General features: G+C 39.8%; 2 protein-coding genes across 6 annotated transcripts; one reads left to right on the top strand and one right to left on the bottom strand.

The window, feature by feature from the left end:
- Nucleotides 1-7891: 7891 nt before the first annotated feature.
- On the bottom strand, nt 7892-25035 carry TMEM100 (transmembrane protein 100). Of its 3 annotated transcripts, none has more exons than XM_039348810.1 (3): nt 24884-25035; nt 18596-18764; nt 7892-10221 (listed from the first exon to the last, which is right to left on the bottom strand). In XM_039348810.1, the coding sequence occupies exon 3, from the start codon at nt 10148-10150 to the stop codon at nt 9746-9748; it is 405 nt and encodes a 134-aa protein (XP_039204744.1). In that variant the 5' UTR covers nt 10151-10221; nt 18596-18764; nt 24884-25035; the 3' UTR covers nt 7892-9745. The 3 variants fall into 3 exon arrangements, with proteins under 3 accessions (XP_039204744.1, XP_039204745.1, XP_039204746.1); XM_039348811.1 differs by lacking the exon at nt 24884-25035 and adding an exon at nt 23721-24268; XM_039348812.1 differs by lacking the exon at nt 24884-25035 and adding an exon at nt 19164-19529.
- On the top strand, nt 20284-49695 carry LOC120310420 (phosphatidylcholine transfer protein). Of its 3 annotated transcripts, none has more exons than XM_039348807.1 (6): nt 20284-22928; nt 38181-38298; nt 45222-45301; nt 45617-45788; nt 48313-48380; nt 48756-49695. In XM_039348807.1, exons 1-6 carry the CDS (start codon nt 22887-22889, stop codon nt 48816-48818), a joined length of 543 nt encoding a protein of 180 aa, XP_039204741.1. In that variant the 5' UTR covers nt 20284-22886; the 3' UTR covers nt 48819-49695. The 3 variants fall into 3 exon arrangements, with proteins under 3 accessions (XP_039204741.1, XP_039204740.1, XP_039204742.1); XM_039348806.1 differs by lacking the exon at nt 20284-22928 and adding an exon at nt 30131-30720; XM_039348808.1 differs by lacking the exon at nt 20284-22928 and adding an exon at nt 37300-37389.
- Nucleotides 49696-72089: the final 22394 nt, after the last annotated feature.

Raw genomic sequence — 72089 nt, forward strand, 5'->3', positions numbered from 1 at the left:
TCGAAAGCCAATAGTGGGAGTAGCACAGCTCATGCAAAAGTTGAAAAAAAAAACCATAAAAAAAAAGGTGTCATATGCCGATCTGAGTGTTCTATGAGGGGAAAAAAAGCCCTTCAGATTAGTCTTCAGATATCGAAAAGGAGGACATGAAGGAGGACACTTTTTGAGGGAGGACAGAACTTACAAAAGGAGGACTGTACTCCCTAAAGGAGGACGGTTGGTCACCTTATAAAATGTTGAGAAACATCGCCTTAAGGTAAGTGGGCCGCAGCAGATCTTGAGGAGTACTAAACTATGAGGCAATTGCACCATTCCTCAAGGCTTGTACACCTTGGGAACTGCACAAAGCTGCCTTTTTAAATGGCAGCGGTGGGGATAGGGCTGAAGTTGAGGCCTGGGCCTTAATTTCAGGCCCAGCTTCAGAGGGGCTGCAAAGTGCTGCTGTTCAGAGTGGCCTAGACCAAGGAGGGGGAGAATTGTTTTGATTGAGGATTTACACCCCAGCACAGTCAATTTAGGCATTTTCTAAATTTTTGAAACGTCAAGCCTAAAGGTTTCCCCATCGCTGGTCTAATGGTTAAGGCACCCGGCTAGAAACTGAGAGACTGAGTTCTGGTTCTGCCTAAGGCATAAAAATCCAGTTGGGTGACATTGAACCAGTCACTCTCAGCCCAATTCATCTCACAGAGTGGCCGTTGCAGGGAAAATAGGAGGAGGAAAGGAGTATTAGATAGGTTTGCTGCCTTGAGTTATTTCTAAAATATTAAAGATGGGATTAAATATATCTAGAAAGAAAGAAAATGAGCAGATAACCTCGTGGAATGGCTGAAGTAAGCGAGCTCCTGCTTTCCCACATGTTTCATCCAGATCCTTTCAACTGCTTTTTCATGTTCATTATAAATGTGGCTTCACTCTCTTTGGGAAGAGAATTTAGAAATAAAAAGCAGATAGGCACAGAAGGGCAATTGTAGTGAGATAATGATCTCTATCCCTCCTAACATCTATCCCTCCTAACATCCACCCACCACTGTATTCTGTTTTAGAATGGTAAAAGTAATAATAAATTATGTAAAATGATGACAGTAACAGTTCCAAAGTGAGCTGAAAAAATACCTGACAGATGCTTCAGGGTCTATGTGGTGAAGCAGGATCTCCCTCACTTCCTCATGTCAGTCTTAACCCAGCCTGTCAGCTGCTTCTCAGGCTGGCTAATCAGATTCTGGCAGGTCAACTTGTTTCTCCTGCTACCACCCCTCCCTCACCGCCCCTCCAGCATTAATCTTGACAGCCTGATGTGAAGAATATCAGGAGAATCTACGGAAGGGGAGTCCAACCGTGGCAACTTTAAGACTTGTGCAGTGGTGGGATTCAAATATGTGAACAACCGGTTCTCTGAGTGGATGCCGCTTCTGGAAGTCCATTTTGGGCCTGGGCAACAAAAAATTAGCTACCGGTTCTGCCGAAGTGGTGCAAACCGTTTGAATCCCACCACTGGACTTGTGGACTTCAACTCCCAGAATTCCTCATCCAGACAGAAATTTTCCACAGGTCTTAAAGTTGCCAAGATTGGATACTTTGGATCTATAGGGTGGGTGGCTTTGGGCTTCCCAATCCCTACTTAAATAGGAAGCATCTCCTATTCAGTTGAGGACCCCTATCTATCCCACCAGCATGAAGCATGGAGCCCTTCCAGGTAAACCAGGAAAATGCACTTTCCACTTGCAGTATAATAACCTTGAGAAAGTAGAGGAAAATTTTCCCAGTAATTTGACTCTTGACTCTTTCAATATAAAAAAGCTTATATACAAGAAGCAATCTTTCAGTCGTGGCTTACTAACTTATTGGTACTGTTTTCTGAAAGATCTTTCAATGTTAGTTGGTTTATATAGCAAGATAGATGCCAGTAAATAGATGGACTCCTTCCTAGAAAAGGAATGGTCAGATTGTGCACGTGCAAATTTCCAAAGGTACCAGCTCCAAAGTAAAATAAATAAATAAATAAATGGATGCTGCCAAACATTTACCCGTTTTGGGTTCCAGTCTGTTTGAAGATACCATGTCCTCATACCTGAAATTCTACTATATTTAGGTGTCAAATTCAGTAGCCATAAAAACTGAATGGACTCAATACTTTAATCGATATTGCAAGAACCAATTGATATACTATAGAAACTGGATTATCAAGTCACCCTATGAAGTATGAATATTAAATGCATTTAAATAATTGCATTTTCAATATGAATCAGCCTTCTGCTTTTCTGAAGTAAAAATGGGTAAGGTAAACATGAGATGTACATTATTTGGAAACAAAAATGACACCTTTTTTTGCAGATACATGTCATCAAGAACCTTGAATTAACTATTCCATCATAATTAACGTACAATCAATGATCTATTGTCACAACATATGTGAGATACCACATCATGCATATTTATTTTGAAGGCGTAGATATCATAATATATAAATTACAGTACTCAGGGTATGCTTCACCCTAATAAAGAATCTCATTGACTAAATGTAATCAAATCGATGAGTTGGTTTTTCTTTTTAAACCCAACTTTCTGATCAATGGGAAATAAATTTCCATGTGGGTATTTTTCAGCATCCCACTGACCGCATTTCCTTTTAAAGAAGTGCTTTGAAAGATGGAAATTATGAACCATCGCTTTCATGTTTCCCTGGGGTGAACTTTTATTTTAGCTTGTCAAGCAACCGCTCACATTAGGATTGTGTTTCGTTCTTCAATTAGAACCAGTCGGAATCTTATCAAGCCAAAGAACAAAGGGATGTATGGGAACTCCAGCCAAAGAGAATGCAGCCCCTTCTGCTTCCCAAGCTGCAAAGCTTTCTACTGGCTGGATGTTATTTCAAGAGCTATGCATCCCACCCATAGGCTTCTGTGAATCCAGAAGCTGATGGGCTCTGACGCCTTGCAAGCATCAAACTTATTCATGTTCAGGAATGGGAGGGTCAGGGCCATTGACACACACCAGTATCCTGCTGCCTATTATTTCCTGCCAATGCTGGCAGCTTTCCAAGCTCTGACATGACAGGTGGATGGAGTTCACAAGGAAATCATGTCATGAGCCAGTTTTCCAGGAAAGCTGTTAATTCAATTCACAAAGTGAGCTCTTGAGACAGAAAGGGAATCTAACTGAGTGGGAATGCTCATCTCTGATTTTTTTTTTTTTTTTTTAGGAGAGAAGAGGAAATCTTTCTGGTAACTGAGTTTTATTCAATGCAGGGGAGATTCTATTTTAGAATATTTGATTCCTGAATGGAAGTAAGGTGGACTTTTCTTCATAGGATATGGCTCTATCCATTTGATGAATCATGTACTGAACCAGAGAAATCCTAGTGGAATCAATATGAAAACAAGTTGATATTATTTGGCAAATGTAAACATAGAAATTAGTAAATGGGCAAGGATGGGTTTAATTTGGGGATACATTTAAAGGATTATTGGTGTTATTCCCTCCACCAGTTTGTCTTGGGAACACTTTTATGATAGCCATGTTGAGATGGGCAGTTAGAATATTTCCAGACTGACAGCTCTAGTCCAACCAATCAAAAGACATCCCAGGTGTTTTTTGCCTTTCCTGCTTAAAACATTGCGTCTGCCTGAAGTTAAAGACAGAAGAGATGATAGGGGGTATAGTAGTTAAACTGGAAGGTGCCATTATTTGGATTCCCTTCAGTTCTGTGAATAAGGCAGGGCCACTACCAGATGTAAATCTCACTGAGGAACATCTTGAGTTGGGGGAATTTCAGAAGGGAACTGGGTGGGACTAGGTAATACCTTTGGAGACATTATTTCTTTCAATGAGGCCAACAAAGATGGGAACATTCACAGAGAATTAAAGGACATCTGAAAAAGAAATCACCTCTTCCTGAGCAAGCCCACCAGTGCATAGGAAACCATTTCATTTCCAGGAATCATCCCTCCCTAATTCATTTTTCATTGAATTATGCTTCTTATACTCATTTTGCCTAAATAAATGACCAATAAGAGATCACTTTGCTTAAGGTTGTTAAAAATATTAAAGGGTATTCTATTCTTTTACAATATAAAGTTGTGGCACAGAAATGACAATTAGCAGGACATAGATGTTGCCAAAGAGCTACTGTCTGTTATATATATCTGCATAAGAGTTCTTGTTTGATCACCTCTGGCCCAAGGAGTTCAGGAGTTTGAAACCTGACTCAAACCTGAAAAGCCTTGAATAATATCGAGCTGAAAATTTGGGTCAAAAAAAGGCTAGCTCTATCATACCATCCTTGAGGGAAGTATTTTTGTCTTAGATAACTCGTGTGCCGTTCAGATGGTTGGCTGGTGGTTTCCGTGCACCTGAATTTTACAATACACCCAGTCAAATTGCTTGGCTAAACAAAATTCCAGCAGGGAAAAAAAAAGCATATTACCACCAGAACACACTGTCTTTCTTTCCCTGGTTGAAGTTTGGTCAGAATTATTGCTTCAATATGGGAGTGATCCCCTCTGCCTTGCAGATGTTAACCACTGCCCTCATTCTGAATAAGAGTGGGTTTTTAAATCCTGTCTACTGATTTAGCAACGCTGTATGTCCTGCTAATTGTCACTCTCTGCCACAGCTATATATTGTAAGAGAACACCCCCTAATATTTTTAATGACCTTAAGCAAAGTGATTGACATAAGATACCCGTGTCAGATGTTCTAGTGACGCAATATGTTCCCCCAGTAGCAGGAAAGCTTCCTGCCGTGATTAAGTTTGAGCTATGAAAAGTGCTAAAATGTGTGGTCAGCTTTCCTCTGATGCAAGTGATTTTATTATAGTGTCTGGTAACTGTGGAGTGTAGCAACACAAATACTGAGTCTAAACATCCCCTCCCATATGTATAGCTGCTGCTCTATTTAAATCACAGCTTGCACTTTAGAAGGCTAGGGCCTCAGTTGTGAGCACTGTTTCCATGTGCACATTTTTAACAGAAGGGTTGGGGCTATTCATACAATGATATACCTCCTCCATTCCTTCATCTGGAGAAAGCCAGTAATATTCTGAGAGGAAATTTCTGGGGCTTGATTTTACATTTCTCTAGACACAGACCATTTCAGCACTAGTTGTAATTTAAAAGTTGCAATCCTATTCACAAGCAAATTTTACTGGACAAAACATAGGGCATTTCAGTTGTATACACAACTGAGCTACAGGTTTGCTTCCATCTGCAAGAAAACAGATTCTTAATCAACTATACGGTTCTATCTTTAAAATGTAGGACTACAATGGCCAATTTCACAAACATCCTTTTGCTATTACATTCTTACAGCGCAGGATGTCATGGCCCAACTCAAAGTCACATCTTTTGGTTTGGAAACTTTCAGTCTATTCCCAGATGAATCTTACACACTGAGGAAGGAATGACACTTTGAACATGATCGGATGGACTCTGTTGTTACTACTTAACATGCTAACATGCCACAGAACTGAGTCTTAACACTGGAAATAGGCTGAGATGCTTTCACTCAAGTCCTGGACATACCCCAAATTACAGCTTCTTTGGCATGTAGAGAGATAGAAGAAAACAGAATTCCGAAACCAACATCGTCCCTCACCTCAAGTGCTGTTTTGAGGTACAAGAACTTATGTGTATCTGAGGTTCATGATTTGTATTTGGGGGGACAAATTTTTTTGACCAAGGAACACATCTCTGCAAGCATAGTCTGATTGGGAGTCGGGTTACATCAGTGAAGTTCAATGGCAAAGCAACAGTGAGCGGAGCAGGGCCATCCTGTTTCTGGCATCCCTTTTCAGTCTCTCTATTGCAGTGTTTCCCAAACTTGACAATTTTAAGGCATGTGGACTTCAACTCCCGGAATTCCACAGCCAGTTCTGGGAGTTGAAGTCCTCATGCCTTAAAATTGTCAAGTTTGGGAAACACTGCTCTATTGCCCTTTTGCTCTTTTACTCCTAGAGAGGAGGCTGCCAGGGAAAGTTGAAATCACTTACCCAAAGTCTGAAGTTTGTTCCCGCAAGAGGCTGCTGAAATTAGGTTGAAGGTATATGAAATTAAGCAATGAGCCACATGTGCTACATATTGCCTCTCTCTCCCCTTAAGCCCAATAGCTGTCAGCATCAACAGATAGTCCTCTTTACTGCTACTTACGAAGATTTACTTACATTGCAACAGACTTGACATTTCCAAACTTGAAATCAGTGCCTGCCGGTGAATTCCACAAACTGTGATTTGACAGAAGTAGTGGTTTCTTTCCTGATTTTACAGGAAAGTTTAAAAGCAATTCTGCGTGTTTATATAAATTACAGCATCTGTCTGGAACATCGCAACTACGAAAATACATCCACTTTTTTTCCTGTTCTTCATGAAGTCTTTTATTTGATTACTTGCATCCCTTTTCTTATCTACCGGTACAGTTCATGCATTATATTATAGCCCAAGACTTGTCTTTTCTATAAAAGAAATGCACTTGCTATTTAGAAATGAGAAGGCCTTACTAGGGAAAATATCCTAACTTTGAAATGTAGTCCTATGGGAAACATTTTATTTATTTAATTTATATGCTGCCCATCTCATGGCTTGAGGTGATTCTGAGGGGCTATAATGTAATAAAATATATGGCTATAAAATCAATTAAATATAAAAACAGATTAAAAGTACAAAAGATTAAAAGAAACTAAAAAAAAAAAAAAACAAGAGTTTGGAGTGGAGAGGTGGTGGGTGCTGCTCTGTTACTACACTAGCCATCTCCAGCCAACAGCTTTTCTTATGCCAACAGTTATAGCCAAGTTATAAGGCATTTCCTGAAGGCCAGGAGAGGGGAGATAGATCTCACTTCCAGTGGCAAGATGTTCCAAAAGGCAGAAAAGACTCTTCTCCTAGAGTCCCCACCAGCTGCAAGTCCTTGCCTGATGGAGTCTGCAATAGGATATTTTTTTTCTAGCATATGAAGGATGGGCTAATCCCATTGAGGAAAGATGGTTCTTCCGATATTGTGGATGTATGCCATAAAGGGTTTTAAAGATAGTTAATTCAACACCTTGAATTAGCTGAAAGCAGATCAGCAGCCAGTATAGCTTGTGTAACAGTGGTGTTACATGTGCTACCCTAGGAGCCTCAAAAATCTCTGCACTGTTGCATTCTGGAACAATTGTAGCTTCCAAACACTCTTCAAGGGTAGCTCCATGTAGAACGCATAATCCAAAGGGGAGATGACCAGAACATGAATGACTGAGCGCAGGGCCTCACAATCCAGACAAGGATACAGTTGGCACACCATCCAAAATTGTGCAAAGATTCTTCTAGCCATGACTGCCACCTGGTCTCTGAGCAGGAGTCACAAGTCTAGGAAAATCCCCACTCCATCCAGAACTATAGATGATAAACCTCCAGATCCTAAGACTCCACAGCTACTCCATCTTACCAGTGTTCAGTAGAAGCCCGTTGTCCCCCATCCAGACCCCCATAGCCTCTAGGTCAGTGGTTCTCAATCTTTTTAGACCGGCGACCCTGGTCATGAGCAGGCGGCACGCATGTGCGGGGCCGCCCCCTGCGTGACGCGCATGCGCAGCGCTGCCCTCTGCACGACACGCATGCACGGCGCTGCCCCTGCGCGGCGCGCATGCACGGCGTGACCCCCTGCGCAGCGTGCGTGTGCAGCACCGACCCCATGTGCCGCCCCCTGCACAGCGCGCATGCGTGGTGCTGCCCCCATGCGCCGCCCCCTGCGCCGGCTGAAAAAAAATGGCGGATCGCATTGTTTGGCAACCCCCATGAAATGGTCGTTCGACCCCAGGTTGAGAACCGCTGCTCTAGGTACTGTGAAAACACAGCCACATCATCACTTGGTTTGCCAATGAAACATAGCTGGCATCCACTCTGAATTAAATTCAACAATCTGCTAGAACCATTTTATTTGCATTTAATTTGTATATACCTTTTACTATTTCAATTTGTGTTTGATTTCAGCTTTTTAAAATTTTACTGCTTTAGGCTTGGTTCATACGATCTTTTATTGTATTTTAAGTTGTTAACATAATTTTTGCATACACTGCCCCATACATTTCTTAAATAAAGATGCAGAACAGAAAGTTCAGCATTAGCAGACTTTTAGAGGTTCAACTGCATTTAATAATCAGTAATTGTACAAGCTTTCAGGGACTGGATAAAAGTTCCATCTGCATTGTTCATTGTACTTCCTCTCTAGTTTCACGTGTTCCTTAGAATTTCAGTGGGGCAGGGATGAACAAACTACACTGAAGCCATCTCTGGCTGGGCATTCGTATTATTCATACCTGTACTGGTCTTCTGGGATGTATCTGTACAAAAAGTTCCAGATCAGAATGGAAATAACTAAACCTTGTGAAGCTCTAGCAGCAGAAATTGTTTATTATTTTTAAAATGAAGGGTTCATTAAAAAAAATATCAAAACCACCCCAAAGTGCTAAGTATGAGGGCATTATAATAAACTTTACAGAAAAAGTGACTTCTAACTATACAGGTATTTTGTTGTTTACTTTGGGCTAATAAGCATAGAGATTAATTTGTGTCTAAGTATTAATCCCTCTCCCCTGAGCACCCAAAATTAAAAAAAAAAAAAAGTTTGATATTTCTCTTGAAAAAGTACCATACATTTCTTAGGAACAAAACAAAGAGTAGAGAAGTGATCTGAGAATTCACTAATGCAGCTACTTTAGGCCTTAAAAAATACGTTGATGAAAGAAATATATGAACTTTTCATCTATTGAAAACATAATGCCACAAAATTGGAGGAGAAAGCCATGAGCACGCTTTTGGCACTTTTAGGTGTGTTCTAATCACCTTCAAAATTTTCCTGTTTTCAACATTATCCAAGCATTCAGAATAGCTTGGAATAATAATAAAAAAATCTTTGGTGCAAAAGACAGGACTGAGGAGGAGGGCAGGTAAATAACATTTCAAGATGGGTTTGCCAAATGGATGTAGAAGGAAAAAGGGAATTGCTTTATTTGCAGCCCTTTGTAAATCAAGCAAACATGCTAATCAATGAAGCATGCAATGAAATTGCTATTTTCAGTTTGGGAGATGGTACTGAGGCAGGACCTCTTTGTTCCACACAAAGGTAAACAACAGGTATAAGCTGATTTTTCAAGGGGAATGAATCTGAAGTAGAAAAACAGCTGAAGTTAGGTACTTCCCTGCCTTTTGTAGGAAAGAAAAATGTAGAATTATTTACCACTATAGTGACACAGATTTATTTGCAACTCTTAGCCATGATAGAATTGTTCATAGGCTCCTCTTCTCAATCATTTTCAAAGTTGCTTCTCAGGAAAGTAATTCAAGGTAAGCTCTTGTTACATATATATACTTGAAACAAATAATTCTATGAAAAGAGATAGCTGATAACAAAGAATTATCTTGTTCTTATGTGCATATATTTGCATCATCAATTGCCTACTGCTATCTTTGACTATAATAGATTTTCTCATCTTAGCTTGGCTTGCTTTTAAGTTTATAATACAAATGGGGAGAGGGGTAAATGAGGATAGGAGACTAAATGGAAGGAAGAAACTACTAAACCTAATGCATCTTGAAATATGTTTATGGATACCAATTATTCCTGATTTTGCAAGAACTCTTTACTTAACATTGATCAATCCAAACAGTCATTAATAAAAGACATCCTGTAGCCCAAATGAAAATAAATAGACGTGGGCACTCTGTGACCCATTGCATTCTCTTTCTTTTTTAGCCTCTTGTTTGTAATGTAGTTCTTAAGCAAACAGGTTCCTCTGGTTAGCCACTAGAACCGTCTGACTTTCACGCCTCTTGGTCTTCTTGTGGTGCTGGCGGATTTTCCAGCATAACGCACTTGACACCAGCAAAAAGAGTCCAGATGACAAGAGAATCAAACCAAACACGGAGATGATGGATCCATGGGAGTTGAAGCTATATGCCACAGCAGTGACCACCACCCCTGCAATGAGGATCACCACCCCAAATGGTATTGTACAGCGGTAACAGGAGAGTTCAGCTCCCCCTGTAGCAGCCGTCAGTTGGCATTCACTCACCAAAGGGACAGTTACTACCCTGTAGTCATTGTTGTTGCTTTTTTCCTGTGTTGCACACTGAGGACACTTGGAACTTCCCAAGATCTCTTTAATCGGCTCATCTGTCATCTTGCAATCTTTGACTAGCTTCTCTTACATCAATGCTGAAGCTTGAATGGGTGTCGTTTGAAAGGTTTCAGCTGTGAAAAGGAAATGGATTTGAATGCATGAATATTTCTGGATTACCTCTAGAAACAGGATGGACAATCTGCAGCCCCACATCTTTTTAACTCCCAGAGCCCTTCCTAACCCAGAGTCGATAGCATTTTGAAATGAGAAAGCAAACTGCAATATAAGCTATAAAAGTCTTAAAATAACATGAAATCAGTTGCAGCATCCTAACCCCTGTCTCGCAAATCCAAGAATAACCTGGACCCTCTTATCTGCCACAACTCTTCCTATAGGGCCCCTTATTCTTTCCCATATAATGTTAAGACCATAGTTCACTTCCAGATCACCATTGGGAGAGAGAAATCAATTTTTTCCACAGCTATTATTATTAACCTGGGAGTAATTGGCAAGTTCTGTCATTTGCCTATGTTGAAAGCTGGGAGAAAATGAACCTTTCAAATGTAATTCAGAGCCATCTTCTGTGTTTCTACATTTTTAACTTAAATCTCAGACATTTCTCTACTAAAATTTTGTAGTGATTCATTTGTAGTAATTCAACAAATGTGAGTTAAGAGTATAGACTTTAGAGTAGCAAAAACGGCATAAGAAAACATTTTTTGAAGGTAACAGGAATTCTTTGTTAACTTCTGTAATAATCGTTGGAATAGTTCAACATAAGTGCAACTGGTTTCATTTAAATATTATGGCATGAATGGTATCATAATATTAAAAGATACAAAAAAAAAGTATCAAGGCCAGCAATTTCTTCTACATCTCCTCTACAGGACAGGGATAGTTCCAACTTGCTCTATAACACATCTATAGTATTTTGCATGCAGAGTAAAAAGATCCCAGGTACAAACTCTGGTCTCTCTAGTTACACAACGTATCAGACAGCAAGTGAAGGGAAGGTCCTCTGCTAAAGATCTTTTTTTTCTCCATGAACAGTGGTAGATCACTTCTTCCAATGGCCCTTGCTCTTCTTTATAACTTATAGTATATGTTATGTAGGACTGTTGGGAAGGGCTTGGTTAGCTGTGGTGATCCAAATATAGAACGTTCCTTGTCTACAAAATTTCACTGGCTTCAATTCTGATTAATGTATTTTAAGTTATTTATACAATTTTGGATTTTTAATAGAACATACTAAAAACCTAATATTATGTTCCTTTGTAGTGACTGCTGTGGAATTGTTTAATTAATCCTGAAGTTCCTGATTCAGACTGGGTTTGAAAAAAAAGTAAAGCAATATAGGTTGATCTGGGAATATCACTTAAAATTTGATTTTGTTTTTAGTCTGAGGGTTTCCAGTAATCCTATTTAAATCAAGGAAAGAGAAAGAGTTGGTATAAAATTGTCAAGTTTTAACTTGTTCATGTTAGTGCCTCAATCAAACTAACTAATATATTTTGCAGGTATCTTTTACTTATTGAAAACATTGACTCTGGGCCTTTCCAAATCTTAAGACACTTTCTAGCAATGAAAGTACAAAATTATTTGTGATTTTTCAGTCTATTAGACTGCATAGCTCACACAAAGCAAACTGATCCCCTACTGTTTGTATATGCAGCCTTCTCCTAGTGACTAGTCATTTGCAAACAGTCATTTCCTTCAGATAAAAGAAAAGCAGAGAGCATGACTGTTTATAATACCTGTTAATTTTGGCTTTTACAAAATCACTGGGATTTTCCCAGGTATGACCTGATCAGCCTGGAAAACTCAGTGGGAAAGAGGTAAGAAGGAGAAAAATATTTCCAATTTAAGGCAACGGAATCAAATACCTGTTAGACCAGTGGTTCTCAACCTTCCTAATGCTGCAATCCTTTAATACAGTTCCTCATGTTGTGGTGAGCCCCCCAACCCCCCCTCCAGCTGGCCGGGGAGGGGGGTAGGAAGATTGCTCTGCCGGCTCCGCCCAGCCTGGTTGGAGAAGCGCCATTCCTCTCCCTCTTTCTCTCTTTACCCTCTCTCTCTTTCTTTCCTCTTTCTCTTTTCTCTCTTTCCTCTTTCTCTCGCTCTCTCTCTTTCCTCCTTCTCTTTTTCCTCTTTTCCTGTTTCTCTTTCCTCTTTCTTTCCTTTCTTTCCTCTCTCTCTTCTCTCTCCCTCTTTCCTCTTTCCCTCTTTCCTCTTTTTCTTTCCTCTCCGTTTCTCTTTCTCTCTTTCTCTCTTTTTCTCTTTCCTTTCTTTTTCTCTTTCCTCCCTTTCTATTTCTCTCTCTTTCCCCTCTTTCTTTCTCTCTCTTTCCTTTCTCTTCCTCTCTTTCTCTCTCTTTCCTCTCTTTCTCTCTCTCTGCTACGGCAGCGTCGGGGGTCCCCGCCACCCCCAGCCCAGCCTCCGCCGCGTCCTCAGCTGAGTGAGTGGGGAGGGGGAGCAGGACAGGAGGCAGTGGCTGCGTTGGCTGCTGGTGCATCATCGGGGGTCCCCGCCGCACCCACGCTGCCTGGCCTCGTCCTCCGTCCATCGATGGAGCCGCGGTGAGGGCTAGTTCCATGTGGCCCACCAGCCCCTCTGCCAGCCTGGCTGCTCCCCCCCAGGCACCCCTCTTCCTCCCAGCACCCGCCCGAGCTGCTTTGGGGGCAGCAGGAGGAAGGAGAGGAGAAGGGCGAGACAACCGCTGTCGCCGTCCCCGCCACCCCCCACGCTGCCCGGCCTCGCCCTCCACCCATCCGATGGAGCCACGGTGGGGGCTGGTGCCGTGTGGTCCACCAGCCCCTCCGCCAGCCCAGCTGTTGCCCCCCAGGCACTTTTGCCCTGGCGTCCGCCCGAGCTGCATTGGGGGCAGTAGGAGGAAGAAGGGGAGGAGGAAGAGGATGGCAAGGAAGCCGCCGCCAGCACTGGGTCCCAGGAGGCGGCTCTCCTCTCCTACCTTTGCTGAATCTCCTTCTTCCTTCCCGGCAGCCTGGACTCTGGCATGCCTTCCTGGCCAGTGGGTCCAATGGTCAGGCTGGCTAGGGATTGCAGTGGCTGGTCTCCCTTGGGCCGCGGCTTGCAGGAGGGTTGGCCCGCTCAGCGGAGCCTCCAGCGGGCCACTCCCAGCAGGGATCCCGGGGCTTCCCCAGGCAGCTCCAAGGCCACGAGGCCCTGGCTGCGCTTCTCTCAGGGAGTGAACCCAGGCGCAGGGCCACTCAGGAGCCCTGCAGGAGGTAAGTCCGCCTGAGAGAGTGAGAGAGAGAGAGAAGGGAAGCGAAAGTGCCTCTCTCTCTCTCTCTCTCTGCAAATGGCGGAGGAGGCTGTGCGGAGACGGATGCGGAGCGGTGTCTCGGTTCCTAAGACCATCGGAAATATGTGTTTTCCGATGGTCTTAGGCGACCCCTGTGAAAGGGTTGTTCGACCCCAAAAGGGTCGTGACCCACAGGTTGAGAACCGCTGTGTTAGACCAACACCCTTATTTATACCCTAATTAGGAATAATCTCAGCATAAAAGTATTTTAATGAAATATTCATTCCTGTTTTTGGAGAATAACTGAATGTGAATTAATCTAGCACAGTGGGACTGGAGTGATGCTACAATAGTGCTATACCCCATTGAATGTCTATTTTACTACTATTCTTAGATTTTTATCTCATTTTATATTTCGTTAATTTAAGGCAGCAAACATACCTAATTTTCCCAAGTCCTATTTTCTTCACAACAACTTTGTGATGTGGGTTGGGCCGAGAGAAGGATCTGGCCCAAAGTCACCCAGCTGGCTTTCATGTTAAAAGGAGGCCTAAAACTCACATTCTCCTGGTTTCTAGGCCAGCACCTTTACTATCGCATCAGACTGGCTCTCCATTTCCCCGTTGAAAGGTGCCATTTGCAAAGTAAAAATCACATAACAAGGTTTGTAGATTTTTATTTAATATTAAACATTTTAGTTTAGAATACGTAGCCTCTGCCTTATGAATAAACTAGCTTACTGTACTTGCACACACACACACACACCACACCATGGCCATCAAAAATTGAATACTTATTTTTAATTTACTTTGTAATAAAGATTATTTTTCATTCAGTAATAAAGGGGGAAATATGGTTTCCATATTCCCAAAATGCAGATTTGATTTTTTTAATTAAAAAAAAAATACTGTTGCATTCCATACTCATTTATACCCACCAATCTTTATTCATGCCCGATACTTTGTCTAAATCAATAGATGTCATTAATTGGTACAAAATATAGCCCAAATAAGCAAAATCGTATTTTTTTGCAATCTCCTAAGGCACAGAAACACCAAAGATTGCTTAACACTGTTTTCCAGGCATTCATCATCACTGGCCAATTTTAATTCTTACAGCAAATTTTTGGGTGGTGAGTCAGTCCATAGAAACTACTGCATACTACCTTTTGTAAGCTTATTCCCATTTTAAATTAACCCACTTCCCTGCTTCCTAGGTTTGAGAGAGAATGATTGGCCCAAGCTCACCCAATTGGCTTTATGCCTAAAAAGGGACTAGAACTCAAGTCTCCTGGTTTCTAGCCCTATCCCTTAATCACTATATTAAACTGGTTCTCTACCCTACTATAGTGTAGATCAGGGATAGGCAACTTTGGCTCTTTTATGACTCGTGGACTTCAACTCCCAGAATTCCTGAGCCAACCATGCTGGCTCAGGAATTCTGGGAGTTGAAGTCCACGAGTCATAAAAGAGCCAAAGTTGCCTATCCCTGGTGTAGATGTAGCAATACGTTTTTACTGGTTTCTATTATAAAGATATAAACAACCCAAGTTTAATATATTACAAAAAGAGAAAGGGCTATGAGCAGCAGTTTCCAGTTCAAGATCTTGTATCTGTATTGAAATATTGAATGGCCAGATTGTCCTACAGACAGAAACCCACAGACACTAACAGTCCTATAGGTAGAGACCCACAGACACAAACTACCAATTATACTGAGAATCTAAACAGCTTAACAATAGTGACAATATTTAAAGAAAATGTTATATAATTAATGGATAATATCAGCTATCAAGCACCATTCTTCACACTTTTTCTGTTGGACATACCTTGAGAAAAAAAGAATTCTATTTAAGAGGACAACTATTTTCTCAGTCATAACCAACAGTAAAAATGCCAACAAAAAGTTTAAATTAAAATATTTGTCCAAGTATCTCAAAAGGATGCACCCAATTTTCCCAACATATTATATATTGTATAAATATATAATCAAAGGTGTATTTGATACAATTCATCTTGCAGTCTCTTTATTAGCAAAATAAAAACACTTTGCATTTTATATTCATGATATGGCTATAATCTAGTAAGACCTACCAATGCAGTTGTTTAAATATTACATGGCATGACTCATGGAGACGTGTTTCCAACAGCACACAAAGGAATAAGGATTACAGGTAGAATAACTTCAATAGTCAAGGACCAGCCACAACATCTTATGAAAAGAAATATATAGCAAGAGAGGCTCACTACTGATATCCATTCCAACTCAAGGTGCTCTTGAAAAGCCATGCTTTAATGGCCCTTCTTAAAACCAACAGAATGGAGGACAACCTAATTTTTGGAATCTGCTGCTCCAAAAATGAAATCTGGGATTGAGAAGGTTCATTCCCTCAGTGTCTAAAATGACAACCCTTAAAAGTGAGAGCTCATCCTACCATAGAAGAAGACAATCCCATAAATAACCAACTCTAAGCCATAGAGGCCTTTAAAGATGACATTGAATAATACCTGGAAAAGAATGAGCATCCAATGCAGCTCTTGAAATAGAAGTGTTATTTGGGAGATAAGTAAGGTTTTCTCCACTATTCAAGCCAATGCATTCTGAATCAGTCTGAGCTTCTGGATGCTCTTCAAGGGACGCCCCACATATATCGCAGTAATTCAACCAATAAGTAGCTAAGGTACAAGTGATCCAGAATAATGTCTGCCAGTCTTGAGATCATCTGACATACCAAATGTAACCAGGTCAGATTTGCCATTGATTCTTTGTCAGAAGCTGGAAGTCCAGAGGGACTATCAGATTATGAACCAGTTCCAAAAAATGAAGTAAAATCAAAGATGGAATGTCTCTGGTACTGAAAATTCTCCATGTCCATTGCTACTTTGTTTTGTCAGGGTTGAGCCTGAGTCTGTTCCTTCTTCACCAGATCCTAATTAACCTTCAAGGACTAGGACAAGACTTCTTGTTCAGCCCAATGTCAAGATATATAATTAAGCATCATCAGAATACAGATGATATGTAACTCCATGCCAATGAATATCCTCCCCCAGCAGCTTCATGTAGATATTAAATAGGAGGGATGAAGTATCAATTATTACTACTGACTGAAAATTCCCCTTCAGGAAGGAGGAAAATCACAATAAAACAATGTCCCCTACAGTAACTCCTGAAGTTTGGCTACAATAAACAGAGGTATCAAAAACCATATAAAGGTACAGCAAGACCAAGAGAGTCACACTTCCATTATCCCAGGCTCATTTACAGGCCTGAAATGAGACTGAAAAACATCTAGACGGTCTATTTCCTCCACTGTTCTTCAATCTTATCGCTATCCTTCCCTAAAAAGAGAATGTTAGAGACTGGACAATAGTTATCCAAACAGAGCTAAATTAAGTGATAGCTTCTTAAGAAGAAGGTACACTACTACCTTTTTTAAGACAGAGAGTACTACTGCCTCTCTCAAGGGTATTTTAATCACTACCCAGGCCCAGCCACCTAATAGCTCCTTTTCACCAAGCAGTTCGATAGATATCCAAACCACAGGTGGCAGAGCCAATACTGTGAAAAACATTGTCCCCTTCCTCAGAGCCAAAAGAATCAAGGATTGATCTTGCAAGGAACAATCTTAGTTACCTCAATAGGATCTGCCCACTTAGCACCCAGTTCCAAGTGGATTTGAGTGATTTTATCTTTCTCATCTTTACTTGATACGGTAAGGGTAACTTTAAAGAGGCTACTGAATAGCAAACTATGGATGAGTAAGATCAGATAAATACTTTAGCACTCATATTAGCACATGTAACCTCAAGCTACACTCTTATAAGATCCAGGAAGGCTTGCTCTTTGTCTGTTCCTGACATCGTGGACTTCAACTCTCAGAATTGCTTTAGGTGTCTCTTCTGCTGTTTCACTTCCTGGAGGTTCTCAGTAATCCAAGGAGTTCTCATGAACTGGTGTTTGGGAAGAAGCCACCTAGGTGTAATTCTATGCAAAATTGCTGCTGTCCAAGTATTTCCAGCTGGAGAGCAACACTTCAGCACAGGGACCCACCAGTGTTTAGAAATCCCTCCAAGCATTCTTTGGAAACCAAGTAGATCCATTATGCTCTTGGGCCAGGCCAATCAAATGAGTCTATCCTCCTGTTTGGTACTGCTTGTCAGATTCATAGCAATTAGTTATCTGACCACATTAAAAGGCAGGTGTTAACATTTATATATCACATTTGTTCCGAGCAATCATCAACTCTAACACATGAACTCCTACATGAGCTGGGGCTGTGACTCATAGATTATCCATCTATCCCAGTATCATTTATTCTGATAGTAGCTCTCCAATATTTTTGGCAAATAAGTTTCTGTATATCTGATCTTTAAAAAAAGCAAATAAAAATGAATAATGTTTTGCTTTCTAAAGAAGAAAAAAGAAAACTAGTCAACTCTAAAAGTGAGCAATACAGGCTATGAGGTTAACCTAAAAACAAACCTAGAGATTACAAGCTTGGTTGTCAATTGGATAATCTCTTGGATATCCTTTTATGACAGGTCTGGTTTAATTACAGTGCAAGTGTCATATGTCTGTTGCATACCACAATAAAAAAACTTGAGTTAAGCTATTATACCATATCATCTTTACTATCCATATCTATACTGCTGTCACTTCTTCAGTTCAGAAAACTAAAGGTATCCTTAAACAGAGGCCTCAATATTTTTATTAACTTATTATCCATTCAGCAGCATCAATGTATGTCATGTTCTGCAGAGTTTTCTAAGCAAGTTATTTCCCCTCAGAAAGATTACTGTTTAGCAACTGAGAGTGAGAAAATCAAGATAATACACACATTGGAGTGCCACTTTCATTCTTTAAATATGACTTATAATGCTTTCTTCCTTTCTCTTTTTTTGCAAATGCATGGTTCTGTATTTTTCCTCTTCCATGGGGCAAGTGTGAATATCAAAATTTCTTCAAATCAGAAGAACAGAAAAAATATCCCTGTGATAGAATACAAATTAGGGTTGTACACATCAAATGTTGTACTATAACATAAATGGATAAAAAATATAGGGCAGAGATTGTTCATGTTAATATTAACACACATGTTTAAAAAGCTTATTGAATGATACATTTGTATTTATTTCTTCAGATATTGAGTTATAGTGATGCACATTTTTTATTTCTGATCTAAGACCATAATGATTTATTATTGTTCATGCACACAAGCAATAGCCAGCTCCCACATACTGTACCTCTTTTGTAAAACATTTATCATGGCTTGTTTTAGCAAGCAACGGTGAAGGTTTATTCCAGAAATCAGACTTTTATTCTCCAAATCAGTTGATGAACAGCAAAAATTGAGGGCTTCTAAGTGTTTTTGTTGTTTTTTTCTTGTGAAAACCAGACACTCTACAGTGGGACCTAGAGAAAAGAAATTGGATAGAATGATAACTGCAAAAGTATGAACTTACACAAATGATAGGAATATTCAATATAAGCAACAGCAAAAACTTTTTCACACACACACATACATACGCATTTATGTGTAGGTGTGTGTGTGTGTGTGTGTGTGTGTGTGTATTCATTCAGGATTTCTGCTTACTAAATAAAGTATGCTGTGCAAAATTTATTAGTCAGACCGTACTGTAGCTAACAGCTCCTAAGGCAGGGCAATATATGACAAATAAGCACATACATCAATCAAATTAAAAAGAACATAACTAGTTTTGGTGGATTTTTGTTAATTAAATCCTGTTCATTAAAAGAAAAAAAAATCAGGAAGTAAACACTACCAGTTATCTCCCTTTCCAAGGGAATTACCTTTCTTTGGAAGAATTCAACATTATTCAGCCCACCAGATTAGAATTCCACAGAATAGACACCAGAGCTCTAGAAGCTCCATTATTTATGCCATTTGATCTGGTAACTTCATCCTTGTTTGTTCCTCATCAACAGCTCCAAAGAATTTTTTCAGCCTAGCTCATCTGACCAGAGAGGCCTCGAATATGACAGCGATCCAGAGGGAACAGGAAACACAAATCACTTGAGCAGCTTCTCTTCACACCGCATTTAAAATAAAACACTTGCATTTCTCTCTGTGAAGTATAGACTCTACCTATAGATAGCCCTGTCCATAAGGAAAATGAAAAACTACTTCAGGTAGTAGGAGCAAGATGCCAATTTCTCAGCTTGCCATCCTGTTCTTCTATGCTATCTTAGGTTATGGTGAGGTTAGAAAGAGATGTGTCCCTCATTGTTTTTTCTTAGCTTGCTAAGTCGACTTGTTGCTTCGGGTATGGAGGCAGATGGTTGTCCTGCTCAGTCCTGAAAGCAAGATCTTGTCAGTTTCAGTGTGTAGAAGAAGAAAAAAGGACAATCCTCCTCTTTGCTCTCTTTCAAGCAGATCCCATTTAAAATGACAAGCTTTCTTGAACACCTGCATTTCTAACTGCTACATCCCAGATTGACGCTTTTCATGATTTCCCTAAGCAAGGAAGAGCCAAAGCGGTGTCAGCTAGAGCAACAGCTGTGAAACCACAAGGCAGTCAGGTTAACCTTCTGAACCTGCAAAAGATCTGCTACTAAGCTTACTCAACATTCCTCTTCTCTGCCTGAAAGGCTCTAGAGCAGTGGTTCTCAACCTGTGGGTCGGGACCCCATTTGGGGTCGAACGACCATTTCACGGGGGTCGCCAAACAACGCAGTCCGCCATTTTTTCCCCCTTTTCCTTAGCTGTGCTACTCCCTTTTATTCTATTGTCTTTTGAAAGCCAATAGAATAGACTCTCTTGAATAGAGTCTAATTCTATTGGCTTTCAAAAGCCAATAGGAATTGTCCAGGCTGTCTCTGCCCTGCTGAGCCCACCAAAAGTCCCATTCTGAAAACGGTGCTGCACCAGTTGAGTAGTCCTCGATTTATGACCAGTTGAGTAGTCCTCGACTTACGACCGGTTGGGGGTCGCGGCATTAAAAAGGTTGAGAACCACTGCTCTAGAGGACACTTTGGCCAGTTCAACATTGCAGGCCAAGGCTTCAGACCAAGCTAGCAAGAAATGTGAGGAACAGATATAGAGGGATAACTGCCTCCATACTACCTGCAGTGAATCAAAATACCATGCTGGGCTGATCCTGTTTTCTGATGACAGACATCCTTACTGTAATTGTCAATGATGTATTCAAAAACACAGCCTTGACTATTAACATTAAAATATTTTCTTGTATACGAGTACAAGAGTGAACTTTCAATAACAATGTGGTATTTTCAGATGCATCGGAGTATAACTCCCATCATTTGCAGCTAGAGTAGCCCCTGGCTTGTAGTGATGGGAAATGTAGTGCACACATCTAGACAACGCTTGCCCATAGATGGCTACTATCTGGCAGTAAGACATCTGCAGTAGCAGTATAAAAAAGAAAATGCACAAGTGTTTTTTTGAAGACTGCAATTCATGGACAGCGGGGGTGGGTGGATATCCTCATCTCATAATTTGCTTTATGTTTAGGAGTTATAATGCTGTTAACAGTTCTTATGTGTTCTCTCTTGCTCTCTTGCTCTTTCCCTCTCTCTCATTTTCTTTTTCTTACACATAAAATTCACATTTAGTTTAATAAAAGGAGATTCAGATTTACAAAACCTGTTAGAGATCTTGGCTCCTTGAGGAAAAGGTCTAAATGCATAGACTGTGGCTTTGCACACTGATAATATATCCTAAATTCTCTTTCATATTTCAAAGATTAAGCAAGTAGTTCTATGAAAGATCTCTTATTTCCAAAAGCTTTGAGAATTTTCTGAAAAGCCAATCCTGAATTAAACAAACAGATTATCTGACCTGTTATAAAGTTCTTATATTTCACAGAATTGAAAGACAGACAAAATTTAGGACTAGACATGTTCAATAAAATCCAATTTCAGTGTGTGTGTGCTGCCAAAGCAAAGAATAGCTTTTCCACAGGTTAAAGGTACAGCATTTATGCTTCTGAAGTGCAGATAAAATCACAGCTCCCTAAAAGATCATCTCTTTCCCTCTTTTCAAGGATGAACAGGCTTGTTTCAAGTATCTCTTATGACACTTCATATTTATAATGTCCCTGCTAGCTAGCTGACTGGATTAGTCAAATGAGGAAGATGTATATTTCCTGCTTGTGGGCTGCTCTTAGCTGAGAAGGTTGCTAAGTGTGGCTGTGTGGCAACTGCTATAGGAGGATTGTGCATCATTCTAATGCCAGACTTTTTGAATTGTCTAGGTGTTGCTATACACATTATTACTTAAATTATTTTCTGTCTAAACACATTAGGTATACACCAACATTCTGCCAAATATTTTAATTAAACAAATGTATGCTATAGTCCTGCCATTCCAGTTAAAATGATGTTGGCAAAGTCTAATTTCTTAATATTACAACTACATAAAAGTATCACCCAAGACAAACTTGACTCAAACAAAAGCACAGAATGAGCTATGGTAACTCTTCACATTCATACATGGCTTTCATCACCTCTGAGACTAGTTAAATACAGCAGAGCTCTAAGGGAGAACTGAAATATCTACAGCTTATTCCAAGACAACTTATTACAAACTGATTCTCAAGTATAAAGGATGCATGAGCAGAAGATTTAGTAGCCGAGGTCCATTTTTGTACACATTATTTATGATGTACAAAATACATAAAATGCGGAAATAGCTGAGCTCCTGAACAGCTTTTCAGTTGAGCTTCTGGACAGTCATCCAGTCATTCAGCCAATCCTCAGTTGGCCACAGAGCTCCTTGAATACTATACTCTTAGGCCAGTCAATTGAACCTATAGTGAGGGCAAAGAAAATCACATCTGCCCTGTCCTGTGATGTCTGATTTAGCACTATTGCAGAATACAAACTCCATCAGTACAGAGGACATTGGCGTGAAAGCCAGATAGATTTATAACGTACTGAAGTACACACCCACAACAACCATGGAACATGCAGACATGTGAGCCAAATATTGAATAGTTTGGCAGCTTTTACCACATTCTGAAAACTAAAGAGAAGGAGGACCATTATTCTGTGGTAGAGCATATAGTTTGAATGCCCAAAACACTGAATTTAATTCATAGCATCACTGAGTAAAATTTTGTATGAACCTGTCCCAAATTATGAGCATGACCAGTGTCTGCATGAAGTATTCAAAAATAATCAAAATCGTACAAGCAAAAAATGTAAACCTTGTTCATCTAATCAACTCCAGTATTTTTTTTAAATAAAGTCATTATTTCTGATCAAGAGAATAGATATACTTGTGATTCTATAACTGAATCTCCTATTCTAACTGTATCAGTTCACAAGCCCATATGCTTGTAAGCATTTACAAAGATCGCACTTTATATAGAGCAATCTTAAAATTAATAATTAATCTGAAGTAAAGTCTTGCTGATATGAACCAAAGAAACCTGGACCCTAGAAATGATCTTTTGGCCTTCTTTCCTCATCCCTCCTGCCAGGAGATCCTCATTTCAATATTTACTGACTTTTTCTGTGTAATTTTCTTAGGATATATTTTTCTGCCCAAGGATGGAAAGAGACAACACCAGGATTGTCACAATCTTGAAAGAGGTATGATTCTCCATATACTAACAGTGCTGTTAAATGTTCTTCTTATCTTTGGTTGGACAAGACTTGCAACTTTTAAAGCATGAGTGACTTTAGGAACAGAGCCTGTACTGGGGAATTATCTTCTTGCAAAAACAGCTTTCCCCTTTGGTCTTTCATGCCAGAGAAAACAATTCCAGTCTGTTTTTGTAAACCTTTCTTTATTCATTCCTTTGCTGCCTCCAACATTTTCTCTATCCCTACTTATCTTAACTAAACTGCACAACTTTCAGGTACTTCTACATCCTGACCAGTATCAATCTATTTGTCATCCTTAGTGATGTTTAGCAGAGATTGTAATAGCAGATGGGGAGGGGGAGTTGTTTATACAATATTTTAGAAAATCCAATCCCGGATGAAATATAGCCCCAGATTATTTGAAGAATTGAAAAAAAGTAAAAGAACTGTTAAGTATTAACTGTGACATTTTGTGGAAAGAAGATTAAAAAGAAAGTTATGGCTTCCAGGAATGTTCAAGGCTAGATATTTTAAAGTAAAGTAAAAAAAAGTAAAGTGAAACACAGTAATATTAATGATGGATCAAGAACTGAAAACCTTGCTGAAGATAGCATTTATTGGTAGTTATAAGGGGTTGCTTTATTAGTAAGTAAGTAAGTAAGTAAGTAAGCTCTGCTTCATTGAAAGAGTTTTACTTCCAAAACATCATGTACAAACTCGATGGCATAACAATATTATAAGAAATCAAATTTTCTCTCCTATCTGTATTTAAAAGCTATAAATAAAATATATACATACCTGCTGTTGGGTAAGAAAACCAGAACCAAAAAATCCTTCAGCACAGAAACCCAGACAACAATCTATCTGCTGCTTCCTTGCCTTCTACACACACACACACATACACACACACAACTCATTTTAGCATGAGATCCTTTAATAGACTTCATCATGTGTAGACATACAATTCAATTTGTGTGCTGAGAATCATTGCTGCATTCCCCAATCCAGGCATCAATTTAACATTCATCTAAGTGCATCTTGCATTTAAAAAAAAATTCAACTACACTTGACCTAGCTGAGGTACAGAATGACACTCCACTTCCAACAGTCCAGACATCAACCTCAGGATGGTCAAGTAACACTTAAATGCAAATTAGACCACTATATTCAGCTGCATTTCAGAAGGTTATCGAGACCTGAGTCTCCAAGAAAAAGAAAATCCACAGGAAAGTAACATTTTGCCTATTATTATTCCTGCCCTTCCCTAGGTATTCCCGGGATCTGTGTAACACGATTCCAAAAGCTAGTTCCGGTTGTGCGGTCCAAACTTTTACACGCCTGTCTTTAAGCCCCATTGTAAAAAATTAAGATCCTATAATGTGAGGCAACGCGGTTTGGAAATCTAGCAGTGAGGAAAGCGGGGCCAGAGTGGTAAATCAAACCCTTCGCTCATCGTCTGTAGTCAAACGGACGAATAAATGCATGAATAAAATATATCGCGGGCCGCTTATTTCAATATTAAGAATGAAAGAAAGCAGCGCGGTCATAGAAGAGTTTCGATTGCTATAATGTCATATCTCTAAATGCCGGGGAAATGTAGCCTAAGGAGAGATCGGAGGGAAAGGGAAAAACCTTATCTGAAAGCACTTATCCTTTTCAAAGTTTTTTTTTTTAAAAAACAACAACTGCCTATAGCTACTGAGGAACAAAAGGGGAAAAAAAGCCACATTAAAAATCCCGATTGCGTTTAATATCCCACCCCTGAAGTTCCCCGGTGCTCTATGGTCTTTTTCCAGGTTTTCCCCTCTAGTTCCCTATCATAACCGAGAACCGGAGTTACTTTTTAAAGATAAGCTTATTTAGGAAGGGGAGGGGGGGAGTCTAATGCCCGGAAAAGTTTCCACTAGTTCTCCCTTTAAATCCAACCCAGGAGCCAAAACCGAGCCGTGTGAGCAGCTTACCTCCGCTCGATCAGCGAAGAACTGAACATACACACTTGCCCAGAGCACTCCGAAGAGGGCGAAGCTAGGGATGGTAAACAAACGGCTGAGCCAGAGCTTAAAAAAAAAAAAAAAAAAAAAAATCAAGGGACCGGAGTCAATTTCACAAGATTAAATGAAAAGGGTTCTTGGAGGGAACAAGCTGCTGGGAGGGTAAACTTTACTAATTCTGGGTGGTCTCAGTCAAATCACCACAAAGGGGCGCCTGGGGAAGCAGATCCATCATTTGCTAATGAAAGAATACAACAGCAGGGAAACTGAGAATTGTTAAGTTTGGAGAAAGGTTCCAGGAGACTGTGTAATGGGCAAAAGTATCTCCTGCAATCAATCAATAACTGCAGGACATCTGAGTAATTATGTACCTTTCAGGAAACCACAGCTGTTCTGAAATTGGCAATAATTTCCTTTTACTTTCTATGGTCATTTATGATTATTTACACTCAGGCTTTATAAAAATTATCAGATGTTATGTTGTATCTATTGATATCCATCTTGTATATACCTAGCTATAATGGGGAAAAATTAGACAGGCTGGTTGGCTGGCACAGATTATTGGGAGCCCTATGCATATTTCCTACTTCTAGGCTCTAGGTGTAACTTACAGCCACAGTTACATCTAAATGGTGATACTTGTATATGTTACTGTGTAAATGTTTCAATTATAAAATTTGCATTGATCACATCATATACGATGCATGGATATTCCATTATTTGTCATCTCTTGTCCCTTCTGCTAACATCCATGTCTTGGGTCACTCTTCACTTATTGTGTAGCTTTGCACCAGTCATTATTTTACACACTTATCACCCTCAAAAGGGTGCTATGAAAGAAAGAAAAAAAATAAGGAGGCAGAAGAATCAGTGTGTCTCCAACTCTTTGGAAGAAAAGGAAGGTGTACATATGAAGAGTTCTACATGTTTTAATATGCTACTGATCAAAAGATGTTGGGTTCTTTAATTCCCAACAAATGTGTCACACTGACTCACAAACTACTCAAACCATATTCTAGCTTAGCATATTGAACAAGCTCAGTTCATGTAGTTGGTGAGGGCTCAATATGATGTGCAAGTTGTGAAAATGGGTTAAATGAATAAACATGAGCTAATAATGAGTAAGTATTCATAGAGATAGCTAGTCTGGTGTATTGGTTAAGACATTAGGGTAGAAACCAAGAAACAATGTATTCTAGTACTGCCCCAGACACAAAGCCAGTTGGGTGACTTTGACCACTCCACCCCTCTCAGCTCTTGAAGAAGGCAAGCACAAACCACTTCTGAAAAATCTTACCAGTAAAATAGCAGGAACCAGTCCAGGCAATTGCCATGAGTTCATACTGAGTCAAAGACCCCAAAAAGAAAAAGTAATGAGAACAAAGCCAGTAAGGATGTGAAACAGCTGTTGTGTGTTTTCTGTGAAGACATGACTTCTCAATATGTTCAAAATGTTGGCTGTCAATGGAAAAAGACAAACCATCCCCCAAATTGGGAAGGTAGCCAAGGATGAAATAATGAAACAGCCTTCTGAAAAAGAAATGGCTGGAGGGAGGGAGAGAGAGAGAGATGGCAATAATTTACTTTTACTGTATATGATCATTTATTAAAAAATAATGGCACTCTTAGAGTAAAAATGATCATTGTCACTTTGGTCTGCTGAAATTGCTAAGTAATTTCTCATTGCAAAAGAATTGGAAAGAGGTGTTTATTCTTCAGTAAGTACCATAGGATGTTCAGAATGGGGTACTCCCAGCAGGGCCAGAAGGCAAAATGAAAAGGTCTGAATGTGAGTATAAGGAGCAAATCTTTAATTTCTTAAAATACCATTTGCCAGATGCAATAAAACTAGTACCTCCTTATTAACAAAACAAGGGCTCTTTTCCTGGAGAATGAACAATTCTGAGAGGGTGTAACTGTTCATAATTATGATGTGCTTTGTAAGAATATCAACAAAAAAAAAGATTTTTTGAAAATCCAGTGTTTTTGAAATATGCCAGTGTAAAGAGATTTACTGAAGAATAAACACCTCTTTCCAATTATTTTGCAATGAGAAATTGCTTGGCAATTTTAACAGACCAAAGTGACAATGATCATTTTTGCTCTAAGAGTGTTTTTGAAAAGATGTTTAATTAAAACTTTAAAAAATATGTAGCCGTTACTCCTCAACAGAGGTTAGCAAGCAGTTGCACAAAGTATCCCAAAGTGTGATTCAAAGAGACATCTTGGTGCTGAGATAGAGGATTATTGAGTTAAAAATGCTACTTACCACTTGTTCTGCTAGCAGAAAACTAAACTGACATAAAAATCTGCTCTTCCACTGGTAACCTCTATATTGTCATAGGTATAATGGAGCAAATTATTCTGTCCTTATAGTGTACAGCAGGGGTCCCCAACCCCTGGCCCATGGATTGGTACTGGGCTGCGGCATGCCAGCAACCGGGCCGCAAAAACAAGCAAAGCCCCATCTGTGGGATGCAGGCACCACACAAAACCATGACCCCTCTGGTCCGCAGAAAAATGTAACTGGTCCCTGGTGCCCAAAAGGTTGGGGACCTCTGGTGCACAGGTTATGTTATAGCCAACAACTGTCTATAACCCTTCTCTAAATTATTCATTCCCTGTCCCTGCACTTGTACCTGGTGGTCTTTGGGGACAGGCTTGTCTAAAAGAAGTAGAATCTTCTATGACACAGAAGAGAAAAACTATGGAATAGAGACCTGGAGTGAGTGAGTAATACTTTGTCCTAGTTTAAATTTCGGATCAGATGAGGCAGCTTCATAAGGATACACCAAAATAAAGGAAGAAAGGAAGGAAGGAAGGAAGGAAGGAAGGAAGGAAGGAAGGAAGGAAGGAAAGAAGGAAGGAAGAAGGACGGACCAAACTGTCAATATTACAATGAGATGCAAATGAGAAAAGTCTTATGAACATATAGAAAATAGAAACTTGCAGGTATGACTTATTTCAAATTAACTTTCTGAACATGTCCTTGTTATATTCCTTTCACATTTCCTATGTCATTATCTCAATGAAGAAAATGGAAGCTCCTTTGTGTTCTGCCTAACAGTATACAGTCAAATCCTTTTTAAATGATTTTATCTAAAAGAAGTCTGTTTTAATCTTATGTAATAGTTACCGATTTGCTTAAGTGCTAGTTCCTTGCTATCTGCATTTAACAGTATTAAGGGCAATTTCTGCTCTTTATGAAATGGATTTTTTTTCCAAAACACGTTCCTTAGAGCTATACTAGGTGTACCTTAAGGTACACATATTTCCTTTTTGAATGCAGAAACTGGCACATACCCAATTACTGCCAAAATAATTAAGATGTTTAATTATAGGATTAGGCTTTAATTACTGGGTTAAGCAGATTCACAATTTGTCACGTTGTGTCTTTTGAAGCAAATGAAATTTCCCACTTCATCTTGCAATTGTTGCTTTATGCTTTTAACCAATCATATGCATATCTTCGGCTCTTCACCAAAAGTCTTTCTGAATATAAATAATGGTTATGATAATCAGCCATTTAAAAACAAGATTCTGGATGTTTTCAAAGGAATTGTTCTTATGTTTTGCATACAGGTCGTCCTTGCTGACCAATCATGTAACAACCGAAGTTACAACCAACTTTTAAAAAGCTACTTACGACCTGTCCTCGAAGTTACGACAGTGCCCTGCCCCCTGCAGTCACATTTCAGTCACTTGGCGACCTGTTTGATCTTACAACTGAATGCCAAACACCCTGTGATCATGTGATTGTTATTTGCAATCTTCTCTGCTGGCTTCATCAGAAAGTCAGCGGAGAAGCCGGCAGGCTGCAGAAATGAAGCTCTGTTCTTCATGATCTGAATTTCCTTTCCACAGCCTGCCACTGGACTTCCTTTCTGTGCACTGAGTTGTCTGATGTCCTTTGGCAAGCAGCTCTTTCCCTCTGTCCACTTAACAACACATATGGTTGTACAATGACCGCAACTAGAAGAGCTGGAATTGCATTTGTTGCGTGAAGCAGTCATCTGGGCATCTCGTTTAATAACCACATTGCCTAGTGACCAAAATTCTGGTCCCAATTGTGATTGTAAGTTGAGGATTGCTGTAGCAACATTGCCCTTTGGCATAAAATTAATATAACCAACTGAATATGACTACTATTTAAGGTGTGTAACAGAGCCATTCCTTATGGAGGAATTCACCAGAATAATTTTAACTACTGACAAATTCCTTAAAGTACCATAATAAAATGGATAGTCCTCATTTGCCAACTGCAGTTGGGACAGTAACTCAGTTATTAAATGGGGTAATCACTAAGTGAAATCACAACTGTGCTTTTGATCTTACTTCAGCTTTCTTTTGATATACAGGCCTGTGAAGGTCATAAATATGAGGACTGGTTGTAAAATTATGTTTTCATCACTACTGTAATTGTAAAGGGTTGCTGTCCGAGGCAATCACTGAATGAGAACCACTTGAACTTATTTATATAAATCCTAACAATATAATTGGTAAAATGAGCTCTAAAAATCCTCATTAACAAGCATCCATTATCACATTAATAATAAAATTTCCATCTCAGGAGCAAATCATCACAGTCTCTTTCTATCCCTTTGGAAAAGCCAGGTCCTTACAGTAGTCCAAAATATTAAAAGAGATGGGGTCCATGTTACCTCTCGGGGTTAGCTCCTCCAAAGGAAAAAAATATTCACATTGCTTGACAATTTCAGGACATTCAAATCTTTGCCTGCCTAAAAGTCTGCTTTATATTTCTTTCACTGCTGTTAAGCATTTCTTGGATTTCTAAAAACCTTCTGAACCATTATTGCCCTTCACTGGCATGACAGTCTGAAATATCAACAAGCCAATCATTTTAGGCTTGTCACTTTTGGAAACTCAAGCCATGTGGTTAGTTTACGGTTGCATATGTCATACATACAGACTTGGAATTGGATTAATGGAGCGTGTCATGGGAACAGAGTCCGTCAAAGTGATTCCTAGGCAAAGTGTCTGACTGAACTGTGATGACCCGTTGGCAATTATTCTTGGATGAAAGGAGCTAGTTAGATCTGTTGTACTTTTGGCTTTTAGCCCAGTTTACAGACCGTGCAAGAGTAATCCTGGCTGACAATTCTTTTTAAGCCCCTTAGAGGCCTTTGCTTCTAACAACCAGTACACTTTTTCTAGGTCGTCTGACAGGAGCCGTCCGAAGAAACATGACACGGGGGAGGGGTCGTTATTGGTGGGGAGCTCTCCCAGAGGATCTCCTTCCCCCAGATCACGCGAGCTACGGCGAGGGGGCAGACTCTGGGGCCCGTGACCCCCCCTCCAGAGATTCTTTCCTTCTTCGTCTCCCTCATCGGCCCGATGCATTTTGCCCCTCGCGTCAGGGGGATTCGAACCCAGGTCCCCGCGCGCCCCTCGTGCAGCCGTTACGCCGCGCCGGGCCAGGCCGACCTGCGCGCGCCAAGAGCTCCGCTGGCGATGCTGCTTGGGCCCGGGCCATGTGCCCGCCGGAGATCTTTAGCAGCCTGGTCCGGAGGCGCCCGGGAGGCCTGCTGAAGGCGGCGGCCAAGGACGAGGGCGGCGAGAACTGCGCCTGCCCTTTATCGGTGGGGATGTCCCGAAGCAGCATCGGCAACGCGGCCTCTTCCTCAGCCGCCCACCTCCGCAGGCCGGAGCAGCCGCGCGGGGTCTTTTCCGAGGACCAGTTCCTGGCCATTTCCAGGGAGCTGGTCAGCCCTGGTGGGCGCCCCGACGCCTCTTGGCAGCTCCTCACCAACGTCCAGGGCCTCTGCATCTACCGGCTCTTCGACGAGGTGCGAAGCGTCGCACCAGACTCTGCTGCCCGCGGGAGATAGGCGGGAGAGGGCGAGGGTCTTATGAATTTACTTATTCAGTTCAGTTATGTTACACAATGGCATTATTACCATAGAAACTGAAATATTCCGGATTTTATTAGAGTATTGCCCAGCTAGGTGAGTCCTTAGTGGACCTTGGCTCATTTAAAAAAGAATGGAAAGGAAATGGAAAACAAACGGGGCAGGAGGAATCGCCTTCTCAGAGAAGCCAGAATAGATGCATCCATATAATCTCCATCAATCAAGCTAGTTTTACAAAAGACCTTTATTTTATCTTTACTTTTAATTATGTTTAACCTCACCTCTTTCTGCCAAGGTGTTCAGGAGGCTTGTAGAGTGGCTTCCCATCTGTTACTTCACAACAACCCTACAAGAAAGTTCAATGGAAAGAGGCAGACTATGATCCCAGATCTTACTGGGTGGTTGCAGAGGTTTGAATCTTGGAGCTCCCTTTTCAGGCCTCTCACATTTTAACCACTTTACCCATGAGCAAAATCGTAGAGAGAATGGGACTGTCAGGTGTGTTCCACCAGATACAATGATGCAGCTTTTTAATCTGAAAGCTTCAGTCTGTCAATATTTTTGCCATGTTTTTTGCGAAGAAGAAATACATTTAAAGTATCTGGACATAGACAAAATATGTCCCCATCATAAACTATGAAGATTGGCAAAATCAAAGGTTATTCAAGTCCAATACTATTTCCAATAGTCACTAGCCAGGACTCTTCAGGAATTCTTGCACACAGTTATAATGTTTTCTGTATTTCTTTGCTGCCATTCAGTTGTCAAGATGTTTGCAGATAAGAGTAGCTCTAGCATTTAAAAGTATGCTAAAGTGAAAGACCAGTTGTGCCGAGTAATAATCATTGATAGATTTCTCCTATTAAGGAAACTAACATAGAAGATAGGCAGATTAATAAAAAAGAATAGACATGCTTATTTTTATAGGTTGAGCAACTATGACTAAATGGCATTTATTTTTTTAAAAGTTTATTGGCAAGTACCCAAAAAGACATCTTCATTTTTCATGAATATTCTGGTTCTCTTATTCTGTCCTTCAACATTCGGGATGCTATGATCCTGCAACTTTTATTTTCTTTCATTCTTCTGTTTCCCATACTTGAGATGAGATGAAAGTGAGGGCTAACAGCTTGAATTTATCATAATTAATCATGGGTATATTCAACAATATTCTGTTTTCCTTACTCCTTTTACTTAGGGATGTTCACTATAAGATAAAATTAGAGAAGCTGTGGGATGCAGATCTAGCTCTTATTGCAAGTCTGGCTTTTCTGCAGCATTGTTGAGCTGATCAGGGAGGTGAGCAGGATGGCTGGAGTATAGAGGCAGAATTTTCTCCTACCTTCCCATGCAATTTACATCTTTGGAAATAAAGTTTTTGCTCTCCTCTTCATATTCTATAGAGCCTGCTGGAAGAATACAGAGAATAATTTAGGTTTGGGAATTAAAAATAATTATTTCTCCAAAGCCCAATTGATCTCTTACATTTTAGAAAAGTTATTCTTATTGAATATTTGTTTTTTTCAGGAGAAAAATCTCTGTATAATATCTTTATCACAATTACTGTCAGCTCCTGAAATCTGAAAAGCCAAGATAGGATTTTAAACTATTTCCTCCAATATTTTATCAAATAAAATTGAGATATTTTTTAAAAATTTAATATTTTTTTTCTTTGTTAGATATACTCAACGAATGTTCCTATTTTTATTTAGAAGTAAAGAACACCAAATTTCTATCTCCCTTCTCTGATTCCCTCAGCTGAAGAAGATTTTTGATAGTGTTGTGGTACAGTTTAGTCCTTACCTAGACCAGACTTATGACTGGTTGCTATTGGTTGTTCAAAGTTATGACAGACCCTGAAAAAGCTACTTAAGACCTGGTTTCAAAGTTTTGATGTTGGCCCCTGCCATCTGGTGGTCACATGACCATATTTCAAGCGCTCAGCAACTGGCTCGCATTTATAGATGTTTGCAGCAGTCATGTGACCATCTTTTATGATGGTTTTGCCACAAGCCATTATTTACTTCCAGTTTCTGTTAAAAAACACCACAGAGCAAACAATGGATTTGCATAACAACCACTGTAAAAAAAGTTATAAAATCAGGTCTGGTCATGTGGCGACCTGCATTATGACTATAATTGCCAGAATCAATTATAATTATACATTGAGGACTACCTGTATAAAATAACTCTTAGTAATGGGGGAAGAAGTTTGGTATGTTTGATGTAAATGCTTCTTACCCTTCCTGAAAATATTAGAGGCTTGTCCTCTTCCCCTAAGACTCTAATTAGGACACTATTTCCTAGGAATCTTAATGATTGCAAAGAGTGAAACTCAGCCATTAACTCCTGGGTTATGCATAGTTTGAAAGAGGTAGGAAAAGAGAAATAATTACAGGTAGTCGTGGCCTTACAACTTTAATTGGGCCAGAATTACAGCTGTTTGTGGTGATGGTGAAGTAGGTTGTTGCATAACCATGCCTGATTTTATGACCTTGTAGTAGTTATTAAGCAAATGCCATAGTCAAATGAAAATTACAACTGCCATGTTTACATAATGTAGTCATTACGTAAACATGGCAGTTGTTGAATGAACCCATTATACCCAGTAGATGGGTTTTGCCAGGTTTTTGGTGTTTATTATTTCTTGTTAATTCACTATTGATTTAAATAAAAGTTAATGGAATATATTTTTTATTTATTTTATTTATATATCATACTTTTTAACTGCCAATTTCCCTCAGAGAAGGACTTTATATAATCATGTCAGAAATATATAAATACTTTTGATTTAGCGTCCTGATTATAACTAAGTGAGGTTTTAAATGATACAGTATAACTTACAAACTTATATTAATTTATAACCCTATGTATAAGTTATACGATAAGTAAGAAACACAGTATATATATATATACTTTATTGAGTCAAAGGCCATGGTCTCAATGATCGTACTTAAGAATTTCAAGGTTTTGGTATTTGTAATTCTTAAATGTATTTTCAATTGCTGTTCTATCTGAATGCAGCTATATCCATTAGATTAAGCCAGTATGCTCAGATCAAGGTTGAGTTATGTATTCAGAACTTGATTACTTTATCTCTTGATTTCAGTGAAAAACATTCTTTCCATATTTGCTATATTTTTTTCAATCAGGCTGCTGGTTCCAAATATTTTATTCTGTCATTTTTATCTACTGATTGCATTTAGGAACAGGCTACTAAAATTGTGCTATTTTAGTATATATTATATCCATTTGTATTGACAATTTCATTATTGAAAGATTCTCCCTAAAGCCGTGGAAAAGCTTACGATGTTTTTAAAGCAATAAAATATTACTGTTGTAATTTTCTATAATACAAACATTAAGTTTTAGTTTAATATCTAGAGTAGATATAATTGTTTACCACTGAAGGAGCAGATTTGATGCAGATATATTCAAGTGTCTGTAAAGAGTGGATTTACCTCCACTTCTGGAATGATAGAATTAGAATTAGAATAGAATAGAATAGAATAGAATAGAATAGAATAGAATAGAATAGAATAGAATAGAATAGTTCAGTGGTGGCGAACCTATGGCACGGGTGCCAGAGGTGGCACTCAGAGACCTCTCTGTGGACATGTGTGCCGTCGCCCCAGTCCTAGGCCTTCAGCTGGGTTTTATAAAACCATTTCGCTTTAGGCCTCCTCTGCCATGTGCAACAAAAAAAAAAGGTTCAATCAATCAGTCAATTTCAACTTCTCGTGGGAAAAAAAAGATCTTGCAAAGTTGGAATTGATTGATTGAACTTTTTAGTCCCACCCAGTCTGCCATTACCACCGCAGCCATGCCCAGCCAATGGCCCACACCTACCCAATGGGCCACACCCACCCGGCACCCGACAATGTATAAGTGGGTTTTGGGTTGCAGTTTGGGCACTCAGTCTCTAAAAGTTTGCCGTCACTGGAAGAGTTGAAAGGAATCTTGGAGTCTTCTAGTCCAACCCCCTGCTCAGGCAGGAAACCCTATATCATTTCAGAAAAATGGTTGTCCAATCTCTTGTTAAAAACTTCCAGTGTTGGAGATTTCACAATTGATTAATTGTTCTAACTGTCAGGAAATTTCTTCTTAGTTCTGCATTGTTTTTCCTCCTTGATTAGTTTCCATCCATTGCTTCTTGTCCTGCCCTCAGATGCTTTAGAGAATAGGTTGACTCCCTCTTCTTTGTGGCAAACCCTGAGGTATTGGCACACACTTCTCTTCTTTAAATTAGACATACTCAATTCCAGCAACCGTTCTTTATACGTTTTAGCCTCTAGTGCCCTGATCATCTTTGTTGCTCTTCTCTGTACTCTTTCTAGAGTCTCAACATCTTTTTTACATCATGATGACCAAAATTGGATGCAGTATTCCAAGTGTAGCCTTACCAAGGCACTGTAAAGTGGTATTAACACTTCACGTGATGTTGATTCTATCCCTCTGTTAATGCAGCCAAAACTGTGTTGGCTTTTTTGGTAGCTGCAGCACACTGCTGGCTCATATTTAAGTGATTGTCCACTAGGACTCCAAGATCCCTCTCACAGTTACTACTATTGAGCAAGGTACCCCCTATACTATACCTGTGCATTTGGTTTTTCTTGCCTAAGTGTAGAACCTTACTTTTTTCACCATTGAATTTCATTTTATTAGATAGCGCCCAATGTTCAAGTCTGTCAAGATCTTTCTGTATCTTAAGCTTATCTTCTGGAGCGTTGCCTATTCCTGCCAGTTTGGTGTCATCTGCAAATCTGATGAGTTCCCCATCTATCCCCTCATCCAAATCATGGATGAAGTTGTTGAAGAGTACTGAGCCAAAAACAGAGCCTTGGGGTACCCTACGGCATACTTCCCTCCATGTTGATGCAGTTCCATTGAGAACTACACACTGAGTGCGGTTGGTCAGCATGTATCCTCAATGGAACTGCATCCACATCTGCATCTATTGTTCAAAGCAGTATTGTAAAAATGTATTGAAAATAAGTAATAAGTGGAAATGTTTAATGCCACTATAAAATTCTGTGTGAATCCTACACCATTATTTAAATTACCCTTTTTTCTTCAAATGATGGTTTAATGAAAGCCCTAGCTGATTGTACTGAAAGATGAAATTATGTCTACTGAATTGGGTTACTATAGTTACATTCAAAATTCCAATAGAAGAATTAGAATAAAATTAGATTTAATAAGCATTGGAACTCAGAGAAAGAGTAATTTTAGTGATAGTAATCACTTAAATTCTACCCATATATAATATTGGATATGTTTGTCATCAGGGAAAACATTTGAATTTGTTAATGCATTGAATTAGACTTCCTACAATGACTAATATTAATAATAGCAAGTTATTTATTTTTGCTTCAAAATTTCTAATATATTATGTAGCTAAACATCATAACAGAAATATGGTTATTATTGCTGCTTTTATTTGGAAGAATCAACAATTAGCTGCTGTATATTAAAAGCAGGCAATTTACTGCTTTAATGCTTTTGGAGCCTTCAAGTTGCTTTTGAACACGACACAAAAACTGATGATATGTTTCCTACCATTTTAGACATAGGAAATACTTTAAAATGTCCTAAAGTAGTCTTAATGTCATTTTAAAGCAATGAAAGGATTCAGGAAAACACAGAAAGGAAAAAAAAAAACCAGATCCTGAGTCTCTTTGTAGTATCACCTCTTTCTCAGTGAGGATTTAGATAGTTCTCAGTTAAAAAATGACAGTTAACAATATTCATGTGGCTTTAAGGCCACTGCATGTCATGTCCAGGGTATGTGGAAGGGATGGGACGAAGAAGCAATGACTCTAAACCTTTATGGGTTTTAAAATCAAGAGCACTGTTTTATATGGCTTAATTCTCATGTAAAGAATCTTACCGGCCAATTCATGTCCAAAACCTCTGCCAAGTCTTGCTGAGGAACCAAACTAAACAATGAAATGCCAGAAGATATATAATTTGTTGCCAAGTACCAATTGCAAATAGTCAATCATGAAAAAGGGAGAAAAAAAATCTTCCTCCTTTCTCCCAGTACAGATGTGCCTCTCAGTTCTCCTAAGATTAGACCCCATTAATGCTTTTGATATATAAAAATTCTCCGAATTGGGCTTGCAAAGGCCAATGCTGGCAGAAGGGATTTCTGGATTCAAGTAAGGGCTGGGATGAAATTAAGAGCAGTTTGCCAGTTTTGCCTTCTAGATCAAATAAGAATACTGAATGGTGAAACTGTGGTATACTATTCTTTAGTAATCTGGTGATAGGTTCATTGTGAGCAAGCAAATCTTTCACTAAACATGAGGTTGAATTAGATGTCTAAGTCTCTTCCCAGCTGAATGATTCATTGACTGTTGGATGTTTGCAAATGAAAACCACATGTTGTCAAATATCTGCCTACATAAAGAAAAGTAAATAGTGCTTGTTTTCTCAACCCTGGAGGAAGAAGTGAAGAAGGTCATAGCTAGTGGCTATGGTTAGTGCTGTCTAAACAGAACATCTGGCCTGGATCATTGTCAGAGCTTGAAAACTAGGTTTATATCTAGCCAGATCAGCATCGAAGATAAATACCTTAAGGCTGCCATGAAGAATTACCTTAAGGTTACTATATGAAGAAATTTTCTAACAGGATGGAAGTTTTTAGCTTGAATCTAACTGTACTTCCACAAATGGAATAGATAAATTAGGTGCCATTCATTGAGTCCAATTTCTGATGAATTCCTAGATAAATACTTGCCATCTTAACCTGTCTTCCATAATATCATACAGCTTTTTCAAGGACATTCCAGCAATGTCTTTCCTACTGTCCATGTTTTTATCCTGTCCCCCCCCCTTTTTTTTTTTACTTCTTTTAGCCTAGCCAGCCAAACACAGTCATTCTCTCTCGTACTACATCTTTTTGCATCATTTCAAAGCAGATGAGGAGGGGGGGGGGACTATTGCAGAAGGAGGAGCGGAAGGTTAGGCATCATTGCATGAGTGAATGGAAACCTGCTGGCACAATATTGTATTTTGAAAGGGACAGTTTAGGCCTTTCACCAAAGGGTCAGTAGTATCTATCCTTTAAGATGGGTCTTCAAACTAGGCTGGCTGAGGTCTTCTGGGAGTTGAAGTCCACAAGTCATAAAAGGGCCAAGTTTGAAGACCCTTGATTTAAGACAAATATTCTATTTGAGATGCTAGTGTAAATTTATTTTATGAAAATAGGCTGGATTGGTAAAAATAGCCTTCCCTAACTTGGTACCCTTTGATTATGAACACTGCACTCCTTGAATCTAACCAATGGCTTTGCTGAGGGACACTGGGGAGAAGGTTGATACAAAGTAATAGTGTCATAGACAGAAATGGTACTACTGCTTTTTATCTGACTGATTTTTAATTTTTATTTCCAGAAATCGGGGCTCTATGAATATAAAATCTACAGCATACTTACTGATTGTTCCCCAGAGCTATGTGCTGAAGTTTATATGGACTTAAACTACAGAACAAAATGGGACCAATATGTTAAAAGTTAGTAAATAATTCTAATGTTTCTTCTGTATTGTTATCATTTCTAAGATTCTTTCATTCTACTGTTTTAAATTCAAAGATGATTAATTCAGTGAGTGAACTTTTCTTCCTTAAAATACAAATGCTATTTAAAATGCCCTTCTAGTGTTTATAAAATAACTTTGAAAGTATAGGTACCGTATTTATTTGAGAAAATAAATAGATAGCCATTTATTTCAATCAACCCTCTTTGATCCTTCAGTGATATTCTCATTTAGCTTTACTGGTCCTCAGTATGAGGAAATCTTCTAAAACAAAATTTTATTTTGCCTAGAGAAAGTTTTTGATGTGTGTGTGTGTATTCTATAAATCATAAATGCTCAATATAATGAAAATTAACATAAATTAAGGCATGGAAACATAATACAGACAATTTTAGTATATTACTTTGCATTGTCTGCTTCTCTTATCAGGTAATGTGCGTTTCATTCCTTTTGCATGCAATTTGTTGACTACCTTTATATCTACAATGTATATAGTAAGGCTGTAGGTGTACATTTTGTAATTGGAAAAATTTTTTCTGGTTATGAAGTGGCTGTTTGATTTAAATATTGTATGAAGGCCTTATAACTGAAAGAAGGCCAATAAGCATTCCTTGTAGAGCGGGTAAACTAGCACAGGGGAAACTGTGGGAGAATTTATTAATTATAGAAAAGATGGAAAGGTGACTGGCAGAATTGTGACTAAAAGAATACTAGAAGTTAAAATGAATTATAATGTGAAAAGGTTGATGCAGTTTTATGACATAGAGGGGTTATATGGAGCTGATTTTTACTTTCAGGAATTAGGAATTATATGAAAGTGAAAAGAGAATTAACTCTGTTTGTTGATTTAAAGAAAGCATGCAGTAAAGTTGAGTAGGCTTGTTTTGCACAAATATGGTGTTGAAAAATGATTTCTGAATTCTGTAAGAGTGATATACCATGGAAATAAAGCATGCATAAGAATAAATAGACTTAAAAAATGGTTCAGTATTGATCAGGAAAAGAAATAGAAATGTGCTGTTCCATTGATCGTTTAATATATTTATGGATAGATGTGTAAGATTAGAAATGTCCTGCCTGGAGATATAAGTATACATTTGTTTGGTACCAAATTAATACGCCAGTGACCTCTGGTGGAAAATGTGATATTCATATGACTTACTATTTTCTGGGAATTCTACTCTATTCCATTAGAAAGTTGGCATTGAATATGAAATCCTGTGAAAATAAGATATTTCAGAGTAGCAACATGTGATTAAGCCTTCCATATGTTTGTGAGGAAGTCTTAAGAATTTAAGAGAATTCTCATTCTGATATGAACATCTGTAGTCACTTCACGCACACACACACCACGCATCCCGTAGCAGTATTAGTTGAAAAGTACAAAATGGCCTTTTTGACTTTTAAGATTAGCATGATATTATTCTTCAGGATGCATTTCATTTAGTTGTCTAAAAATACTGACAATGTATTCAAGAGCATCTTCTAGTATCAACCCATAAACTGCTTCAGTCAGGTGCATGACATTTCCTATTTGTCAAGCGATTCCAGCTGGAGCTTGAGAGTAGGTAAGACCAACAATGGTGCAGCAATTTTGGAACTTTCTTCAAAAATAAAACTTAGTGAGAAACATACCATTTGTTAAAACATGAAAAAGCACCAATTGTATTGTTTGTGGTTTTTTGTGTTTTGGTCTTTTTTTTTTGACTACAGGTTATTTTTAGGGAGAAGTTTATTTAAGTATTCTAATGACAGTTTTTAAATGTTTAAAAAGAAATTAATGAATTATTATAAAAAGCAATCAACCATTTTAATTTGTGTTGATGGAAAAGTAGTTAACTTTAACTAACTGATAACTTAATTTTAAGAACTAGGTTACACAAGACAGCTTGAAAAACTAAAAAAAAAAAACTATTGAGGCCTTAGAAATATAGGCCACACTTTATGAAACATAACTACATAAATTATCTATGGTTGTTGACAATAGAAAGGAAAAACTATATTGAAAGAGATTTAGTAGCATTTTTGGATTGAGTTCTAGTTTGATGAATAATTATATTTTTATACTATTTTTTTATATTTTTTATACTATATATATGTTTTCTGAGGTTTTCGCAGGTGTTTGTATGTAGGTCTTTGGTTATTCGGGTTTTCTCCCACGTAAAATTGGAAGTGTCTTGGCAATGTTTCGACGAAGTCCCATTCGTCATCTTCAGGCTGGTGTTTTCAGCTTCGTGCTTCGAGGAGCAAATGTTACTCTGCAACGTGCTAAATTGATTCGCATCTGGCAGCTTGTTGGTGGACCTGACGATTGTATTCCAATCCTCCATTGCTTTTCTAGCAGATGCCTGGGGGCAGCTGTCAGGCTGTCTCTGCTCCTTATCTCTCCTCCCTCTCATTTTGGAGCGATCTCTCAATTTGCTTTTCAAATGCCCTGTGGGGCTGTCATCCTCTCCTAAGGCTGCTGTTGTTTCCGGTAGCTCCCTCTCCTCGATCCTGCAAAGAGCCACTATTCGGATGTTCCTACTTCATATTTCCCCCCCCCCCCTTATGTCTCTCCTTCCGAGCCGCTTCCGCGTGTCCATTTCCAACATCCAATCTTGACACCTCATTAGTTTGTCATCTCCTCCCATAGCAGATCTTGCTGCCTCATCTGCAGCCCTGTCACTCCAGTCCTGCCAGTTGCTAGTTTCACCCGGCCCCCTTCTCTTTTGCCGGTTCGCTGTCCTCCCTAGGGATTGCAGCTTCCCCATTTGTAAAGCCATGGTCTTGCTTTTGCACAGTGTGGGGTGGCCATTTACTCCATGGATTACAATGTTGTCTCTCCCACCTTCTGGTACGCTGATAGGAGGTCTATATGCCAGTTGATGGAATTCTCATCCGAAAGCCAGGCTTCTTTAAGAAGGCAGCCACCCTTAGTGGTCTCACGAGATATGGTCTGCGCATTTTCCAGATCGAATGTGTGGTTCAGATCGGCCATGTGAGCCCACATGACGTCAGTAGTTTGGCTGACGAAAGCTCAGTAACTCTTTTACTTACAGGCTTGTTTATATTAAACGGTCCTGTTTATTTTTATCCTGATGTTTGTTTTTCTATATTTTCATTGACATGTGTATGCCCAGGATTCGCATTTTTAATGATATTAAGGACACACACACACACACAAACACACACACACACACACACAGAGAAAGTTTTTCAGACAGACCGGTCTGACTGATTACACCCTGGCATTTTGACTGCTATATTGCAGTTCTACTTTTTTTTTATAATCCCTTTGTCAGCAAAAAGAAATCTGAATATATAGAAAGATTTTGTGTCCACTGCTCTGCTTCACTGTCACTCTAACAATTTCATAATAGAGCCACTGCTAGAAGAAATAATGAGAGGAAATAGAATTCTTTTTATTTTTCTCACCTTATCCAAGAAAAAGCTTTCTCCATTTTGTATCTCCTAGTACTTTGCTGTTTTGAGATGGCCAGAAGAGGATTCATTATGAGGATGAGACAGTCCTAGGGGCTTAAGTTACAGAGCCATGGATTTTCTGCTGGAAAAAGGAGGGCTCTTGACAGATACTTACTATTCTTATCTTATGTATATAATTTGTCATGTCTATAACCTGCCTTTCCTCAAGGCAGTGTACATAGCATTCCCTCCTTCATTCCCTCCTTCACTTTTACCCTAAAATGTGAGGTAACTAGAGAAAGAATCATTAGCTCAAAGGGCTGAGCTGGACCGAACCTGGGCCTCTCCAGGCCTAGCCCAACATCTTAACCATTCCACCAGAGACACTATGCTTTATTTATCTGTCTGTTCTATTCTGTTTCTTGTGGGAAAGGCAATTTATTGTTAGATGTTATGGATCTGATAAGCTAGTCTTTCCCAATCTGGCTGCATTCCAAATAGGTGGATCTTTGAATTGTCATCAGTGGCCATGTTGGCTGGAAAATTCTGGGAGATTAAGTATAATTGAAGGGGACACAACCTACTGTATATTAAAGTTCAGCCTCTTTTAGATCCCATTGTGTTGCTTGGAAAATTGTTTCTTTTCTTTGAATCTGAACTGTATACAATAATGTATGTATGTATGTATGTATGTATGTATGTATGTATGTATGTATGTAGAAGGTAGTTTTTTTGGGCAGGCAACATGAGACTAAAGATATACTGTAGGTGAATGGAATAGTGAGGAAGAGAGAAAATTTGCAAGAAAATGCTGAAGGAGTTATTGTATATTGTACAGCTAAATTTGGAACAACATCTATTGGCTGTGGCCAGGGGGACCTTTGCCCAGGTTCGCCTGGTGCACCAGTTGCGGCCTTATTTGGACCGGGAGGCTCTACTCACAGTTACTCATGCCCTTGTCACCTCAAGACTGGACTACTGTAATGCACTCTACATGGGGCTACCCTTGAAGAGCGTTCGGAGGCTGCAGTTGGTTCAGAATGCAGCCACGAGAGCGATTGTGGGTGCAGCAAGGTACACCCACGTGTCACCTATCCTCCGCGAGCTGCACTGGCTTCCCGTGGGTCTCCGGACGCAATTCAAGGTGTTGGTTGTCACCTTTAAAGCCCTTCATGGCTTAGGACCAGGTTACTTACAGGACTGCATACTGCCGCATAGTTCCCAGAGACCGGTGAGGTCCCACAGATTGGGCCTCCTTCAGGTCCCATCGGCCAGACAATGTCGGCTGGCGGGCCCTCAGGGAAGGGCCTTTTCTGTGGTGGCTCCGACGTGGTGGAATCAACTTCCCCCCGAGATTCGAACTACTCCTACTTGCCGGCCTTCAAGAAAGCTATTAAAACTCTCCTGTTCCGGCAGGCTTGGGGTTGATGTCCCTGGGGGGGGGGACGGGATTCAATTGGGACATGCTGTGTGAATGTATGCATTTTTAATTGTTATATTTGTTGTTTTAATTTTGTATGCCGCCCTGAGTCCCTAGGGATTGGGTGGCATATAAATTTTATTAATAAATAAATAATACATAAATAAGTATATGAACCTTACTTGGGACATTTTTAGGTCCAAGCAATCTGTAGACAGAGACTTAACACATCTTGATTTTACATAATTGCTCCGCATGGTTCTCTCCTTTCATGACAGATATTTTTCCCCAGTGCAACAGAGTCAGAAGTACTTTTTTTGTTTTTCTTTAATGAGGCTAAACAAATGATGATAGATAAATAATTTCTCTTAATATTCTTTCCTATTCTTCCTCTGTAGAACTTTTCGTTTTCCTGATGCACTCTTTTTAAAAAGTCAGGACTGTTTGGGGGAATTCATTTTCCTTTGGCTCTGAGCTTCTCAGGGGTTACTTTTGGAAGCTAAAGCTGCTATCCACTGAGAGGCAGTTAAGATGTAGTGATTCCATAATTGCTACCATGGTTTCTGGCCTTGATTTCATTAACCTGCAATTTATTCTGAATAATAATAATCTATAAAAATTACCATGTACTAGTAACAAAAAACTGATGGAACGTCTTAGTTGAAAAAATAGTCGAGAATGAATGTTTAAAATATTGCGGGATTTAATACAAATGGATAAAGCCGTGGCTCATAACAAGAAAGTTCTTAAATTAGTAATACGATTGTTAAATGAATATGGCTTCCTCATTGACTTTGCTTGTCAGAAAGGTCGCAAAAGGGTATCACATGACCCCCTCCAGACACTGTAACGGTCATAAATGTGAATTAGTTGTTAAGCAGCCAAATGTAAATTACGTGACCCTGGTGATGCTGCAACCGTCGTAGAGGTGAAAAATAGTCATAAATCACTTTTTTCAGTACCATTGTAACTTTGAACTGTCACTAAATGAATTAAATAAAGTCGAGGACTACCCGTAGAAGACAAAGAATTGGAGAAGATCACAAAGTATAAGATCTGCAAATCATACTTGAAAAATTATGGCATAAGCCTGCCATGGTGGTCTCACATGATTAAAGGCACACTGAGCACCATACCAAATCTGGGACAGCATTTAGAAAAATCTGCGCATTGCAGAAGATCAGACTGCTTGGATCCACACATATACTATGCTAATACATCATGTCATCCTAACTTCTTGGGAAGAGCTCAGGGTTGCTTCCGTTAGTGAGATGGGCAGATTATTAATTTAATGAATAAAAAAATAAGAAAGAACTTGCTGTGCATGAAGGCCAACACCAGCTAAAGAACTTGCAGCTGTGATTTTACATTGTTGTGTATATAATAATGATGATTCATTCAACTTGCTTGCCACGTCTTTAAACAACTTTGAATCCTGCCTCCCCACTTAAAGCCCTAGATCAGTGATGGCGAACCTTTTAGAGACCAAGTGCCCAAACTGCAACCCAAAACCCACTTATGCATCGTCGGGTGCCGGGTGGGTGTGGCCCATTGGCTGGGAGTGGTCCATTGGCTGGGCGTGGCTGTGGTGGTAACGGCAGACTGGGTGGGACTAAAAAGTTTAATCAGTCAATTCCAACTATGCAAGATCTTTTTCTTTCCTGCAAGAAGTTGAAATTGACTGATCGATTGAACCTTTTTTTTTGTTTTTGCACACGGCGGTGGAGGCCTAAAGCGAAATGGTGTTATAAAACCCAGCTGAAGGCCTAGGACTGGGGCGACGGTGCGCGTGCCCACAGAGAGGGCTCTGAGTGCTGCCTCTGGCACTCGTGCCATAGGTTTGCCACCACTGCCCTAGATGCTGACTGCCTAGAGCAGGGTAGGCAACCTTAGCTCTTTTATGACTCGTGGACTTCAACTCCCAGAATTCCTGAGCCAGCTATGAGCAAAAGGGACACATATTGAGTCTTGCACATACCTAGCTTCATTTATGTTTCATTAAATGCTTTCTAGTCATCATTTGTTTGTTTAGTGAAATAAATATGTTTCTCATACATTTTACCACCACTTTGTAGATGTACGTGAGAAAACTCAGGATGGCAAAACAGCTATCTACTGGGAAGTGAAGTTCCCCTTCCCCTTGGCAAACAGAGATGTATCCTTTCAACTATTTGACAGTAATTTTACTTTTAACTTTTAATAGTTACAACCTTGCTATGATCTCAGTTTTTCTCAGTTTCTGAAAATTTTTAACGGTGTACAAATTAATCCTTATTAGAAGCTTTAAAAAGTAGGATCTTTATACATGCTATTGTTTCATCTTACACTTTTTTTTGAAAAGCAAAAATAACCAAATAATTTAAAGTCCAAAAATGCAATTAAATCGGTGCTCCCTAAATTTGGGATATGTCTGGACACATAATGTATGTTGAATTTTAAAATCCTGATTGTTTCTTAAGCTTCAGTACAGTATGTTTTTGTTCGTGAACGTCGAGATACGGAGCTTGATGGGCAGAAGATCTATGTTATATTGGCTAAAAGCGTGAATACTGTTAAATTCTCAGAAAAGCCTGGGATTGTTAGAGCAAAGAATTATAAACAAGGTGTGGCCTTTGCAAGTGATGGCAAGAAAGGGTGCAAAGGTAAGAAATGAATATATAATTTTATAGGAATGGTTGATTTGATCAGAAAACATTAAATTCTAATTCAGGAGTTTGACAAGTATCTATATACCTTTGTAAAAATTAATGCATGCCTTTAGTTAGAGATTTGGATAAACATATTGCTGAAAGAATGTTTGCATAGTAGTACTGCAGGCCTACAGCCAATGATTGTTTGTAAATTCCAATACAGATAATTCTCTGTCACCAGCTAACCAATTTCTACTATTTAATTTCCACCTTGCTTCTTTCTGTTGTTCTTTGTCTCCTGCCTAGGGATTAAAAAAATATTTGTTATGGATCCCTCTGGAAGTGAATTTGAATATTTGCTGCTGTCAGATTTTTAACGGGATGCCTAGTAACTGAAAAAATAATTTGGCTAGCAACAATTAGGAGAGGGGATGTATACACTTTTAAAACTGTATGTGGTGACCAAGGAGGCCTCTTCTACCTTTCTTTAACTTTTAAAATGCCTGGTGCATTCACAGCAGCACCAGGCTCTATGAAGGGTAGAGGTTTTTCAACACTTCTTGAATTGACCACGTAATCATGTGAGAACATAATGTAAAATCAAAGCTTGCTGAAGAAATATCAACACACTTTCTGGAAAGGTAATTTCTGCCTCATTGACCTTTTAAAGTTCTTTGAAGGTATTTAGGTTATGGATAGGGATGTCGTATCCATATGTCCTATAGCAGTAATGGCGAACCTTTTAGAGACCGAGTGCCCAAACTGCAACCCAAAACCCACTTATGCATCGTCGGGTGCCGGGTAGGTGTGGCCCATTGGCTGGGTGTGGCCAATTGGGTGGGCGTGGCTGCGGTGGTAACGGCAGACTGGGTGGGATTAAAAAGTTCAATCAATCAATTCCAACTTTGTGAGATCTTTTTTTTTCCCGCAAGAAATTGAAATTGACTGATTGAACCTTTTTTTTTTTTTTTTTTGCACACAGCGGCGGAGGCCTAAAGCGAAAAGGTTTTATAAAACCCAGCTGAAAGCCTAGGACTGGGGCAATGGTGCATGTGCCCACAGAGAGGGCTCTGAGTGCCGCCTCTGGCACCCGTGCCATAGGTTCGCTACCACTGTCCTATAGGGATACAGTTTTTTTTCTTTTCTTTCTTTACTTTCACAAGACTTGCCAGAGGCTCCTGAGTGAACTCACTATTATGGAATTGGAAGATTGGTAACCTATTAAAGAACAGAAAACCGAAAGAAAAAACAAATGGCTTTAAAATAGCAATAGCAACCAAAAATTTGTTTCACTGTTTGAAAACAATTATGGGCAAATTGAAAAGCAACAAGATGGCTACATTAGCTAATCATGGCAGATTAGTTAGAATGCTTAAAAGCATTTAAGCATTCTTAATTGGAGAATGGGTAGGGCAAATATAGTTCAATATAATTTACTTAATTGCAAACAAACATGAGGAAATGCACATTTGAGAAGAAAAATTCTCACATCACATATATGCTGATGGGATTTACACTAAAATGACTAAGCAGAATTGAGCTTTGGGGCATATTCCATAAGTACTTTTAGAGAGGGCACAAAATTAAGTGACAAGCATTTAATTGGAATAGGGTGAGGATGCCAGGAATTTTATTGCTGGATGTATAATAGATTGTTGATTGAGGTGCCAGATCTTGCTTTTTCTGTTTTCCTGGTTTTATGTTTGTGAGCTGCTCCAAGTAGTATTTTATAAGAAAGGCAGCCATATAACTTACATTAATTCATTAATTTGTTCCTTTAGTGCAGGTTCTGATAAATGATATGATGGAAGCATTTAACTGAGATTGGACAAATTTATGAAGGCAAGGATTATCAGTAGTTGGCAGTCATGATGACAGTCTAGTTTTTGCAGTATCAGAGGTTATCTATCTCTGAATAGCAGTTGTGGAAGAAAAACTGAATAGGGCTTATGGAACTGACTGGACACTAGAATAAGATACTGGGATAGATAGGTTTTTAGTGTAATTCAATCTTTTTTTTGGGGGGGGGGATGATTCCAAGACTAAGATTCTTTACACTTTTGAATGGAGATACCACAGTAATCTTTCCCTTCCCTTTCCTTTGCTTCCCTTCTTTATCTCTGTTCCCCCCCCCCCAAAAAAAGAATAATTTGGTAAAGGCCAAATTTAGGTTTCCTACAAAGGATAGGTAAAGCAATGGAATTAAGGAAGGGAATGGCTTTTTCAGATTCATCTTTATTCTTTACTGCTTTTGTTTCTGGACTGGTTTTATGTGCAGTAAGTTGCCTAGAATAGAATCCACATGAGGACATTATGCAGAAGGGGGGAAATATTGATATTTGGGGATGGAAAAGGAATAAAATGTGCTCACAAACCATGTGGAATTTCAGCACATGAAATAATACTCCAGTGGAATAAGTTCCATCTATCCTTAATTCTAAATTTCAGGCATTGACTAGATAAATTAAAACAATGCATTTAAAATTGCATTTTGTTTCTTTTCTCTCTCTCTCTTTTTTTTTTTTTGATTAAAAAGTTTTCATGACCTATTTTGATGATCCTGGTGGAAGGCTTCCTTCGTGGGTTGTCAATTGGGCAGTTAAGGTAAGCAGAGTAGTTGAAGCTCTGAAGAATTGATGCTGTAGGTTAAATCAATGAGTCATTTTGATTCATGGACTCTTAGAAATGTGCAATATTGTTTTGTTGTTGCCCTTTTCCTTATATAATTTGAAAAGTGTGGATGACAGTGTCTGGCTTCTACTGTAGAAGAGATGCCAGCAATCCAGTGAGTGTGTCCCCAGAATTAATGCAAATATGAAGCCCTGGTATGATGCTTTTCTGTAAATCAAAGTATGAGATGGGTGACTTAAATGAATGTTTATTTTTTAAGTAGTAGCAAAAGAAATGCAAAGAAAATTGGTTGCTACTTAGTGTACCATTAAATATAGAAGGATAAGTATTTTTCAATTCTTGTTTCAGACTGGGGTTCCCAACTTCTTGAAAGACATGCAGAAAGCTTGCCACAGTTATCATAAGAGATAGACGGCTCTTTGTATTCAGTCTGAAGGACTGATAGATAACACTTTCCAAAGTTGGTCATTGATGTGGATATAGTCATGAGACATCACTGAATAACAGCTGCCTTTGGGGATGATAATCATGAGCCGTGGAAGCTTCCAGGCATATGATAATGGAACTTATTAAACTTTTCATTTTCCAGTCACGCCTTCCTTTTACTTTTGATGGCTTGAAAACACAGTTAAGTGTTTGTGTCTCTCTTCTTCGAGCTAAACTCTGATGTGACATGTTTCCTTGACATCAGAGAGGCTGGAGAAATTGAGTCAGTGCTGGAATCAGTGCTGTGTTAAGAGAGTTGAGTATGCAGAGCTTATCCCGCGAATTAAACTGTTGGAGCAACTCAGTACTTTGAATTCAAGTCACTGCTTCTTTTTCCAATATCAACTTCAAAGAGAGAAATCTATTCCGTATTTCTTTGACTCAAAAAAGCTGCTGTTCATCAAAGCCAATTCCCTCTTGACCTGACCATCTTCCAGAGGCATTCACAGAATCTAGTGCTTTCAAGAAAGTGATATAAGCAGTATGGCACTTATAATGCAAGCTGTGCCCCTTTCTTACTTTTGTGCAACTTCATAACACACTTATCAAAGGTGCAGATCTTATATAATAACTTTAAATCCTGCTTTTGTGTTTGCCTTCATTGACTCTCTCCCCCCATACCTCTAAAAGCAGCAGGAATAAATAGAGCACATTTTTATCCATTGTCCTTAGCAAAGAAAGATCATATAGACTAGTGTATATTTGGGAAAGCTACACTTTGTGTGTGTGTGTGTGTGTGTGTGTATGTAAAACTAATACAGCGTTGGTGCAAACCAACATATTTAGGAAAATCATGTACAAAAAAATGAATTGCTTAGTAAAGAGCCAGTACTAGGGTAATCACATAAACTAGCACACACACACAAACACACATGTATTAGTATGCATGTATATGTCTTTCTGTGTGTATAGTAGAAAGAATATCCAAAATACATCTGGCATTATTTCAGATTTGTCTGGGCATTTTTCTTTTTCATGATTCACTGAAAAATTAAATGGGAAAGGGTAGAATTTGGATACAGTACATCTGACACTGATACATGCCATTACTTTGTTCTCTTCATGGGAATTTCATCTGTTTTGAATCTTATATCTTCCAAGCAATGTGGTTTAAGCAGCTCCTTGAAAGTTAAATAGATGGGAGTTTCACCTAGAAATTTTGTTATATTTAATCATTTTAAAAAAATCTGGCCTTTCTCCAACAAAAACCATATAGACTCATTAAAACTGAAAATCCTTTTCAGTTAGAGGGGGACATGAAAGGAGCTTCCCCAAAGAATGTGTGCTGTTAACACATTTGGGTGTCCTCTGGAGAACAGTTTATAGCTGGCTAATCCTTTCAATCCCGAAGCATCCAAAGTATAGTGAGGTGCTCATTTCCACCTGTGACACTATGCGTATCCCAAAAAGGACCTTTTCGGCTCCACAGATGACTATTATTTCAGTAAACATCAGGGTTTGTCCAAAAGTACAACTGTGATGTCCTGTATATACAGGAGACCCACAGAGACCATCTTCAGGGAATATCTAAAATACAGAGCACGTGGCTTGTAGCAGAGACGCCTCACTGACAACATGGCAGATTAGGTTTTGTGAAGCCTGGGATCCAGGTCCGGTTCACAACAATATCAGAAATGAATAACATAAAAGCAATAACTGTAGAGCTGAGCATCTGTATGGTCACTTCAATGTATATAAACCATTATTGACTGAGATCAAGGATGACGGATTTAATACATTTAATAAGGATAAAATAAATTTTGTCACTGGAGACTTTAATTGTCACAGCAGCATCTGAGGGTATCCTGATGATGATGACAGTAATGGGTAGGCTGTTATACAGTGGGCCGATTTGAATAACCTGCCTCTTTCACATGATAAGATGTTACCAGCTTCATTTAACAGTGGAAGGCAGCGCAGGGGATATAACCCAGACTTTATATTTGTGAGCGACCGTATAATTCAGCAATGTGTCATAGTGTGCCCATCTAGCCCAAATTCCCAACACTAGCCATTATCTGTAAGGTTACCACTGTAGTTCAACCTCATAGTATCCCCTTCAAATATAGATATAACTTTTAAAAAGCCAATTGGCCTAAATTTCAGAGACTATTGGACAGTGCTGTTACTCCAGTAATACCTAAACTTTGCTATTACAACAAATTTGTGGAGGTCGGTAAAAAATGTTTCTGGTTGTCAATCCCATGGGGCTCCATAGCCAACCATATCTAAGGTCTTACAGCAGAAACAGGACAAAGTGCAGAGTCACACGGGCAGAGGTGTTCATATGAGAGAATCTTTCAATATCTGTCATTAGTGGCTTTTTATTTCCTCAATATCAATAATTATTAAAGATTGGCGAGAACTGACATTTTTCAGAAGGTCAGTTGCCTTGGTGCCGTCTTATGTCTTATTATATCCCATCCTGTATAATGTTTCACAAGGGACAGAATATATTCTCTGAAAGAGATTTTTTTCCTCCAGATTGAAAATAACCCTTGATTATCAGAAGAGTTAGCCCTCTTGAGATAAGCATAAATTCTAGTCAGTTGTTAAAAAAACACAATCCAGATTTTGGCCACAGTTTTTGTAATTCCCAGTCCTAATCTTAAAGCTATGTTGGACACACATTGAGGGACTTGCATAAGTGCTCTTAAACTTAGACTGCACCTTTTCTTCTGGAGCTAAGACTAAAGCCATGATTTTCACCATACAGCTGCTGTGCCATTATTTCTACTTCCAATAGTTTTAGAGCAGCTAGACTGTAACGCTCAACTTTAGGGAAATAGAAAGACAAAATAGCCATAGCACTCCAATTGGCCACCTGGGATACACTGGCCAGATGTGGACCTCTGCTTTCAAATGAATGGAAAGGAGGGAATGTTATAAAATCACAGTTTGGCAAGGAGGAGAATTAAACTTCCTTCCTCTTATATTTCCTGTAATATATATCCACCCCTTAGAACACATAGGTAGTTGTATATCCTATGCATTTATTACAGTTTGTCCATTGGTCCTATTTAAAGCAGACCCATAAAAATCAATTGGATTTGGATTAATCATATGTAACTTATGCCCGGTGGATTTTATGCCCCTTCCAGCAATGATGTAATACAGTTTGCCAGGTATGAATTGACATTTCTGTTCTTTGCTCCCCTCACTCCATTTCTGAGACAGACAGTCAAAACAGGAAGCTAGTTGAGTTTCAGGGAACACCAGAGGTAACTGATCTGCTGAGTTTGGTCTAATGGGTTGCAACTCTAATTTATTGGAAAGAGAGATTGCATATTGCACTAATTGGTGAGGGTGGATGGATAGAAAAGTGGATGTGGGTGAAAAAGGTTGTCATAAATCTACAATTACTACAAGCTGTTACTTAATTTAAAATGCATTATTTTCTAATCATTATGTGAGCCAGAAAGATACGGACTATTTAAAAATTCAAAGAAAGCCATTCCACTCTGCCTGGATCTGCTTCATAATTCAGTGTTCAACTAATACTGAGGCACTGCCTATTTTCCATTCTTCCACTGGAAATTTGCAATTCTAGCCATATGCTATAGCTTAAAGTTGTTCAGGAGAAAAGTAATCAGCAAGAATGCACTGATGATGTCACTTAGTTTTGGTACTTGTTTTCTCGGCAAGAAAAAAATCAAGCTCAGAGAGCACCAAGGACCCCTCAATCAGCAAAAAGCCATTTCCAGAACCTATTTGGATTCAGACTGGTACACTGTGTGATGATACTTAGAGAGATGTACCTTTGTCTTCCCACCCTTTTCTGTTCCATTAGCTTTGAAATGGCCAGTGACCTGCGTGAGAATTAAAAGGTTGGCCAGATGTTTCCTGAACAAGAATCAGAGTTCTGTTTCCCCTTTGCAGGTCATCTTGCAAGAGATGAAGTTATAATGCGTTCAAATGTTAGAATTTCACAAAATTGGTAGAATTTTAAAATAAGATCTGTTTGAAAATATGGATAAAAATATATGAAAATAATTAGAGGTATAAAAAGTTTTAAATTATCAACAGATTTATAAATAAGAAAGCCTTTTGCAAAATAGATGCCTTTACTAGTCTTGTTTGCTGTGTTTTGTAATTCAGATACATCATAAGAGAAATCTATGTGTAACGCATTTCTCCTGCTCTCACTCACTCTATATCAGTAATGGCGAACCTTTTAGAGACCGAGTGCCCCAAAACTGGCCCTGCCCCTGCTCCACCCCCTGCCCTGCCCCCACTCCGCCTGCCCGCAGGGCCACTCACCGCCTCAAGGGCCCACCGTAGATCGGCCAGGCATCCCAGCAGCGCCATGGCAGCCACACCCTCTGCCCACGCCCCGCAGCATCAACTGTGCAGCATGGGGTGTGAGGGCAGAGTCTTGTCTACGCTGCACTGCTCTGTGTGGGCCACGCTTGGGGGCAACTCTCCTCCAGGGGGGCTGCTGGTGAGGAGGGGGTTGTGGGGGGAGGCGAGGCTGGGGCAACGGCACGTGTGCCCACAGAGAGGGCTCCGAGTGCTGCCTCTGGCACGCGTGCCATAGGTTCGCCACTACTGCTCTATATAGTTGCATTCAAATGAGTTTGCAGTCTTGCTCCCTTTTCTGATTTCTTATGAGATTTTTACAAATATTAAGAAAGAATATAAAGAATTTCAGTCCACATGACAGAAAAGAAAATAGACTCTAACTCAGTGGTTCTCAATGTGCCACGCATGCGCTGCGTGGCACGCATGCGTGGTGCCGCCCCCATGCGCGGCGCGCATGTGCGGCGCCGCCCCCTGAGGGGGAAAAATGGCAGATCGCCTTGTTTGGCGACCCCCAAGAAATGGTCGATCGACCCCAAATGGGGTCGCGACCCATAGGTTGAGAACCGCTGCTCTAACTGCACAACCTATGGTCCTCCTAATGTTTGAGAAACCCAACTATGAATATCCCTACATCACTTTTGGCTAAGTAGGGAAGGCTTCTACCTGTTGTAATTCAGCAACATCTTCACCTCTACTTTAATGCAATTAAAACTCTCTGATGAAGCACTTTCAGGGACAAAATGCATTAATTTGTGAAGTAATTTCTACACGAATGAAGGTGAATATACGTGTCCCAGGATAATGTTGCAGGATTCAATCTGGGTCGGTCACCAGGACCAGAAGTTTCGTTTTCCGAGCTTTCGGACTTGTGCTTCAGCCCCTCCTCAGGGAACGTCTCTCCAGTTTCTACAGTTTGGACTATATAATGTATTGACCAAATATTTGTTTCCTGTCAGGGTTCTTTACCTGTTCAGGTGGTAGCTTCTTCACCTGTGTTCATGGAGATTCTGTTTCCATATGTATATTAAGTGGCAATCTGACCAGAAGACTCATTGAATCATATGATTATACCAATTATGTTTTTGCAAAACTGCAACGAGATGTATTGGGTGGGAGATTGAGTTTGAAACATAATAAAATTGACTTCGGAAGTCAGTTTCTGAATTTTCTTTATTCTTGTGTCAACAATACAGAAATTGAGTTATAATCCTTACATGAGAAATATTGTGAAGCTGCTGACCTTTGCCTGTTGTTTGTTTATTCCAGAGTCTGGTATTCAGATGAATCTCCATGACTACTAGCCATTTAGTTAAATTTATCCTCAGTGTACCTATCTAAGCCTTTCTAAACCCGTCTAAACAAGTGGTGAGCATCAATTATTGCTTAATTGGTGAGTTCTCTTCAGTGAATTTGATGTTGGCCAAACAATCACTTTGTTCTGATAATTCTGGATGTATTTGCAATTAGGGTCACATCCACCCAACTGCTGTGCTGTGCTATTGCCTCTCCCTGGAGCTGGCAGGAAATCTTCTTAAATGTTGCTATCATTATCCTGTGTCCCCAGAACAGGTCTGTACCGTGCTACTGTTGAAAACAGCTGCTATGCACAAAATTCTGTTATTGGTAGTTCCCTTAATTGAAATTCCACACCCAACCAATGTCATCCCTCAATTGGTGGATAAAAAGCCTCGTCCAATTAGTATGCACAATGCTCCGTTAGTCCATGAACTCCATTTGTTTCCTTTCCTTTTATTCCTTTGCAATAGTCCAGTTCACATCAAACAGAAAAAAACCCCTTGTAATTATGGATTGACCAGTTATTAGCCATTAGAGAAGGTTGTTATTGTTTTGTTTCTTTATCAAATTTATAGGCTGCCCATTTTATCGCAGGAATAACTCTTGGCTGGTATCTAGTATTCATCCAAACATTATAGCTGAAATATAGCTGCTGAATAAAATCGTTAAAGAGCTGGAAGTTTGAGAAAGGAGTTTTGCTGCTGGGAGAGGAAAGCTATAACAAAATCCAAGAAGAGAAAGCCAAAACAAAAAAACAAAAAAATCAAACCCAAAAGCTTCCCTGAGAATAGCAGCCACTGGGAAGGGAATTTTCTGTCATATACACTTCAGAAATGCAAAAGCCAACTTCTTTTGATAATGCATTCAGTTACATGTATTAAACCAGGGGTGGACTTAATTTTAGAGTTTTGTAGCAACCTATTTATTAAGTTTCCCTTGCAGCCAAACCAGGATTGCAGAATAGGTATCAAGGACAGGAACCAGCCTCAAGTCCCACAGCATACCTGCCAGACGGAGCGGAGCAAATTGCCATCCCAAGTTAAGTCTCCTCTGCCAAATGCCATGGATTGTTTAGACAGGCAGTCTTGAAGGAAGATAATAGGGAAGACACTGCACCTGGAACACAGCACCGGACCACATTTTCACCGAGATCCAGCTGCAGACTGAGCTTGAAATACAGGCAGAATTATGAAGACATGGTTGGAAATAGTTTGGCAAATGCATCATGGGAAGAGGAATTCATGTGGATGTGGCTTAGGGAAGTTCTACCTTCTTGAAAAAGAGAAAAAGATTATCTTTGTTCTTCACGCACAGCAAATAAAAAAGGTGCTCCAATCGCTTGGTCATTTTAGTTGTGTTGCATTTAGAAAAATTGCCAGAGAATGTAAAATTCTTGTCAAATCAAGAATCCAGCCCATTTATTCAAACTACGTCTGCGTCCCCTGGTAGAACATATCTGCTCTAAGGATTGTAAAGGCTTTAAAGACGCTTGTTATTCTTTTCCAACCAGCAAAATGTTAAGAAGAAATTACGGAAAGAGGTTCATGATTCTGTCTACATTTCTATCAGCAGGTGATTCTCCGAAGACTGAAAAGAGCACAAGCAGATTTGGCGTGGCAGGAGAATGTGGCAAAAGAAAAATTCAGCTTCAAAAGGGGAGGGGGGAGGGGGGAGGAGGCTACAAGGAAAATGCTCCCTTCAGTACAACCCTATAAGGGAGAATTAGCTTAGGACAGGGCTTTTCAACCTTTTCACCCATTGTACCACTTTTAGGATATGGCAATATCCGAGTACCACCAGTCGCCTAGCAAGGTGTCAAAAACTTGATGACCCCCCCCAAAAGGAAAAAAGTGATGAAGTACTGGTAGTCCTCGACTTACAACAGTTTGCTTAGTGACTGTTCGAAGTTACAATGACACTGAAAAAAGTGCCAAGCAAGACACTTGCCTGCCCACCCGGTGGTGCTCTTCCTCCTGTCTGAGGTTTTCATTGTGTGCATTTCTGTTGAGGATTGGCAGTGGGGGAGTGTTTGGTTTTTATTCCTCCCATCTGCTGGGTGGTTGCAGCAGGTTTTGGTCACTTCACATAACCCTGGGACACTGTGACCATCCTAAATATGAATCAGTTGCCAAGCATCTGAATATAAATCATAAGACCCTAGAGATGCTGCAACATTCCAGCTAATCGGCGCTTCTTCTGGGCTCAGCAGAAGTGCCAGGATCGACGCCGAGCTCCAGCTGGAGCCTGGCACTGATCCTGTTGCTTCCACTGAGCCCTGACAGCCCCGAAGAAGCACCGGTCATCTGGAAAGCGGCACTGATCCTGGCGCTTCCACTGAACCCTGACAGTCATGAAGAAGCGCTAATCCTGGCGCTTCCACTGAGCCCTGACAGCCCTGCAGCTCCAGCCATCTCTCTCTCAGGCTTGTGCAGTGCTGCCACTGGTTCAGCTCATTCCCCTCCCCCGCTACCATTTTTCTAGGATGGTCACATACCACCTGCCAGGTGCCAATATACCATTGGTTGAAAAGCCTTGGCTTAGGATGCTGCCAATTCCTCCTTCCTCCTAATCACATGACCCAGAACAAAGTTTAGGCAGCTCACCTTGTATTTTTCTACATACACATACGTGCAAATATGTACAGATGCAACAAGTTTTTATATTGCCCCCACCCTGATTTTCCCAAAATACATGGTGTGTATAATAATATGCATGTGCATGTAGGTTTTCAGGGTGGCAATGAAAGAAGTGCAGAGAGCTCTTTCTACAGTATGTTATAGTTCCTAGTTACAGATAGTCCTCAGCTTACAACCATTCGTTTAGTGCCTGTTTGAAGTGGCACTGAAAAAAAGTGATGCGGCCATTTTTTTATACAGTGCAGCATCCCCGTGGTTACGTGATTAAAATTCGAGCGCTTGGCAACTGACTCATATTTATGACGGTTGCAGTGTCCTGAGACTGTGATCTGCTTTTGTGACCTTCTGACAAGCAAAGTGAAGCCAGATTCACTTAACTCGGGGGTCTCCAGGCCTTGGCTGCTGCCCGTTCAGAACCAGGCCGCGAAAGAGGCAGGCAAGTGTACGTGAAACCTCTCCCAACCCACCCCCACCACTGCTACCTCTGCCAGTTCGTTGAGCGAGAAAGGTTGGGAAACTGCTGACTTAACAACTCTGTTACTAACTTAAAAACGGCAGTGATTCACTTAACAACGATAGCAAGAAAGGTTGTAAAATTGGGCAGAATACACCGAACAACTATTGTTTAGCAGTGGAAATTTGGGGCTCAATTGTAGTCGTAAGTCGAGGACTACCTGTATATTTATACTTAAATCTTTCCAAAGAAAGGATCAGTACAAAGAATATGAAGGAAAATGTTCCTACAGTTTAAGGGTAATTTGAAGAATGTATCAGAATAGAGCAGTGTTTCCCAAACTTGACAATTTTAAGGCATGTGGACTTCTGGGAGTTGAAGTCCATTGCTGGCTGTGGAATTCTGGGAGTTGAAGTCCTCATGCCTTAAAATTGTCAAGTTTGGGAAACACTGGAATAGAGGAATCCTGCCAGTGATTACTTCTCAATTAAATAGGCCCGATTTCTGTTTCCATAAGACTTTTCCCCCCTTCCAGTCCTTACTGTGTAAGGACATTGTTCAAGTTATTTTTAAAGATGCATTCTTACTAGACTAAGAGGGAGAGCAAACTGAAAATTTGCTCAGATATGATCATAGACTCAGTTCTATTGTTAAGTCATATTGTAGTTCAGGAGTTCCCAACCCCCGGTCCCCAACCCCTGCTGCTGCATGTCAGCAACCGGGCCGGACAAACAAACAAAGCTCCATCTGCGGGATGCAGGCAGCACACAAAACCACACCCCCTCCATTCCGCAGAAAAACCTCTCCATGTAACTGGTCCCTGGTGCCCAAAAGGTTGGGGACCTTTGTTGTAGTTGGCTTCTTTTGTGCCTGGTATATTGTAAAATCAAATGTTTGCACACCTTGAGCTATGGCATAATTTAAAATGTGAAAAGCAACTATAGATTATTCAACTGTAGTTTGAAATGGTGGCTTAGTTTAATTTGCAAACTTGGTTTCTGATAAAATATTGGGAATTGTTTAAGGTGAATGACGTGATTCCTAATGCATCTGAAGCAAAGGCAATCATAGGATCGGTAGTCTATACTTCCTCCTACCAACAGGCCTAGAGTTGATGTGTCACGGAAGCCAAGAAGTCTCCAAAAATATGTATCTCTGCAACAATGTATCTCTCACACACATGCTTCTAAAAATGACAACTCTATATGCTCAAAGGCCCTTCTGTCGCAAGGCCAATGCCCTTTCAAGTCGGGGGATTTCCCCTTGCAAAAGGGCTGTCAAAAGGAGTAATAACACAAACTTTACTCCCTTTCAAAATGAGTCCAAACTGAGCTTTGGCTGCTTGTCTTTAGGTTTGAATCTTCTCCCAGCCAGGTTGAAAAATATACTGCTGTCACTTACTTAAACTGCATGTTGGAAAGAAAATGCCTGCAACTAAGTGAAGGGAAACAATATTGGGGCAATGTCACCGTAGTGGTGAGGAATGTCTAGAGGAAGCTGCTGGATACTGGAATTGAGGAAGCCAGGAAAGAGGATCAAAGCATTAGGGAAGAGACATTTGGAAGTAGAGGGTAAGATCCCAGGGCACCATCGTTCACTCACCCCTGTCTGACTGAAATGGCAAGCCACTGGGGAAATGAAAGTGGTGTGTGCACAATAAACGGCTTTTATCTATGCAGTCCCGTCAGCATTTGGTTTCCTTTTTCCTGATATTATTCTGGGATGGAAGAAGCCCTGCCAATTCCCCCCCCCCTTCTTTAAAGGCAGATGATTCTAGTCGAAAAGTAAGCCGCAGCATTTCTGCTAACTCATTCTATGGATAGAGAAAATGACAATTGGCAAGAGGAAATGTGAGGCAATTACTCAGACGAATAATTTCAGACAGTTCACTTCTGGGGCTGAAAGGCATAATGAGGAAAGGAGAAAAAAAAAGAGCCTTTTATAGTTCAGAGGACAGTGGGAGAGGAGCCACCATAACCATATGATGACCTCATGGCAAGTGAGGAAAAGGAAGCAACTTAAAACAAAACTTCACCAGGCAGCAATTGGGGCCAGAGATTTTCACAGATTACTGTTGTAATTGATGGTTTATTGGAATTCTATAAATGTCCTGGATATCCATTCATTTGTATCAAGGAATGTACAATACAGTAGTCAGAGCAAGATTGTAGAGGTAGTGGCCTGGGATGTATTTGTGTATGAAGCAGGGACTATGGAATCATGACCAGTTGTTCATTATGAATCATGAATTATTATGAATCATTAATTCATTGATCATTGCTATTGTTTAGAAGGCCCTTTTCATCCAGGCCTTTGGGGAGAGAGAATGACACCCCTCACTTCATCATGCACGCCAACTTTTAACTTTATTAAAAGTAATTTCTTTCTTTGATTGCTGTGAGCTGCTCAGAGTTGCTGAGAATCGGGCATGAGTTTTATGAATTTTGTTAAAGATTTTCACATAAGCAAAAGGTAAACATGAAATTATATAGCGTGAAATTAAGGAAAGGAGAGATTGGAAAGATTAAAAAAAAAAGTAGAACAGCAATGAACAAATTCATTACTACTGTATATGCTGCCGTATTAGGCGACCCGGCGTATAAGACGGCCCCCGTCTTTATAGCCGGGCCGCATTCCTAGAACGTCATCTTATACGCCAGAAACTACCAGTATTTCCGGCGTATAAGACGACTCGGCGTATAAGACGACCCCCGTCTTTGGCGCCGATTTCAGCACTTGCGGAAGTCGTCTTATACGCCGGCATTTACGGTATATATGCTGCTTGTCCAAATTATGTGTAGAGATATATGTGCAGTTAGGTAAATCTACCTTCAAGTAAAATGATAAAAATCACTGGCAAGGATTTGAGGCTGAAATGATGTCCTGCCCAAACAGACTTTACCGAGACATGGAGGGCAGCAATTAATGCAATCCATTCCATATGTTGAAGGAACATGATGTAAATATTAGCTTATCTTTAAGATAGGTAAGAAATTATTTCCAGAAGGATTGCCTAGTCCAGTGGTTCTCAACCTGTGGGTTGGGACCCCATTTGGGGTCGAACGACCATTTCACGGCGGTCGCCAAACAATGCAGTCCGCCATTTCCTTAGCTGTGCTACTCCCTTTTATTCTATTGGCTTTCGAAAGCCAATAGAATAAACTCTCTTGAATAGAGTCTAATTCTATTGGCTTTCAAAAGCCAATAGGAATTGTCCAGGCTGTCTCTGCCCTGCTGAGCCCACCAAAAGTCCCATTCTGAAAACGGTGCTGCACCAGCTGAGTAGTCCCCGACTTAGACCGGTTGAGTAGTCTTCGACTTACGACCGGTTGGGGGTCACGGCATTAAAAAGGTTGAGAACCACTGGCCTAGTCCATCTTTTGCAATCAAAGGAAACAGTCTTGGGCTACATTAAGGACTAATACATTTATTATGCCTTGGCCTGTGCTGTAAAAGTTTCCTAAGAAATGCCCCAAGACCCTTTCGAATAGTACACACAGTGCTTTTTTTGTAAAAAAAAAAAAAAAAAAAGGTGCTGGAACTCACACATGTCATACAATCCACCTTGCCTACCTTACAAGGTTCCATCCCCAAAAGGTGCCGGAACTCCATTCTGGGCTTTCTATGACAAAAAAAAGCCCTGAGTACATAAATGGGTGTATTAGATCCTGCAAAATAAAATGCCCTTGTGACATAAAAGAAATACATAGAGATACGTTAAAAGAATAAGTAAATCTACAATTCAAGGTGCTGGTTATCACCTTTGCATGGCACAGGGCCTGGTTACTTGCAGGGCCACCTCTCCCTGTGGGATTTTGCCCATCTAATCAAATTGAATAGAGTAGGCAGGCTTCAAGTCTCTTTCCTTAAATGTTGCCATTTTGTGGGTCCTGGGAAGCATGGTTTTTCACATCAGCTCTTGTCCTATAAAACACCCCCCCCCCTTGAGATCTAATGGACTCTGACCCTTTTAACCTTTTGGAAAGTTGTGAAGAGCTGACTTTCAATCCAAGTGTCAGGATAGTGTGAAGCTGAGTTGGAAGAGGGTATTGTGGATTGCATCAAGGGAGTTTGGTTAGTAGAGCTGGGGTATTCTGTTTCTGTTCTCGTTGGTTTTTTGCTTTTAACTTTTGTATATGATATTGTTTTTATGTTATAATAGTTAAGGTGACCAACTTTTTTACAATGAGGAGGACACAAATAAATTGAAGAAAAAAATATCATAAATAAAACATTTTATTCATTGCAACAATACAGAATACACTATAATATGATAAATGCATAATAAAAAAGTATTTGTAACAATAGCATTTTATATTGTAATTATGCTTACATGGGCATACAAGAATTTTAAATAAATAAAAATCCCATATGGGCTAGATACTGTATGTCTCAGATTAAACATGTATATTGTGAACAAAATGCATTCTATGTCTGCTTGATGGAGTGCAATAATATACAAGCACAGAAGGCACTCACATAAACATGAATTATATCATTGAAATCTGGAATGGACTTCATGATACAAAACAGTATATCCTCCCCTTGCTGTCCTAAACACATGGGGGGGGGGGACAGAGAGAGAGGAAGGGAGGGAGGGAGTACACAGAACAGGAAAGTTCAAATGATGTTTCCCACCACTGGGGACCTGAAAGTCAGTAACTGCAACTATATCTCCCAGTTTTGTTGGCAGGATTAAAGTGTCAGAAGCATTTGTAGGCTGCCATTTGTGCGGGTTGCAGATGGCAGGCAATATAAACCTGATCTCATAAAGAATCCTCTCCTGTTTTAATATCTTACAAGATGTTTGGGCTGGCTGCTGAAGGCCATTGATAAAGTGCGACAGAATGGTGAGGATTTTGAGAATTGTGAATCTCCTCTGCCTGACATTTTGGAGTTGCTTTGAGAGTTCTTTGCAGTGGGTGTGGGAGGAAACTGTAAAAAATTATAGTCCCCTAAAGGACAATTAAAACTTGTTTTTTAGGACTCATTGTTTTCCATAGTTGCAATAAAAAAGACAGTAATATCTGGAGGCAGGTCAAAGTCCAGAAAAGTTCTATTGCCAGTTAGGGATCAGACACTCTGAAGCAGCCTTCACCAACCTGGTGCTCTTCAAATCCTTGTGAAAGTAATTCACAGATGCTTGGCAAGTTCTCCTGAGAATTCTAAAAGGTTCAGGGAGCCTGTGGGAAAAGTGGAACTGAAGATATATGTCCATTTGTTGTTGAAGGTACCAATTGATCTGTGCTGGACCAATAGGTAGCCATCTTGATCAGAGTGTATAGCTACCTTAGGAAATTGTGTGTAGAGCAAGTAGCATTTTAAGGGTTAAAGTGCTACCCCCTTAAGGGTAGCCTTCTGGGAAATGCAGTTCAGTTGTTGCATGGTTATATCTGTGTTCTAATTGGCCACTGGGAGGGTCTTGTGGTTTATTATCAGGTATCCTGTTACTGCCAGGTGTTTATTATCTGGCTTCATAAATCCTAGCCAGGAGGCTAGGCTAGGAGCTCCGTAGCAGCATGTAAAGATTTACGAATGGGGAAATCCATTATCCCTTTACTTTCCTGTCTCATGCAGAGAAGACCCATTACTACCTCCTCTTAGAATAATTTTGGAAAGTCCCTTGGCAGCATGAAGTAACTCTGTATCCATCATGCACAAAGATGGGTTATAGGACCAGATATTTGAAGGAGGTACGTGTTTGTTTGCAAGGAAAGAAATGGTAAACATTGCCTTATTTGATGATTTATTATTTGCTTATTATATTTCTTAGTCTTGGAATTTCTGGCCATGTCTCAGAAAAATATTACTTTGGTCTGATCTTGCTTAATTATTTTATAAGATCAGTCAAGGTTGGAGATATGCTGATTTCTAAATAAAGCTATGTTAGTAGGATCATAAAACTATTTTAATATAAATGAACATTTATGAAACAAAGTGCACTGTTAGCAAGAAGATAAGATGCAAAGCATGGTAGTTTCAGCCATGGGAAAATAAGAAATACCCCCCCCCCCCTTTTTTTTTTTGCAGAGAAACGTTTTTCAAATTATTAATTTGCATCTTAGCTTAATGGTAATAATATAAGTAAAACCAGTTTGCAGCTGTGTAAACTACAAGATTATTTGAACATTTCAATTTCAGGAGAAACTGGAGATGGAGAAAAAGGAGATGGAGAAACTATCTCTACCATCCCACCTCAAGCCTTTTAATAGTAACTGTAAGAGGAAACAGCAGTATCACATCTGAATAATCCCCCCCTTTTTATTTTATTTTATACATTTCACCTGTGAATTCAAGGCATGTGAGGTTCTAACCACAACCTGTGAGCTAGGCTACATTAAGCTGGGAGATTCCCTTAAAATCACCTAGTAAACACTAGCTGAGCATGAGTTTAAACCTGGATCTTCAGCTATGTCTGTATCTGTGAGATGAGATTTGGCTTCTTGAGATCCTAATGACTGGATTTGATTATGTGTCATCAAATTGGTATTAACTGTTAGTGACCATATAGATAGATTTTCTGTATGGTGATCTGTCTCCAATCTGGTCCTTCATATCTTCCAATAGTGTAGCCATCACCCTAGTAATTGAATCCATCCACTCTTGGAGATCCTGATAATTTGTTCTATAAGAACAAATTTGAATGATGCTGTATAAATCCTGCAGTGGTGCTGATGCTGGTGATAAGAATAAGGATGTCTGTTCCATGAAGCTTTTTTTTTTCTTGTCAGGGAAATTTCACCATAAAGGCCCACTGTCCTCAAGTGTAGAGAAACACAAGAGATGTCCTTGGAGAAGATATGCAGAGACCGTTAGCAGAACATGAGCTCAGTCCAGACAAAAAGAAAGCATGAGGAAAAAAAAATCAGGATTGCCCCACCTTGACTCTCTTTGGCATAAGAGGGAGGGGGAGGAGAAATGCTGTCAGGCTGTCAAGGTTTTATATAAAATGCAGCTTGCATTTATTGTAAAGATTTCAAAAACCATCTCTTTTTATTCATTCTTAAGCATATTGATTGAGGTAATGAAATAAGCAGAGCAGGAGGAAGATAAAATAATATTGATCCTCATGATTGCAGTTGAATTCCATGTGGTCTCTGACTAGCATGGATAAGTTTTCATTAATTTTGCTCTCAAAGGCTCATTTTTAAAAGTGTGGTCATGTGAATTATACAACAATGACTTGAAAACTAGGAAAACAGAAGTGGATATTATATACATTGAAAGTCTAAAGATGGAAAAATTCCTACTTTTTATTTATTATTGCCCAAACAGCTTACTTTTCTCTATATATGTATGCATATATACAATTTGTGATGTGAATCCTAATTGGAAAATTTTTTTAGAAATCTGGATGGCATATAACAGTGGTGGCAAACGTATGGCACCGGTGCCAGAGGCGGCACTCAGAGCCCTCTCTGTGGGCACGTGTGCCGTTGCCCGAGTCCTAGGCCTTCAGCTGGGTTTTATAAAACCTTTTCGCTTTAGGCCTCCATCACCGTGCACAAAAAAAGAGGTTCAATCAATCAGTCAATTTCAACTTCTCGCGGGAAAAAAAAAGATCTTGCAAAGTTGGAATTGATTGATTGAATTTTTTAGTCCCACCCAGTCTGCTGTTACCACCGCAGCCACACCCACCCAATGGGCCATACCCACCCGGCACCAATGATGCATAAGTGGGTTTTGGGTTGCAGTTTGGGCACTCAGTCTCTAAAAGGTTCGCCATCACTGGCATATAACCAATGAATGAGATATAATCTGTGCAGAAGGGAGGGTTTCCCTTTTCTTTCATTGATCAGAACTGTAAGCAATTCATACATTTTGTCATGATAAGCTACAGTTTTCCCCAAAAAGAATCCATTTCTCTTTTCCTTGCTCCAAAAGAGGTTTGAAAGAAGCATGACAAATATATCAATTTCAGACAATAATTGCACCTTGCCTTTCAGAATCAGCTTTCATTATACAAGTTATTTTCTTAAAACATAGTTAGTGACGGTGAATTTTGCAGTGATGGGTGGACAGCACGATATGTAGGCCATAACCTGCTATTGCCACCTAGTGCTCACTGAGTCTAAAAATCTGAGATCTTAGATACTGAAAGATAACTCTGAATTTAAACAAAACATTATTTTACTCTACCACTACCATCCGGCCTAACAACAAGCAGGAGAATCCCCCCCCCCCACATACATCTATCGATCTCCATATTCTCAGCAAATCTAATCTTCCATTTTAAAACTTAATTATTTGGAGAAAAAGCATTCAAGAAAAAGCACTGAATCAGTTGGAACAGTTGGCAACCTTTGTCAGCTTATTCACCCGATCAGATCGACTGCATCTTATCCACCGTGGCTGTGGCTAGCAAAATTTGCATGAATACATTAGAAGAATTACATACTGCTGAAGACTGCTTTGTTGCATGCTGTGACTTTTTCCTGTACGAGGGTATTTTTTTTTTTGATACCCTCACAAAACAATAATCAAATGCATTTAATGAAAAGAAAAATTATCTGCCCAAGTAAAGAGATAACCTCTTGAATGGTGTCAGGAAGATTTAAAAAAGTAGGGGAGCCCTGCAGGACACTATGCAGAAGTGCTGCTGCCAAGCTGACCTTTCCTCCTTACCCCCCCCCCCACCCCCACCCCTTAATCGTCTCATTGGTTTGCCAGATATTTGGCCCTTAGGACCAAAAAAACCTGTTTCCCCTTGACTTAAATAAGCATGAATAAGGGACAGAGTTTACTACTTTCCCTTCTGTAATTAGTTATGAGGGGCAATGGGGAGCAAAGATTCAGGGGGCCCCTGGGCAGATCTTCATTTTCTGCTTGGACCTTTGCCTATGGTCCACTCAGATGATGGCATGTTCCTCTCATTCCCATCCTACTGCAAATGGATCCACGCCTGTATTTTTCATCCTTGATTCAAAATCACTGTTTGCCAACCCAAACTGTCTTAAGCTCTTCACAGTGGATGTTCCCCAGCACGTTGTTCCATTTTGGTAACCGCCCAGCTCTAATTGACTGACGTGGCACATATACCCTCTCCCCTTCTATGGCTGGTCTTGCCCTGGGCATCCATTTCGTCCCGGGTTGCTGCACAGCTATGTGCTCTGTTGGTTAGCAATTATTATTTTGTATAAACTTGCAACTGATGAACTGTCCTCAACCCTAGAAGCTCACGCTCTGTTCAATGCTTACATCTCCCAGGGGACATCTTTCTGGTCAAAGCTGGGGGCAACACGTTCCTTTTGCTTTCCCACCCCCTCTTTACAGTACTGCATTTGTCTTTTTAAAATCTTTAACTGGCAAGGTAGGAACATCACTAGCTTGATTCTGTGAAGCAGAACTATCAGGTTTTCCTTCTTTCAGAATACTCATGGACCTGCCTGGGAAGGTAGGGAAGAAAGAACAAACTGTTCCCCTTCCTTTTGCTTTGATTACTGAAGCTTCAGAGCAACAATAGAACAAAAAAAACCAACACCAAAAGGGTGGGGAAGGATCTGCATTAGTGCCAGAGGACATTTCTCCCCCCCCCCTCTCTCTCTCTCTCTGTGTGTGTGTGTGTGTGTGAGAGAGAGAGAGAGACAGAGAGAGACAGAGAGGGAGAGAGAGAGAGAGAGATGTGTGAGAGACAGAGGGGAGAAAAGGAGAGTGGGAGAACATAATGTGCAAATATCTAGAAAGCAAAACAAAGGTACAAGGGACTAGTGAGAAAGGAATAATCCTTAAAAGGAATTGCGGGGACTGGTCCATGCAACACCCAGCAAGTGAGGTTACTACAGGGATGGGAAGGACAAGATGGAGGAGAATAACTCACCAGGTCTTATAGTGGCTGCAAGCTGGACAGAGCACCCACCTGGTCCCATTGCCAGCCCATAGAAATCTGGAATAGAATTCCTGAGGTTAGCTTAAGAAAAAGGCAGAAGTAGCACGGGAGACGAGCACTGTTTAGACTGCAGTGCAGAGTTCCCCCTTGAATCTGTTTCCATCACTGGATCTGGTCAATAAACATATGCAGGTTTGCCTTATTCACACGTTTATTGCCAAGAACATCAGCAACATCGATCCTTTTTCATGAAAAGCCATTTTCCTCCTTTTTTTTTGTTCTTTTTAATAAGAAAAAGATGTTCTCTATGTTTGGTTCAGATTTCAAGGCTGAAGGGAAGGTGTTTTTTTTTTAAAAAAGGGCATCATAATCCATCATAGTAGGACCAACAGACACCCATAGCAGGACACTCCCTTCCCATAGTCAAATCTGATCTGGTGAGTTGATGGACCCTTTTAAGTATTAAGTAGTATGTCTTTATACATGCAGGCTGGGAGTTGAAAGGAGATACCATTTTAGGTCTTACATTTTTAGTTTCTCTTGTTTGTGCTCATTATGTCTTGTGGATGGACAGGCGAGAAAGCAAGCTTTTGACAACTTTTTTTAATAGCAGTCCTCTCAGATATAAAAATTAGGGAGAGAAAGTAAAGCATACTGAATCAGCAGTGCTTGCAGCAAGACCAGAGGGTGAAGAGTGGGGATGACACCATTTTTTTTAAAGGCAGTTCCAGCAGCACAGTCCAAGTCTCCATCTAGATGTACATGCATTCAGTATTGACAAAACATTTTAATGTTGGGGGGGGGAAATAAAAGATACAGTCCTCAATCCTCTTTCACTTTTGTATTGGTTAGCCTTCCACTAGTTTCATCTTCATACAAGCCTTTTGCTATGCTTTGCATTCAAGTGAAGTCTTTGACTCATATCAAGCGTTGGAGGCGATGTCTTTGGGATGCCAATGGGAGAGCCACAGAGCCAATGAACATCAGCACAGCAGATAACCTAAGGGTAACAAGGCTATAGTCAGAAAAAGTAACCACAGCTGGCTCTGCCATAGATAAATACCACTTGTTGCTCTCTCCCCAAAACTCTTGAAGTACAGTTCTTCCAGATTTTTTGTAGTTTTGTACAGACACCCCCCCCCAAGTAGATAATGATTATGTAAGTAAACATAACTCCCGAAAGGAGTGCCCTATGCTCAATACATATCCTTGTCTTACTTGGTTCTATATCCATCTCATCTGACTCCCTTCTGTCTCGGGTTTTAGAGTATAAACTTCTTAGAGCAATTTCTTAAGTTCTTGCCTACCAATCCCAAGTTTGCTTTTAAAGACAATGAAATCCATTATAACAATACATGCAGAGACACACGAGTTTAGTCACAGTCCAATGGTGGGGCAACATATTTCTGTTTCTATGATTATGTTTCTTGCTATATGCACATAAAAATCTGATGCATAGATTTTGAAGGAAATAATTTCCTTTTTTATAATGTTAAAGTTGCTTTATTGATCTGTTAAATATGCTATCACGATTGGAGATTTTCTCTGCTGATACCTACCTTCATATTAAACAAACAAAACCACCTTGTTTTGCATTATGTCTCCTGTTCATTTGACGTCTGATCTGTAGTCCAAAGTTCTCCTGGCATTAACAGTCCATCTGGAAACGTTTTATTACTTAGTGGTACCAATGTACTACATTTTAAAAGAAAACATAAACATGAATTGAAGCTACCTTGCAAAGGTGACACATTTCTAAACCTTAATTAGAGTCTAGTAAAAGAGATAAATCTAGTCTTAAATCTGTCCCATTGAAATCCATTACCCAGATGTCTACAAGTTCAGGATGCTGTCGCTAGCTAGATCGTGCCACAGCAATTATGGTACTATCTCTAACAGAATAAGGAGAGGCAAAATATTTTAAAACGTTTTCTCTCTAAATATTATTAACACCAGAGGGCAGTATAATAATGTTTCTAAAGCTGAATTCCTTAGATTTGTATAAGATAGAATATTTATGAGGCTGCAAAACAAATTCTTCATCACAGCTGGTGAAAATGAAAACTGGGGTGGAGAGGAGAATTATATGTCAGAAGGAAAACATTTTAGGCACCTTCTTCAGCTATTCGTTTTAAATGTAAAATGGTGGTTTAAAAAAATTAGATTTTTTTTTTAAATCTATGGATGCCCACTCTTAAAATCGGGATGTTTTGACCTCCTGTTTGATAAAAGAGAGATAGGGGAGGAAAAAAGTTATTTCTTATCCTTTCCAATTAAGGGCGCTTCCACACTGCCATTGTTTGTTCCTGTCCAGTTGGCAATTAAAGCAATCTGAACAATGTGCCTTCATCTTCATTTTCTGCTGGCCTCAAAATACCTGTTGTGATTCCGTGCCAGCCTGTGCTACCAACAGCTGAGTCTGAGGAATCTGAGGAGGAGGTGGAGGAGGCATTTGAAGGGCCATCAGGGGCAGAGGGAGGCTCTGATGAATTACAGGACTCACGGTTTGATGCAGAGGCTGGGCCCTCCAGTCGTGTTCCTGATGAAGCTCAGCTGTGTGAGGAGAATGAGTCAGACTCGGAGGACTCACACCTGATGGACATGCTAATGGATGCACGCTCACATCATCAATTAGCAAGAGTAAATTAGCAGCAGTCAATACGGCAACTCCAGAGTAAAAGGAGAAGGCACTGAGAGGCAACACCTTGGGACTGCTATATAAAAAGAGGAGGTGTGGGCGGTGCTGGTTGCTGAAGGCAACCGTTTGCAAAATACTTTGTATCCTGGTCTGTTCGTCTTGCTTGTGACTACTCTTCTGTTTGCATCGTGTTTCCTGTGGACTATTTCCTGCATTTGGATTGAGTTTTGCTGTTTGCATTTTGGACTATTTGGCAGGTTTGTCACCCATATTAAAAGGGGTTTGTTTTGTTTTAAAGTCTCTAGCCTATTTTATTAAAAGGGGTTTGGTCCTTGTGCCTTTAACAAGGATGGCTATAGGCTGGGACAGAACAATACCGAGAATGTGAGAATGTTTACCACTAGCTGGTAGAATGGCTAGAATCAGCAGGGGGCAAGGAGAAACAAGGCACAGAAGAGCTGAACCCAGAGGCAGGGTGAGGCAAATCCTGCCAACAGAGTAAAATGAACCATCCACAAGTCTTGCAGACTTGCAGCCTTGCAAAACAGAAAACCCAGATTTCAGTTTTGGATAAGCCTTAATGGGGCAGAGTTCGATTTGGAGCTGATTCCGAAACAGGTAAAAAAAAAAAAAAAAGGCCCATGTGAAAGTGCCCTACTTTTATTTGTGATAAAAATTCTTTTTTTTTCTGTGTGTGCTGAAGATGCAGGTTTGGAGTCAATCCTAGTATTATTTCTGATTTTAGATGTGGCAACTTGAGTTTCCCAATCTTTTCTGCTACACTGAGAGCAGAAATGTTATATCTAGACAATCTGTCTTTTATCTTTTGCAGTCACGACATAAGCCTAAGACTGAAAATCAGGCTTGTCAGATGCTATATTTTTTCTATCCTGCTATATGGAGTAGACAATTCTGTCTCTGATAGAAGGCCACCTGAAGAGACTAGAAGCATTTGAAATGTGGATTTACAGGCAGCTGTTACGTATAAGCTGGGTTGACAAGATCAGAAATGAGGAGGTAAGCCGCCTGGGAAAGCCAAGGGAAATCATCAAAACAATTAAAAAACTAGAATATTTTGGACATGTAATTCGACACCCAGAAAAATATGGCATACTCCATTTAATCCTCCAGGGAAAGATTGAAGGCAAACGAGATCCAGGCAGAAGAAGAATATTGTGGCTTCAAAATCTAAGGGACTGGTTTGGACAAAACTCAGCAGCACTTTTTTGTGCAGCTGCTGATAAAAACAGGATCGCCAACATGATTGCCAACGTCCGATAACGGATAAGGCACAACAACAAGAAGAAAACAATCTGTCTGTAAGCTTCAACCTACACTTAATGGGTTGGGGTGGGATAGATTGTAGAAACCTTGGGTTTCTTTTTCATCTTCTCTTTTTCAGAGAGTGTGGGGTTCTTGACAGGTCTGTGAGGGTCACCTTGTCAACAAGCAGAGCCCTCTCTATGCATATCAGCCCTCCTGGGATGTTTTCTTTGTTCACACTGCTGGCAGTGAGGATGATGATTTGCTTTATATCTGGCTCTCCTGAAAATAGGCTTAAATGGGAATCTCCCTTGATTTTATCCCCACTGCAACCATGCTGGGAGGAAGACCATCTGAGAGAGATTTCCTAAACTAAAGGCACAGGATGGGTGTTTTGCAGCCTATCCCCAGATCATCAGCCTCCTGCAGAGAATCTGCAGCATTTGCATAGACATGCTTCAAGGGAGATGTTGCTGTAGCAAGCAAGAAAAACTTTATTTCAAATAGGAAGGCTAAAGACAGGAAGATTCAAGGTTAGAACTATCATGGCTCTCAATGGAAAAGGCAGGGAAAGAGGGGTGCCCTCATCACTTACCAATGGTAAGGTGACCAACCGTCCTCCTTTAAGGAGGACAGTCCTCCTTTTGTGAGTTCTGTCCTCCCTCGAAAAGTGTCCTCCTACATGTCCTCCTTTTCGATATTTGAAGACTAATCTGCAGGGATTTTTTTTCCTCATAGAATGCTCAGAACAGCGTTCCGGCACCTTTTGGGATGGTTTTTC

The sequence above is a fragment of the Crotalus tigris genome, unplaced genomic scaffold (genome assembly GCF_016545835.1).
Source record: "Crotalus tigris isolate CLP2741 ecotype Arizona unplaced genomic scaffold, ASM1654583v1 scf7180000018180.527342, whole genome shotgun sequence".
Classification (NCBI taxonomy): domain Eukaryota; kingdom Metazoa; phylum Chordata; class Lepidosauria; order Squamata; family Viperidae; genus Crotalus; species Crotalus tigris.

Bases quoted from the DNA above. Each gene is read 5' to 3' on its own strand.
- TMEM100 (XM_039348810.1), bottom strand. From the start codon at position 10,150: ATGACAGATGAGCCGATTAAAGAGATCTTGGGAAGTTCCAAGTGTCCT.
- LOC120310420 (XM_039348806.1), top strand. From the start codon at position 30,406: ATGTGCCCGCCGGAGATCTTTAGCAGCCTGGTCCGGAGGCGCCCGGGA. The intron at 45,302-45,616 runs GTATCCTTTCAA...GCTTCAGTACAG, and splicing joins TCCCCTTGGCAAACAGAGAT to TATGTTTTTGTTCGTGAACG. The intron at 48,381-48,755 runs GTAAGCAGAGTA...TTCTTGTTTCAG, and splicing joins TTGTCAATTGGGCAGTTAAG to ACTGGGGTTCCCAACTTCTT.